The 53,340-nt window shown below is 46.5% G+C and overlaps 4 protein-coding genes across 4 annotated transcripts; 1 reads left to right on the forward strand and 3 right to left on the reverse strand.

Annotated features, from left to right (window-relative positions):
• Positions 1 to 7,644: 7,644 nt before the first annotated feature.
• On the reverse strand, positions 7,645 to 8,104 carry CLAFUR5_14652 (uncharacterized protein; the record flags this gene model as incomplete). The annotated part of the gene is made up of 2 exons (XM_047913800.1): positions 7,645 to 7,851; positions 8,027 to 8,104. The coding sequence occupies 2 exons, from the start codon at positions 8,102 to 8,104 to the stop codon at positions 7,645 to 7,647; spliced, it is 285 nt and encodes a 94-aa protein (XP_047769790.1).
• Positions 8,105 to 12,783: 4,679 nt separating this feature from the next.
• On the reverse strand, positions 12,784 to 13,944 carry CLAFUR5_14653 (uncharacterized protein; the record flags this gene model as incomplete). The annotated part of the gene is made up of 1 exon (XM_047913801.1): positions 12,784 to 13,944. One exon carries the CDS (start codon positions 13,942 to 13,944, stop codon positions 12,784 to 12,786), a length of 1,161 nt encoding a protein of 386 aa, XP_047769778.1.
• A 776-nt stretch (positions 13,945 to 14,720) lies between these two features.
• On the reverse strand, positions 14,721 to 15,837 carry CLAFUR5_14654 (uncharacterized protein; the record flags this gene model as incomplete). Its single annotated transcript, XM_047913802.1, has 3 exons — positions 14,721 to 15,374; positions 15,434 to 15,504; positions 15,669 to 15,837. 3 exons carry the CDS (start codon positions 15,835 to 15,837, stop codon positions 14,721 to 14,723), a joined length of 894 nt encoding a protein of 297 aa, XP_047769786.1.
• Positions 15,838 to 44,648: 28,811 nt separating this feature from the next.
• On the forward strand, positions 44,649 to 45,062 carry CLAFUR5_14655 (uncharacterized protein; the record flags this gene model as incomplete). Its single annotated transcript, XM_047913803.1, has 1 exon — positions 44,649 to 45,062. One exon carries the CDS (start codon positions 44,649 to 44,651, stop codon positions 45,060 to 45,062), a length of 414 nt encoding a protein of 137 aa, XP_047769787.1.
• Positions 45,063 to 53,340: the final 8,278 nt, after the last annotated feature.

The following is a 53,340-nucleotide window of genomic DNA, read 5'->3' on the forward strand; positions in this document are numbered from 1 at the left end:
TACCCCGAAGGACCTAGGCACCTAGAAGAGAGAGGGACTCTAAGGCACGATCGACCTCTCCTAGATCTTAGATAGCTACTACTATACGGTAACCTACTATAGGATCGAATATAAACTCGAGGCGTCGTTAGACTATATACTAGTTAGGACCTCTATTACGATATAGATATAACGTATACTAGCGAGAACCCCTAAGCTAAACTAGGGAAAGGCCTACTAGGCTAATATCTAGGCGTACCTCGATAACTCTAAGAGGCTAGTCTAGATCGCGTAGTAGCAATACAATAGTAAAGACGAGATAGACGAAGTAGTCTAGGGGTTAATAGACGAAATAAGAATAGCGACCTTACTTTACGTTCCGCTTACCTAACTAACGATATAGTCTAAACTATACTAGACGCCGGAGTGTACTACGGTAGTAAGAGAAGTAAGGAGAGCCCGCCGGGTATAGACGAGCAGCTATAGCGAGGAGGCCTAGAACGTATATAGGGAGGCATACTAATAGAAGAAAGCTATAATACGAAGGGAGAAAGTAGTCGGCTAGAGGGCTATAGTAGAAGAAATCGCCGGCAAGCTAGAGAGGATGTAGAAGCTAGCGAAATAGGCCCGACAGGACCCTATATAGGGCCCCTCCTTCTCTATCCTAGCGCTACAATCGCCTAGTAGCCCGGTTAGCGACCCCGAGGCTAAGGCGCGTCTACTAGCTAGTAAGTTCTTCCCGCCCCTAGTCGAGGCTAATCTAAGTAATATAAACAGCTCTACTCCCCTAGCCCCTAGTATCGCGGTCTAATAGGAGGTGTCCGAGGGAGAAGTTGCCGCTATACTAAGGAAGTTACCGGCGAAGAAAGCCCCGGGGCCGGATAGGATCCTAAACGAGCTACTAAAGAAGTATAGAGATCAACTAGCCCTAGTAGTTATAGCGATCTTTAACGCCTACCTACAGACCGGGTACTACCTAATAGCTTTGAAACAATCGACGACAGTAGTCCTACGTAAGCCGTAGAAGGAAGACTATACGTAGGTAAAGTCGTACCGCCTAATTGCGCTCCTTAATACTCTTAGGAAGGCGCTTAAGAAGCTAGTTATAACGAGACTCTCCGAGGCGGTAGAGGAACACTCCCTACTCCCGGACACCTAGATAGGTACGCGCCTATAGCGATCGACGCTATCCGCGATAGAACTTATTACCTCTTAGGTAAAGGCTATCTAGTATAAGAATAGGGACAAGGTAGTATCCTTACTTAGCCTAGACATATCGGGAGCCTTCGACTACGTGTTATACCCGCGGCTACTCTATATCCTAAGGTAGAAGGGACTCCCTAAGTAGCTTGTTAACTTCGTACGGTCCTACCTCTAAAACCGTAGTACGTCGATCCTAGTCGGCTAGTATAGAAGCCTATTTTAAGCAGTCTATACTAGAATCCCGTAAGGCTTAACGCTAGTACCTATTCTGTTCCTCTTCTTTATAGCGACGCTACTCCTAGCCCTAGAATCCTAGAACACCGCTACGAGCGGCTTCGTAGACGACATAAACATCCTAGCGTAGTCTTCCTCGACTAAGGAGAACTATAGGCTACTAGAAGAGAAGTACAAGATCTACGAGGACTAGGCTAGGAGGCACGGGGCTCGGTTTACCCTAGAAAAGTGCAATCTAATACACTTTACGCGCCGGCTACGGTTCTATAATATCTAAGCTTCTATCTAGATATAGGGGTATACGACTAACCCGGTAAATTAGCTTAGGATCCTCGGACTATAGGTAGACCCGGCGCTACGGTAGAGGAAGCACGTATAGGTAATATTACGGAAAGCTAAACAGAATATAGCATTATACTAGAGGCTTACTACGTCTATATAGGGGGCGGACTTCCGGTAGTTACGACTTCTATATACGGCTATTATACGGCTAGTCCTTACCTATAGTAGCCAAGTGTAGTCCTTAGGCGAGAGGGCCTACCTATCGAAGGGACTCGTCGCGCCGCTAGCGAAGATCTAAAACTAATGCCTAAGGAAGGTTACCGGGGCATAAAAGTCGATACTAACGAGGATACTTAAGTACGAGACCGCTATACCGCCGATCGACCTATATATCTAGGGACTATAGACCTCCTACTTAGGCAAGTCGGCATAGTACCTAGTATAGAAGGTCATCGCTAGTATAGTCGTAAGGGCCCGCGAATTAGTACTAGCGTATAGGGGCATTCGACCCGGAAACGAGCCGAACTACCGGGTAAGGGACGAATAGCTAGTAATATAATAGGAAGGTAAGAAATCGTTTATAGAGTAACTATAGAAAGAGAGGTAGAACAACTAGGTTGTAGGGTATAGTAGACGCCCTTAGCTAGCGGGACAACCTAAGGAATAGTTAGCTACAAAATCCGCGGTTAAGCACCCCCCGAAGCTTATCTACTACCGCCTTACGAGGGCATAGAGTAGTATAGTAACCTAACTACGAAGCGAACACATCGGCCTCTAGGGGTACCTATTATAGAGGAAGGTTCTAGGATATACGAATACTAGCTACCCCTACGGCTATCGCTCCTAGAACGTACGGTACGTACTCCTCGTCTATCCGAGGTGGTCGCTAGGAAGGGGGGAGTAGATAGTAAAGGCGAGGAACCGGACGATTAGGCTACTTCTTAATAACGCTAAGGACCTACGGCGTATTACGAACTAGATACTAGAGAAGGGCTAGCTAGAATAGTACCGCCTAGTAGGAGTAGTATAGGAAGAGAGGACACGACGTAGCGCGACGAGACCGGCTACGAGCGGGGGCTAACGGGGTAGTAACATAGACTACGTACGTTCAGAGGGAAAGCTAAACTAGATAAGGAGTAGTCGGGGGCGGGAAGGGTTTTCACCTATTCGGGTTTCCCTTTATATATAATAATAGATATATACCTATATAGGCCGGATAGGGTCCTAGAACAGGGGAATAACAAATCTATCTATCTATATAGTTAGTTTCTAGGCTACCTTCTATATTACTTATTAGATTGTCTTCGGGATTTAGTATAATAGCGCTTTTAGCGCTCCTAGTAGCTATACTATAGTGTTCTTATATACCCGGGCTAGGTGTTCGTTATCCCCTAGTAAGTTTTCCGCCTCCGTATATAGGGTCGTCTACGCTATATTGTTTGTCGTTAGCCTCTACTTTCTAGATAGTAGGCCTTAGCTTATGTCCTAGGTTTTTTCTTAGTTTATTCCCCGGTTTAACTCTTAGTATAGAATGTTCGTAAGGCTATAGCTCTCGTTAGTTACTATCCTTCGCTATTATTCGGGGTCGCGCTTCCTAATTAGGTAGTTATCCTCCGTAACTCCGTAATTCTAGGGTCTGCCTTTAGGGGAAAGGGACCTCGGTTTTAGGGTTTTCTATATTACGATTACGCCGCCGCTAGCGTAGGCGGGTCGCTACTACTTAAGTAGATTGCTCGTCTTAATAAGGGCTATCGATTAAGGACTAAAACGTATCCCCTAGTAGAATATTAATCGGAGTAAGTATCTTAGCTCTTCCGTAGATATATATAGGGAATCTAGAACGAGCGCTAGGAGAAAGGCGAAAGGCACCCGAATCGGGTAACTACTATAGCGACGAGTATACCGACAAGAAGACGAGGTAGCGGCGAAGATAGGACCTATTAGCCGAGATAGAGTTATACTCTTCCGAGCCCTTACCCGCCTATAGGTAATAGATAGATAGATAGATTTGTTATTCCCCTATTCTAGGACCCTATCCGGCCTATATAGGTATATATCTATTGTTATATATAAAGGGAAACCCGAATAGGTAAAAACCCTTCCCGCCCCTAACTACTCCTTATCTAGTTTAGCTTTCCCTCTAAACGTACGTAGTCTATATCACTACCCCGTTAGCCCCCGCTCCTAGCCGGTCTCGTCGCGCTACGTCGTGTCCTCTCTTCCTATACTACTCCTACTAGGCGGTACTATTCTAGCTAGCCCTTCTCTAGTATCTAGTTCGTAATACGCCGTACGTCCTTAGCGTTATTAAGAAGTGCCCTAATCGTCCGGTTCCTCGCCTTTACTATCTACTCCCCCCTTCCTAGCGACTACCTCGGACAGACGAGGAGTACGTACCGTACGTTCTAGGAGTAATAGCCGTAGGGGTAGCTAGTATTCGTGTATCCTAGAACCTTCCTCTATAATAGGTACCCCTAGAGGCCGATATGTTCGCTTCGTAGTTAGGTTACTATACTACTCTATACCCTCGTAAGGCGGTAGTAGATAAGCTTCGGGGGGTACTTAACCGCGGATTTCGTAGCTAACTATTCCTTAGGTTGTCCCGCTAGCTAAGGGCGTCTACTATGCCCTATAACCTAGTTGTTCTACCTCTCTTTCTATAGTTACTCTATAAACGTTTTCTTACCTTCCTATTATATTACTAGCTATTCGTCTCTTACCCGGTAGTTCGGCTCGTTTCCGGGTCGAATGCCCTTATACGCTAGTACTAATTCGCGGGCCCTTACGACTATACTAGCGATAACCTTCTATACTAGGTACTATACCGACTTGTCTAAGTAGGAGGTCCGTAGTCCCTAGATATATAGGTCGATCGGCGGTATAGCGGTCTCGTACTTAAGTATCCTCGTTAGTATCGACTTATATACCCCGGTAACCTTCCTTAGGCATGCCTATAGGTATTAGTCGCGATACTACTCCGCTCGGAATAAATTAGGTTTAAGGACTATCTATATCGCCGAAAGGTACTAGGAGTAGATAGTAGCCTATACGAATATAGACGTATCTAGACGCTAAAATACGTCGTATTATTCTCCCTACGCTTTATAGAAGCCCGGTAGGTAATACGCCTCGAGACTAGGGCTATAGACTTCTAATATATAATAGGTATAGCGCGTAAGATACGAGTAGCGTTACGAATAGTAATACGGACCGGCCTACTATAGTAGTTCTAGATAGCGGGTAAGATAGTAGTAAGGATAGGGGAGATAGTCTAGGAGGAAGAGCTCTAGGAAGCCTTCGAAGGCGCTCTACCTATAGATATAGTAGAACTCTAGTAGTATCGACGACTACGTAGGCGGGTAGACCGTAGCCTATAGCGACCCCGAGTATAGGAGGAGTAGCGACAGGAGTACTAATAGAGTATAGGAGCGCGGAAGGGTCGACTCGTCGTCTACTCGATAGCTAGCTCGTTTTCCGCTCGACGGTCGACCTATCTCCTACTTAATAGACGACCCGCCTCTACTAATAGTCGACCTATCGTCTACTCGATAGTCGGCTAGCTACTAATACTCGTTCCTAGGTACCGGGTAGATTAGTACTCTAGGGCGGCTAACTACCTAGTACTTAACGCTTCTAGTACGACAGATTGACTAATAAGTAATAGAGAGAACCTACTAATACCTAAAGAGGGGTTTTCCCCGTACGACGGTTTATCCCCTCTCTCTTCCTTAATAGCCCCCGGCCTCGTAGACCTTTTAGGAGCTAGATAGGCATTATAAATATATTTATTTATTTATATAGGACTCTAAGCCTAACTATACTCTAATAGATAGTAATATAAGACTCCGTAAGACGGAAGGCGGCTACGTCGCTATAGCTAAGTTTAAGCTATAGTATTAGTAAGTAGTAGGCTTACTAATATATACTATACTTAGTACTAGGCCTAATATAGTATATACTATATTAGTAGTTAGTCGCTATTCCTCTAATCCTAACGAGACCTATTAGAGGGTAGTTAAAGGGATTTTTCGCTACCTTCGCGGTACTATTAACTATAAGCTAATATACGGTAACTTTACGTACCTCGCTAGTTATACCGACTCCGATTAGGCTAGTAATATAGACTCACGCCGCTCTATAGCGGGTTACGCTTTTAATATCGGATTAGTAGTCGTAAGCTAGTCTAGTAAGCAATAAGCGACGGTAGCGCTATCTACCTATAAAGTAGAGTATATAGGTTAGACTTAGGCTATAAAAGAGGCTATATAGCTACGCGTACTAATTAAGGAACTTAGTAAAGAATAGCTTATAGCTACGGTTATATACGGTAATAACTAGGGTACTATCGTAATAGCTAAGAGTCTAGTCTACTATAGACGTAGTAAGCATATTAATATTTAATAGTACTACGTCCGCGAAAAAGTTGAAGACAGTATAGTCGAAATGCGATATATTAGTACTAAGGAGTAGGTTACTAATAGGCTTACTAAGCCACTAGCTAAGCGAGCCTTCGAACAGTTCAGAAAGACTATTGGTCTCGTACCTACGTAGAGCGTAGCGAGCAAGGGGGGGGGGTCGATAGTGTTATATACTCGCAACGCTATTAAAGGTAGATAAGTAGGGGGACTACGAGTGAATAAGTAGGGGGACTGCCTTGCGTCACACTAATAGCCGGACGAAAGCACCAGCGTCACTATACACGAGACAGCATACAATGGAATGACGCGCAAGGGGGATGTTGAAGTGAATGCCCGTGCACTAGCGTATGTAGTCACGTGTGGCTACGGACTAGGGTTGCATCTCTACTATTAGACACCTAGCGACCTACAACAATATCAACCATCAATCTACAACTGATAGTGGGCACCTAGCCTGCCGGCCACCGCTATCGTGTTGCTATATGGCCAAGATGAGGTGGCGGCCCTCTACGATGTGTATGTGGGTAGTTGAAGGAGGCATGGGGGACGACAAGAATGCGGCGACCGCTAAAATATCTGGGAAAGAAACGAAGCATTGATAGAAGCGTTCGTCGGCGGCTCAAATTGGATTGACACAGAGGAGAGCTCATTTGTCAGATACTGGGATCCGAGAACCAGGTCCACAGGCGTTTTTGTAGCACAGTCATCAAAATGTAGTGCCTTTTGGAGATCGTGTAGCATAGGCCAGCCCCGTTGGCATCTTAGATGTTGCTCCAACCGGCTGATGGCCCTGTAGTCTCAATCAAATCAGTTTGGGTAAATGAGAGGCCTAGACTTTTAAAAAATAGTACTCACCTGTTCGTAGATCACAAATGCTCAGCCCTGCTTACTTTGTCTCCCGGCACTTGCTGTTATTGAGGGATAGCACGCTCTGTCGCTCTAGGCACGCTATAGGTGTTTGAGCAGATCATTGCCTATATGTGCCTTGATCCCAGGTTGTTCGATCGTTACAAAGCAATATATTGCTAAAGCGGGCTAATATATGTTATAATCGGAAGACCAAGGTGTAGCAAGCATCTTCTTGCTCCACGAATAAGCTTTGCTTGCTCAGTTCACGACGACTTGAAGCGTAAGTGAGAGGCGAGCCTAGAGTTGTAGGCAGAGTTGGCCGCTGTGTCATTGCCCACTTGCCTTGATTGCTAAACTCTAGAAAGTAGCATTCACTAGCACACTCAAGGTCTCTTGCTAGAGTCATTTAGGCGCTAGCAGCTTTCCCTGACGATGCCAATTGGACATAAGAGAACTGGTTGACAGATTTATCCGCATTTCTGAACACGAGTGCGCAGATTAAGACAACCAGTATCATCACGACTGCTATTCGCTCTATAATATCTCTTTTGCAAGATAGACCGGCGAGTTCTTTGACATCGTTCCACGCTAAATAAGGCAGGCTGGTATATATGCCTGCGCGAGAATATACATCTGTGATCTTTGTGCCTCCCGACACTTCAGCGCGAAAGCTATAACGCTAGGGTGTGTAGTAGCCGGTGCTACGCTCGAGGAGATCGATACGCTCGAAGAACACGATGCATTCAGGACAGACGTTGTACCCGTAGGAGATGACCCTCCTAAAGTAGATAATGCGACTCGAGAGGGCAAGGCGGTCTCTTAACGCAGAAGAAGCCACCAAGCCGTCCGGAAGCGCGGTAGAGGAACTAAGTGAAGTCAAACTGGTCTAGACGTAAGTTAGATTCTTCAAGAACTTACCTACATAATAGTAGCTTGAAAGAGACAAGAACCTAGTACCTAGTGGATTGGGTAGAGCACAACCCGACTCGGGAGCTTAGAAAGAATATGGACTAGGTGAGTGTAAAGGAGTAGGAAGGACGGGACAAGTAAGAGGCACTTACAAAGTCGTAGATTGAGACACTTTTGTTTTGTACGCCGTGTACTTTAGGGCCAAAATCCGTTAGTATACCTTTCGACATAGTCCTACGTCACTTATAGCTTCGCGCCTTTATCGTTAGATATAGGGTTACGTTCTTCACCTTTTTGCCGTAGGTGTATCTAGATATACTAGAATGTTCGTTAGCGGACTTGATGTTCCCTATATCAATCTATACCTTACGGTAGAAATGCTCGTTAGTGTCGAATATAACTCGGTAAGGATTAAGCCTCGTAAGCGGCGGCGGGCACCTTCTAGTCGTATAGTCGTAGTACACCTTATCTTAAGTTCATTCCCGAATGTATTTCGTAGCTAGAAGAGGAAGATATAGGTAGATAGCGGCCTCTTATATAGCTAGCGCGTCCGTACCGGAAGCCCCTACGAAAAGGTCCTAGCTAGTATTACGATTATATCGTAGTACTCTACTCGAGACGTAGAGGGGAACATTAGCTTCGTCTAATTAAACTCCTAAGTAATGTAGGTAGTAAGTGTTAGCCGTTCGAAGTCACCTTAGTATAAGTATACTTACTAAATTGTGCTCTTTATAGTACGGCGGCCTAGTCCTTATCTACTTAGGGGAGTTTCTGTTTAGAATGATAACCCTTAGTTAGGTCCTATATATAAGGCTATATTCACTCTACTTTGACCTTAAGTCGTCCTCGTATAGTATAAACGAGTCTAGCCTATCTATAAACACCCCTTGTCAGGGCGAGAGCCTGGCCTGTGAGATGCAAGGGTGAAAGCGAGAATGCAGGTGCGAAGTGCAGATGCAAAAGGGTATGGTATGATTGCTACACAAAACAAAAGACGAAGAAAGCAAGAGAGGCCTGGGGAAGGCCAGATATTTATACGCGACCCTCGCGAGTGCGTGTCCCCGCATCAACAGGGCTAACCCGTGCGAAGCCGCGCTCAGTAGCTTTGCTCAAAACCTTATTCCAACCTGCCCTACGTTCCGAGTCTTCCACGTGCTTCTTCCAGGGTCCAGCGCAGTCGCGGGTGCTCGCGGGAGTGCCGTGAGTCACACAGTCACGAGCCGAAGTGAATCTGTCAAGGTTTGGTAGAGGGGTGAATTTGGAGGGCTGGGTCCCGTAGCGAATGTTGCGGGGCATGTGATTCTTGGCGCTCACACACCAAGCTGGACTGTCACTTCTTGACGACTTCTGAGCACTCTGAGGCTCTTCTGTCCCCACCTTCTGTACACTCTGTGGGGAGACCATGACACCCCTAATAGTATAGTTATAAAGGTAGTCTCCTAAGGTAAGCTACCTTTAGCTTAATTAAGGAACCTTAGCCAAATCTAGTAAACAAGATTCTATAAAGTTATAATACTATATAAAACCTCGCGGACGCTTACTCTAGTATTATAAACTTCTATAAAGATAATTCGTTAGGGGACTAGTAGGTATCTAGTAGTACTTTTACTATATCCCTAGCTACCTATTCTACCGCTTTTAAGCTACGGCAACTTACCGTGTTCGATAGGATCGATACGACTAAGTTAGAATATCAGTACTATTATCGACGGAATAAATCCTATATCTAAAGAGGTAAACGCTATCACATCGTATATAGCCTACGGTCCGCTAATAGTTAATAGGCGTATTACGAAGTCTAGGGGATAGGATGTACCTAGCTACATTGTTATTACTAGGTCAACTTAGATATAATATATAGCTTAACATTATATCGAAAATTAGTTAGTTACGTAGATCGCCTTCTATTAAACCCTTCGTATATAAACGCTAAGACATCTCTTAATATTACTCGTAGTTATCCGCTTAGCTACTCTAGAGGATATCCTATATTATACTTATACTACCAACGATACTAGTATAGGAATAATTCAGGTATTCGTACGTTACTATATTTGCCTATATAGGTGACTTAGTAATGATTTTAAAGGAAGTGAGACGAGAAGTAGTAAGATATATATACGTAGGACGAGGGAATCTACTACGCGCTATACCCTAGATTTCTAGCTAGACCTATCTAAACTAGATAAGTCCTAGTTCTAGTCCTATTCCCGGGCCTTACTTTACTACAACTCCTTCCTCGTAACCTTACTTATACTATATCTCGCTATAATATACCTAAGGTCTATACTATAGATAGCTTTTTACGTACTTATAAATATAATATACGTAAGCTTAAACAGGACTAGACTTATACGTCCCGATCGTAAGTAGTAGACGTTCCTATATTAGATCTAGAAGAAAACCTAGTATCTTATTAGAAGTTAAGGGGTATCAATTATGGCCTACTTATCACGTCTATTAAACTACTTCGCTTTAGCGCTATTAGCCTATTAGAATCGTTATCCTATAGATGTCGTCCGTTGTCCGATACAATACGCTAAGATATAAAGATAGATATATAGACTAGGAAGAGAAATAGTCTGTCCTTATAACGCTTACTAAGTCTACTTAAGCTACGGCTTAGTATTATATACTTTAGGGATTAGTACTACTACTATAATCTACCGCCTCTAATCGGTTAGAGTCCGGATATATATATAATATAGTACCTAGTTAGTAGTAGACATCTCGCTAGTTAGGTAGATAGTAAAAAGAATCCTTCGTCGTCGGAGATCACCCCTAGTCCTACGAATCGTAATTTTAACTAGTAGTAGTAGCTAGACGTAGGTTATCTATAGTACGATAGCGTTAATGTCCTCTACGGACCTGATTATAGGTTTATTAATATACTATAAACATTCTAGACCTATACGATTACTATCTTAGTTATAGCTTACTACTAGAGCCGGTAGATACGAAGCGGGATAGAAGCTATAGGGCTACGAATAATATTAGTAATGTTAGATACGGCTATACGGAATAGAAATAGTATTAGAATAAGGATAGCTTTAGTATAGACTACTACTATTCTCCGCGTACGTCGGGATAGCTAGTCTAATCCGCCGTAATCTTAGTATAATATATCTCCCGTACTACCGACTAAGAGACTATATATAGTTTATAAACCTCGAGTAGATATAGAGTTCTAGCGAAAGATAGTAAGTTGCTCTACTATAAGGCCTCTATATTTTATCTACCCGTTATATTTACCGCGGAGCTTAATAATATACCTACCGTACCGTATACTATACGTATACTACCTATTACCCTCGACGGAGCTACCGGCTTTATCGGCTATCTCGCTATAGGCCTACGCCTCGTTACCGGTCTCGAATTACTATATAGTATCTTCCTATAGGTATAGATAGGGGTTCTAGCTACGATCGTAGCTATAGATAAGGTCTCGAAGCGCGTTACCGAGTTTATAAAAGTTTCTACCCTAGACTATAGAGCTTATCTAATAGACGCCTAGAAGAGCTTCGTAGTAGCTTTACTAATATTAGTAATCAACTTAAGCTACTAGACGTACAAATCGATAGTCTACGTAATTATAAAATCGAGTTATAGAGTATCTATAGTCTCTATACTATAGTTCTCCGTCCTATATCGTCGATAGCGGAAATCGATAGAAGAATTCATTCTTATAATACCGTACTTAACGGTATACCGGTAGATAGTAGTAACCGCCCTACTATCTAGCCGGTCTAGGCTACTAAGGTTCTACTATAGCTAGGGAGCCTTCTTATTATGCCCTTCCTACTCGATATTATCCTAAGTAGAAAGCTTACTAACGCCCTTAATAGCTTTTATAGCTACTTCGATAAGCTTACTATCGACGGAGATCTAGTCGCCGCGATCTAGTAGATCGTCCTTATTATCGTAGCGATACTCGTTATCGTTCTTAAAAAGCCTAGGCACATCCTTAATAGGTAGCTTACCTACGCCTCGGCCGCTCTGTCCTAAATAGTCTACGCTTATAACCCTATAGCTTCCTTCAATTCTATTCTTAGGCTAAGTCTCTCCTTAACTTAACGTCGTTAGCCCTTTCGAGATCGCTATACTATCGGCTAGAGGTTTGTAGCCCTCGGACGCTAGATTAGCGGCTTAACTATAAGCCTCTTAAGCCTTCCGTAGATTAACCTACGATTATACGCTATACGAATAGCTCTATTAATATATTTAGCTACGCGAATTCGATCCTTTATTATATATATAACCTTCTCGACTAAGCTAAGTCCTCTTGCTAGAGATTTTACTAGACTCCGACGTACGGTCCTCTATCTCGAGTCTAGCTACTATTCTACTTTACTTTAAAGCTTTAGGAGTAGAATATCCGAGGGCTAATATACTAAATCCTATACGTTTGCCGCTACTTCTACATCTTAAACAAGACGACGCTTTTGCCCGTTTTCTACCTAAATGTAGTTTAACTAGCTTAGTAAGAGGAAAGTTATTAGATAATAGAGGACAGAAAATCGATACGACTAGCTCTCTAACGAATTTCGCTAAGTAGGCTCTATTGTACGAGGCCTCGACAGGGGCGTAATGAAATAAACTTGCCTAATTCTCTAGGAAACGTAAACTCTACGGATAGTAGCAGGGCAAAGTGTGCCTATCCACAGCTATCTACTATACTCGTGCTAGTCGGTCAAGTCGACGACGACAAGAGTTGGCACGGAGGTATTCAACCCCCTAGGCCAACAACTTCCTCATCGCCGAACAAGCCTTAAGCCCTTGCACCACTTCACGGTCCGAGTACGTCGCAAGGGTGGCTTTGTACAGTTTGTCCATCTGTGAAGGTTTTTGTCGTCGACGAAAAGTTGTGGCTCACCTACAACCGGCTCCTAGGAGCGTGTCTGTGTCAGTGTTAGACTTGAGCGCCGCGGACGCGGAAGTGCGCGGGCAGTGAAGCCTGGTATGTCAAAGTGGCATCGAGATTGGCTCTTGCGGCCTCTCGTTCGTTGTCGGTCGTGGCGGCGGCGAGACGAGCCTCGTCGTAGAGACGTTGGGCCTCGAACAGGTCGAAGACCACAGCCCAGCTTGGTGCTTGCGGTCCTGATGGTGGTGGAGGTGGTGGGGGAGTCGGAGGCGTAGGCGAGGGGGATGGCGAATGGTGAGGGCTCTGCCTCTTCTGCCTCTTGGTAGGCCGAGTAGACGGTGCTTGCTGACTAGAGTAGTGTCCAGATGGGGGCTGACCATCTCTCCTCTTCGCTAGAGAAGGACTGTTGCCAGGTAGGTCGGCGGAGAAGGAAGAAGGCTCACTGCCAGGATTCAGAAGACTCGAAGCATCGGCGGACATGGGAGGGTCATCCAGAGGGTCGAGATCTTGTCCTCGTCCTCGCTCGATGCTTGGACTTTGTTGTGGACTTTGTCCACTAGTATCATGGGTGGCGGTGGAGGCGGAGGCGGAGGCAGCGACGGTCGAGGAGGAGGCCGATGTGGCCACAGTAGCAGCAGCAGCAGCAGCAGATCTCTTCTTCAAGGTCTCAACGACCTTGCCAATATCACAAGGCGAGACTCGAACATCTCTCAACGCACCCCTAACCTTCAGACGAGCAGCAACCTCCAACGACACAAGATTCAGCGCTTCCTCGCGCTGGGTGGTGATGATAGCCAGCGACACCATCTTCTTTAACAAAGACTCCGTCCAAAAAGCAGGCGTACGAGACCTCGGAATCTGCCAGTCCCAATCGGTCCAGCCTTCTTTGCCCCGAACAGAGGCAACGCGAGACTCTAGGCGGCTGCGGATCTGTCCTACGCAAGCCAGCACATCATCAATCGAAGCTTTGTACTCCTCGCGAGTACTGAAAAAGTCCAAAGACTTCGAGTGGTGCTGCTGCAGCCACTTCACGCGCGCTTCGATCCCGAAGGTCGACTTCTGCCATATCGGAATGTTGTTCTTTAAATACTGCAGGGCTCCCGGAGGGCTCGGGTTGGCGGATTCGAAGACACGACGAGCTTCGTCGGTCTCGAGAGGAGGGAACATCGGCGTGGAGGAGGAGGAGGATGAGGAGCTAGAGACGCTCATTGTAGCGATTGGGTCGTGCGGGTCGGCAGCTTGGTGGATGATGCGGTCGGCGGCAATTAGCAGAAAGTCGGTAGACAGCAAAAAGACTTGAGCGTGTACAAGAGGAGCGGAGGGGACAGAGAGAGAGAGAGAACAAATCGCACTCGTAGTTTCTGCTCGGAAGTTGCATAGCAACAGCACAGCCTCCATAGTCTCCAAGTCGCACCCGCCTCCTAATGGACGTTTTCGACACTGCGAGAGCAACACAAGAGCAACGATACGATCTAGGAAGTACGAGACGGAGAAAGGTGTCAGAGAGATCTGCGATGTGATTCCAAGCCTATACTATAACATGCCCTGCCTATCAGGTCGTGAATACCTTTATTCAAAACTCATGTAGCCAGTTCATACCACTCGACCGGGATTGCTGCTTCCTAGCAGAAGCATCGTTGTGTTTGGACCGCAGTATAAAAAGGTCAAGGAGTCGTTATCGATGTGGGTAGAGTCGATCGGATCGAAGACCTGCACTGCTGAACAGGTCCGATATCGTCGTAGCCGTGATATTGTGTCTCGGCCGCCGAAATGAAAGGAGAGGTCCAAGTCAGGTGGGCACTGACAGCCGTACATGTGCCCTTCATTCCCGGTATCTCCTTCTAGCAAGGCCGTGTTTCTGTTCCTGACAGACATCGTGACTGCAGGCCCGGCATTGGGTGTCCAGATTCAGCGCACGCTCGCTCCATACCCTTGAATGTGTGTCCGATGTCCTAACAGCTGTACCTCACTCATCCCCCCACTGCTCATGAAGATGTCCTTGCCGCACTGCCCAACATCGTTGCCTCTCTAGCCAACCGGACGGCAGCAAAAACGTCTGCAAGCGCCCATTCCCTTACGTCGCCTTGACCCTGGACACGCCATCGAGCGCTTCGCGCCTGTTGAAGAAGATCAAGAGCATCCTCGGCTGTGTTGCAGATCTGCGGCATACATTGCTGCAAACAATCTAGAAAGGTGACATCGTTGCAGCCTTCCGGACCGAAGAGGCCGTAGGCATCTAGTAGCTGCAAAGACCAGAACGGATCTTGCTCGAATCGTGAGATGTGTGACAACGTGGATCGTGGTAGAAGGCTCCAGACTGCTGCGATTAGGCGGATCCATTCATCGGTGTCGATATTGAGGAGAGCGACAGCGCGGATACCGGAGCCTGTATGCCGCGCATGTTGCCAGCGTCGCCGAAAGTGTCTTAGCCCTGCAATGTCTATCTCGGTTGAAGCCATGTCTCCGTCAAGGTTGTGTGCTTCTAGTTCAGCTGCGGGACTGAGGTCAACCGTGATGGTGAATGTAATTTGCCTTGGTGTGCGTTTCAATTCGGTCTCCGTCGGCACCGGCGGTGAGTGTGCAGCTGGACGAGTGTTGGAATGGTTTGCGTGCGTTGGACTTGGGCTCGTGGATCCGTACTGGTTGTAGAGTCGGTCTGGATGAGGCAGTCAATATCGTCTGCAATCATGACACCTACCCTGAAGGAGGCGACTCTCCTGGGAGAGTCGGTCTGGAGAAGGCAGTCACCACCGTCTGTACGTATGACACCTGCGCTGAAGGAGGCGACTCTCCTGGGAGAGTCGGGCTGGAGAAGGTAGTCAACACCGTCTGTACGTATGACACCTGCCTTGGAGGAGGCGACTCTCCTGGGAGAGTCGGTCTGGAGAAGGCAGTCACCATCGTCTGTACGTATGACACCTGCGCTGAAGGATGCGACTCTCCTGGGAGAGTCGGTGTAATGTAGGAAGTTGCGATGACCTGCTCCATCCTCTTCCACAGACGGGTGTCGCCTTTGACGCGTCCGAAGCGGTAGCTGTCTTGCAACACTCCAAACTCGTGGCGTGCCATGTGCCACACGCCCAGAGTGAGGTAGTGGGTCATGTTCTGTCGACGGATGCGGTGCAGGTGGTAGGAACATTGAAGGGTGACAAGATGCATGTGTTTAGATGGTGTTGACGATGTTGAAGTTGCCCTGGCTGCTGGTCGGATGATTGATTACCCGCGAGGCAGTCGCCGAGTCAACGTGTGATGGTGTGACGTTCTTATCCGAACATACCGCCGGCTTGGCGCTCAGCTTTGTATTTAGAGTTTTCTCAGGTAGCTTTTCTGTATCTCAGATTCACACTCGCTAAGGTTCTCACAATGGATCATTGATGTTTTGGAGGCCAAGTGTCGCACTCCGTGTACATCTTGCTCGCCATCGGAAACATGTCACGCGTCCAAGAGGGGCTCTTAGATCACTCGGACAACGGCGCCCAGTGAAATCTCCCACGAGACTGCGTACGCCTAGTGAAATCTCCTACGAGACTACGGACGGCTATAACAGCTCGACCTACATTACCGACGAGATCAGCAACATAGACGTGCTCGGCCTTATGTCCACGGGCCCGGTCAGGGACGACATTATGTACTGGCTCACGCCCAGGCTGACGTGATCCCGAACGGGGACATGGCCAAGTATACGAGCGTGTTCAAGGACATCATCCTAAACAAGAACATCTTAACCAACACAACATGCACCAGAAAACTCAGAAAACAGCATTACAGCGAAATTGACGATAGGAACTACCACCTCGCTTAGGAAGGATCTGCGCATCCAATGAGGGAAACATAAAGAAGAAGAAGATCGAAGCACTTGAGCGAAGAAGATTGACGAATTACTAATGTAGTGACGGCCAGCTCTGTACCTTTGTACACGTGCGTGTACCCTCACCTCATCCTATCTCCTACTTACTATTCCCTGCAGAATCTTCTACTCCATGGTCCTCCTGCTGTCGAACGGAACGCCCTGGCGTGCACTGGACGAACCCGGGCTTGCCCTTTCTGCTCTTGCCCGTCGCTTTGCTCAATTCACGTCCCTCATCGCACGAGCGAGCTTCTGCGGACGGGGGCAAAGCAAGTTTGATAAGAAGCCCAGCTAGAACTACCTGAAGCTGCACTAAATATTACTTCAAGCCGCAGCTGATCTGACAATGTCAACGCCTTCGCTAGGGCCGGAGGACGGGTGTTCTTCGTTCTACACTGTCACTGACTTTTTCATCTCACTGTTCTTCGTGGGCCCGCCATAATCACAATGAGACTGCTATACAGCACCTTCCGTCGCTCACCAAACACCTTAGGCATGACCGCGAATTACCGAACCCCCGCCGATCCCTCCAGTCCGAACGGCCTTCCACCTCCACGAGACGGGACATGAAGAATCGAGTACTCGCACACGAGTCAGCAGCACATGCGTAGCTATGAGGCACACGCGAGCCAACCACTGCGCATCTTGCACACGAAGACCGAGCAGCTCGAGCTCAACATACTCGAGACACTGCACCTCTATAGCACTAGGATTGAGAGACTAAAGATGGAGCTTCACTTATACACGGACTGCTCGAAACCTGCATTCACTAGTCGTAATTATAGCTCCCGCGGCACGCCTTAGACGAAGCACCATCGCACTGCTATGAACAACTTGGAATCTCGCAAGATCCAAGCGCGGTGACCGAGTCATCTGTACAGTGACCTCCGCCTAGGCGGCAGGTGCAAGCATTGGAAAGCGATGTTGTTCGTAGCGCAGTCAGGTGGTGGAGGTGTACAAATAGAGGTGAAGATCGAGCGTGTAATACTAGAGAAGGAGCGTTAGGGCAGATAGGGCAACGGTTCACCTGCTTTAGGGACTTACCTACGGCATAGTCGGAGGACATTGGGCGAGGGATGTATCAATCGAAGAAGGCATCGCGGGAGGATAGCACATTTTCGCGGCTTCGATCAGGTCAAGATGTCTTTGAGGAAAAGTAAGAGGGTCGTTAGCAATAACTCACTAAGGCAATGTAAAGTCTCTAAACTCCTCCTTCCACCACTACCACCACTACCACCCTATCTCCTTCTCAAGCCCTCCGGATTTTAAAGCACCTACTACACACTTCGCGACGCGCGCATTAGCGTAGGCTTCTCGGCGGAGCCGGATGCTAGTAGCTCCACCTCGACGTCAACAACACCACTACGAATAGTATACTAGACAGCCCTAACCAAGCCTCAATTTACCATCACATCATTTCGTAAGGAGTGGCTAGGACAGAAACTCATGTACCTAATCCTCGCTATAAGTAAGCAGCCTAGGTCATATAGCACTTTAAGTATAGTATATACTTCTTTATACGATTAAGTCTCGGATTTACTAGTAGCCCCGTGTCCCGAGAGAAATATTAGAGGGCCTATAGTCCCTCCCGTTATACTAAGACTTATATACACGGCTAGCTTTTGTTTCCTAGAAAGACATATTTAAGCAGATTATACGTCCCCGCCGTATTATAATATATAGATAGATAGATAGATTTGTTATTCCCCTGCTCTAGGACCCTATTCGGCCTATATAGGTATATATCTATTATTATATACAAAGGGAAACCCGAATAGGTAAAAACCCTTCCCGCCCCCGACTTCTCCTTATCTAGATTAGCTTTCCCTCTAAACGTACGTAGTCTATATTACTACCCCGTTAGCCCCCGCTCCTAGCCGGTCTCGTCGCGCTACGCCGTATCCTCTCTTCCTATACTACTTATACTAGGCGGTACTATTCTAGCTAGCCCTTCTCTAGTATCTAGTTCGTAATACGCCGTAGGTCCTTAACGTTATTAAGAAGTACCCTAATCGTCCGGTTCCTCGCCTTTACTATCTACTCCCCCCTTCCTAGCGACTACCTCGGATAGACGAGGAGTACGTACCGTATATTCTAGGAGTAATAGCCGTAGGGGTAGCTAGTATTCGTATATTCTAGGACCTTCTACTATAATAGGTACCCCTAGAGGCCGATGTGTTCGCTTCGTAGTTAGGTTACTATACTACTCTATACCCTCGTAAGGCGGTAGTAGATAAGCTTCGGGGGGTACTTAACCGCGGATTTCGTAGCTAACTATTCCTTAGGTTATCTTACTAGCTAAGGGCGTCTACTATACCCTATAACCTAGTTATTCTACGTCTCTTTCTAGAGTTACTCTATAAACGATTTCTTACCTTCCTATTATATTACTAGCTATTCGTCTCTTACCTAGTAGTTCGGCTCGTTTCCGGGTCGAATACCCTTATACGCTAGTACTAATTCGCGGGCCCTTACGACTATACTAGCGATAACCTTCTATACTAGGTACTATACTAACTTACCTAAGTAGGAGGTCCGTAGTCCCTAGATATATAGGTCGATCGGCGGTATAGCGGTATCGTACTTAAGTATCCTTATTAGATAGAGATTTTATTAAGCTATTATAGTACCCTTTAGCCTATATAGCTATACTAGGTTATATAATAAGACGTTGATTATGTTCGTAAGACCGCGACATTGCTTATCGATCTCTACGCCAAAACAAGACATATTCGAAAGCTCTTATTAAGGCTATTCTAACGATATATAAAGCAGGCCACTGCCCCTAGGACTAAGGGAGTTCTACCTTATTTAATCTAGATAGCTTAAAGCTCTCTTTACCCTATTTCTTTAGCTCTAAACGCCGCGGAGGTGCCTAGCTACATTAGGCAACTCCTAGGTAATAGTAGCCTAGGCTACGGCACTAACGGCGCCTACGGCCCTATAGGCGAAGCCCCCCTAAGACAACTAGTAGCAACTTATAGAGGACGTAAAAAGTATAGAAACTAACGATCAGCTCCCTTACCGGTCTCTATAGGTAATGATCACTTAGCTACGTACGGCGCTTATACTATCGTATTACCGAGGGCAATAAGAAATAAGGACGACGTCCTAGGCGATTAGTAAGGCCACCCGGAATCAACACCCCTATAGCTAGGCATCGGTCGCGGCATCGATACTAGGCCCCCGTCTAACGTACGATATAGTTACGATCCGCATTATAGTAAAGGAAGACTAGGCCGAAGTTACGAAGCTATCGAACAAGGAGCTCGCCTAACGAATTAACTAACTAGGGGTAGTCGTAGTGAACTAACAGTCTAACGGTACTCTATAGATCTATACTAGCTCTACTACTACTAGGAGGTACCTAGAGGTATAGCTATAGTAGGCATCTAAGGTTACGGTATTAGCGAAGGTCTTAACGAAACAATTCACGATCCTAGTCTACGATATGCCTAAGGAGTTTAACCTAACTAACTAGGGTCACCTATACGCTCTCTAAGAGGACAACCCGGTCACTCTTAACTCTCTAATCTAGAAGGCGACTTAGCTCTATAGGAAATGGCCAGAAGGCAAGAAGGCCTCGGCGCTAATAGTATAGCTATAAGACGCGAAAGCGGCGGATCTAGCGATAGAATAAGGCCTAGTCTAGCAATATAGCCTTAAGATAGTAGAAAAGCACTCCTTATCCTTTCGTGTCCTCTAATGCTTTAAATAGATAGATAGATAGATTTGTCATTCCCCTGTTCTAGGACCCTATCCGGCCTATGCAGGTATATATCTATTGTTATGTACAAAGGGAAACCCGAATAGGTGAAAACCCTTCCCGCCCCCGACTACTCCTTGTCTAGATTAGCTTTCCCTCTGAACGTACGTAGTCCATGTCACTACCCCGTTAGCCCCCGCTCCTAGCCGGTCTCGTCGCGCTGCGTCGTGTCCTCTCTTCCTGCACTGCTCCTACTAGGCGGTACTGTTCTAGCCAGCCCTTCTCTAGTATCCAGTTCGTAATGCGCCGTAGGTCTTCAGCGTTGTTAAGAAGTGCCCCAATCGTCCGGTTCCTCGCCTTTGCCATCCACTCCCCCCTTCCTAGCGACCACCTCGGACAGACGAGGAGTGCGTGCCGTACGTTCTGGGAGCGATAGCCGCAGGGGCAGCTAGTATTCGTGTATCCTGGAACCTTCCTCCATGATAGGTACCCCTGGAGGCCGATGTGTTCGCTTCGCAGTTGGGTTGCTATGCTACTCTGTGCCCTCGTAAGGCGGTAGTGGATGAGCTTCGGGGGGTGCTTGACCGCGGATTTTGTAGCTGACCATTCCTTAGGTTGTCCCGCTGGCTGAGGGCGTCCACTATGCCCTACAACCTGGTTGTTCCACCTCTCTTTCCATAGTTGCTCTACAAACGATTTCTCACCTTCCCATTGTGTTGCTAGCTGTTCGTCCCTTGCCCGGTAGTTCGGCTCGTTTCCGGGTCGAATGCCCTTGTGCGCTGGTACTGATTCGCGGGCCCTTGCGACTGCACTGGCGATGACCTTCTGTACTGGGTACTGTGCCGACTTGCCTAAGTAGGAGGTCCGTAGTCCCTGGATGTATAGGTCGATCGGCGGTATAGCGGTCTCGTGCTCAAGCATCCTCGTTGGTGTCGACTTATATGCCCCGGTGACCTTCCTTAGGCATTGGTTTTGGATCTTCGCTAGCGGCGCGACGAGTCCCTTCGATGGGCAGGCCCTCTCGCCTAAGGACCACACTTGGCTGCCATAGGTAAGGACTGGCCGTACAATAGCCGTATATAGAAGTCGTGACTGCCGGAAGTCCGCCCCCCATGTGGACGCAGTGAGCCTCTGGCATGATGCCATATTCTGTTCAGCTTTCCGTAATATTGCCTGTACGTGCTTCCTCCACCGTAGCGCCGGGTCCACCCATAGTCCGAGGATCCTGAGCTGATTTGCCGGGTTAGTCGTGTGCCCCTGTATCTGGATAGAAGCTTGCATATTGTGGAACCGTGGCCGGCGCGTAAAGTGTATCAGATTGTACTTTTCTGGGGCAAACCGAGCCCCGTGCCTCCTAGCCCAGTCCTCGCAGATCTTGTGCTTCTCTTCTAGTAGCCTACAGTTCTCCTCAGTCGAGGAAGACCACGCTAGGATGTTTGTGTCGTCTACGAAGCCGCTCGCAGCGGTGTTCTGGGATTCTAGGGCTGGGAGCAGCGTCGCCATAAAGAAGAGGAACAGAATAGGTGCTAGCGTTGAGCCTTGCGGGATTCCAGTGTGGACTGCTTGAAATGGGCTTCTGTACTGGCCGACCAGGATCGACGTACTGCGGTTTTGGAGGTAGGACCGTACGAAGTTGACAAGCCACTCAGGGAGTCCTTTCGACCTTAGGATGTAGAGAAGCCGCGGGTGTGACACGTAGTCGAAGGCTCCCGATATGTCTAGGCTAAGTAAGGAAGCCACCTTGTCCCTATTCTTATACCAGATGGCCTTTACCTGAGAGGTGATAAGTTCCATCGCGGATAGCGTCGATCGCTGTGGGCGCGCACCCATCTGGGTGTCCGGGAGTAGGGAGTGTTCCTCTGCCGCCTCGGAGAGTCTCGTTGCAACCAGCTTCTCAAGCGCCTTCCCAAGAGTGTTAAGGAGCGCAATTGGGCGGTACGACTTCACCTGCGTATAGTCTTCCTTCTGCGGCTTGCGTAGGACCACTGTCGTCGATTGTTTAAAAGCTATCGGGTGGTATCCGGTCTGTAGGCAGGCGTTGAAGATCGCTGCAACTGCTGGGGCTAGTTGATCTCTACACTTCTTTAGTAGCTCGTTTGGGATCCCATCCGGCCCCGGGGCTTTCTTCGCCGGCAACTTCCTCAGCACAGCGGTAACTTCTCCCTCGGACACCTCCTGTTGGACCGCGATGCTAGGGGCTAGGGGAGTAGAGCTGTTTATGTCGCTTAGATCAGCCTCGACTGGGGGTGGGAAGAACTTGCTAGCCAGTAGACGAGCCTTGGCCTCGGGGTCGCTAACCGGGCCACTAGGCGATTGTAGCGCTGGGATAGAGAAGGAGGGGCCCTGTGTAGGGTCCTGTCGGGCCCATTTCGCTAGCTTCCACATCCTCTCTGGCTTGCCGGCGATTTCTTCCACTGTGGCCCTCCAGCCGACTGCTTTCTCCCTCCGTATTATGGCTTTCTTCTGTTGGCATGCCTCCCTGTATACGTTCCAGGCCTCCTCGCTATGGCTGCTCGTCCACACCCGGCGGGCTCTCCTTGCTTCTCTTACTACCGCAGTGCACTCCGGCGTCCAGTATGGTTTGGACCATGTCGTTGGTTGGGCAAGCGGAACGTGAAGTGAGGTCGCTTTTCTTATTTCGTCTGTCAACCCCTGGACTGCTTCGTCTATCTCGTCTTTACTGTTGTATTGCTGCTGCGCGATCTGGACTAGCCTCTTGGAGTCATCGAGGTACGCCTGGATGTTGGCCCAGTGGGCCTTTCCCCAGTTTGGCTTAGGGGTTCTCGCTGGTGTGCGTTGTATCTGTGTCGCAATAGAGGTCCTGACTGGCATGTGGTCTGACGACGCCTCGAGTTCATGTTCGATCCCACAGTAGGTTACCGTGTGGTAGTGGCTATCTGAGATCCAGGAGAGGTCGATCGTGCCTTGGAGTCCCCCTCTCTTCCAGGTGCCCAGGTCCTTCGGGGTATTGAGGGCAATTGCGTTGCTCGCCATCAAGTCGAGTACTTCGTCGGCTATAGGGTGCGGCTGCATAAGGCTTTCCCAGGAAGGGTGGTGTATGTTGAAGTCTCCTACTACGATGTGGCACCCTTGTCTCTTGAGCGCACTGTCTAGGTGTCTGCAGACCCCTAGGTCGCGGCTAGACCTCGAGGCTGGCGGTTGCATGTATAGGTTGTGTATCCAGGTGCTACCCACGTGGAGGGAGGTAATATCGCCCCCGCCTTCTTCGTCCGCGTAGTACACTACCTCCCAGTCGGATTCTAGTATGTCCTTGCTGACATAGAAGCACGTGCGGGGTCTGCCGTCGCCTCGTAGGCATGTCGTGTAGCCTGGTGACTTGCAGGTCGTTGGTCTCTTATGGTGCGGGTTAATCCATGGCTCCTGGATTGCAAGGACGTGGTGGACGCGCGGGTCCGCCTCGTGTAGGAAATGGTTCTGGACTATATCCTTGCTATGGTTGACGTTATACTGGATGATGCTAAGCGTGTCGAGGCTAGTCATCGGCATCGACAATCATTTCCTCTGTATCGTCCTGTGTCCTACTGCCCTGTGCGTCCTGGTCTACGCCTATCGGCTGTGTACTAAAGGGGAGCCGGGCCTGGTTAGATTCCCTCGCCGCAGCTAGCAGAGCACGTGGCCTCCCGTACGCCCTAGGCTGCGCATCCTTTACATCGTTCTCGGCCCTAGGGCGCTTGTGCCCGACCGCCGCTAGTTGGTTCCGGTGTGGGCTAGCCTCACGGTCGCCGTAGAATCTTGGGGCGACGGTTCTGTTTGTGATTGCCTTGTTTTTCGCTAGTTTCCGCTGTGGGCATTCCGCACTATACGATGGGTGGTGCCCCGGACAGTTCGCGCACCGTCTCGTAGTCGATGTACAGTCCCTAGACATATGGTCTCCTGCACAGTTCGAGCAGGCCTGCTTGTTTGTGCACGTGTAGGTTTGGTGTCCATACTGTTGGCATTTGAAGCATTGGAGGACACGAAAGGATGAGGAGTGCTTTTCTACTGTCTTGAGGCTGTATTGCCAGACCAGGCCTTGTTCTATCGCTAGATCCGCCGCTTTCGCGTCTTGTAGCCATACTATTAGCGCCGAGGCCTTCTTGCCTTCTGGCCATTTCCTATGGAGCCAAGTCGCCTTCTGGATTGGAGAGTTAAGAGTGACCGGGTTGTCCTCTTGGAGAGCGCGTAGGTGACCCTGGTTGGTTGGGTCAAACTCCTTAGGCATGTCGTGGACTAGGATCGTGAATTGTTTCGTTGAGACCTTCGCTGATGCCGCAACCTTAGATGCCCACTGTGGCTGTGCCTCTAGGTGCCTCCTAGCAGTAGCAGAGCTAGTATAGATCTGTAGAGTGCCGTTGGACTGTTGGTTCACTGCGACCACCCCTGGTTGGTTGATTCGTTGGGCGAGCTCCTTGTTCGATAGCTTCGCAACTTCGGCCTGGTCTTCCTTTGCTGCAATGCGGATCGTAACTGCATCGTGCGTTGGGCGGGGGCCTGGTATTGATGCCGCGACCGATGCCCAGCTATGGGGGTGTTGATTCCGGGTGGCCTTGCTAATCGCCTGGGACGTCGTCCTCATTTCTTGTTGCCCTCGGTGATACGACAGTACAAGCGCCGTGCGTAGCTGAGTGATCATTACCTGTAGAGACCGGTAAGGGAGCTGATCGTTAGTTTCCATGCTTTTTGCGTCCTCTATAAGTTGCTGCCAGTTGTCTTGGGGGGGCTTCGCCTGTAGGGCCGTAGGCGCCGTTAGTGCCGTAGCCTGGGCTGCCATTGCCTAGGAGTTGCCTAATGTAGCTAGGCACCTCCGCGGCGTTTGGAGCTGAAGAAACAGGGTGAAGAGAGCTTCAAGCTGTCCAGATTGAATGAGGTAGAACTCCCTCAGTCCTAGGGGCAGTGGCCTGCTTTTTATATCGTTGGAATGGCCTTGATAAGAGCTTTCGAATGTGTCGTGTTTTGGCGCAGAGATCGATGATTCCCTACGGGGTAGTAATATCAATCTTATAATAGACTTCTGCTTCCTACTTATCTTAATGCTTTAAATACTAACAGTATAGACACCAAACCTACACGTATATAAACAAGTAGGCCTACTCGAACTATATAGGAGACTATATGTCTAGGGACTATATATCGACTACGAGACGGTACGCGAACTGTCCGGGGTACTACCTATCGTATAGTACGGAATGCCTATAGCGGAAACTAGCGAAAAACAAGGCAATTATAAACAGAACCGTCGCCCTAAGATTCTACGGCGACCGTAAGGCTAGCCTATACCGGAACTAACTAGCGGCGGTCGGGCATAAGCGCCCTAGGGCCGAGAACGATATATAGGATACGTAACCTAGGGCGTACGGGAGGCTACGTGCTCTACTAGCTACGGCGAGGGAATCTAACTAGGCCCGGCTCCCCTTTAGTATATAGCCGATAGGCGTAGACTAGGACGTATAGGGCAGTAGGATATAGGACGATATAGAGGAAATAATTATCGATACCGATAACTAGCCTCGACACGCTTAGTATCATCTAGTATAACGTTAACTATAGTAAGGATATAGTCTAGAACTATTTCCTATACGAGGCGGACCTACGCGTCTACTACGTCCTTATGATCTAGGAGCTATAGATTAACCCGTACTATAAGAGACTAACGACCTATAAGTTACTAGGCTATACGACATACCTACGAGGCGACGGTAGACCCCGTACGTACTTCTATATTAGTAAGGACATACTAGAATCCGACTAGGAGGTAGTATACTACGTAGACGAAGAAGGCGGGGGCGATATTACCTCCCTCTACGTAGGTAGTACCTAGATACACAACCTATATATATAACCGCTAGCCTCGAGGTCTAGCCGCGACCTAGGGGTCTATAGACACCTAGACAGTACGCTTAAGAGACAAGGGTGCCACATCGTAGTAGGAGACTTTAATATACACTACCCTTCCTAGGAAAGCCTTATATAGCCGTACCCTATAGCCGACAAAGTACTCGACTTAATAGCGAGTAACGTAATTGCCCTTAATACCCCGAAGGACCTAGGCACCTAGAAGAGAGAGGGACTCTAAGGCACGATCGACCTCTCCTAGATCTTAGATAGCTACTACTATACGGTAACCTACTATAGGATCGAATATAAACTCGAGGCGTCGTTAGACTATATACTAGTTAGGACCTCTATTACGATATAGATATAACGTATACTAGCGAGAACCCCTAAGCTAAACTAGGGAAAGGCCTACTAGGCCAATATCTAGGCGTACCTCGATAACTCTAAGAGGCTAGTCTAGATCGCGTAGTAGTAATACAATAGTAAAGACGAGATAGACGAAGTAGTCTAGGGGTTAATAGACGAAATAAGAATAGCGACCTTACTTTACGTTCCGCTTACCTAACTAACGATATAGTCTAAACTATACTAGACGCCGGAGTGTACTACGGTAGTAAGAGAAGTAAGGAGAGCCCGCCGGGTATAGACGAGTAGCTATAGCGAGGAGGCCTAGAACGTATATAGGGAGGCATACTAATAGAAGAAAGCTATAATACGAAGGGAGAAAGCAGTCGGCTAGAGGGCTATAGTAGAAGAAATCGCCGGCAAGCTAGAGAGGATGTAGAAGCTAGCGAAATAGGCCCGACAGGACCCTATATAGGGCCCCTCCTTCTCTATCCTAGCGCTATAATCGCCTAGTAGCCCGGTTAGCGACCCCGAGGCTAAGGCGCGTCTACTAGCTAGTAAGTTCTTCCCGCCCCTAGTCGAGGCTGATCTAAGCGACATAAACAGCTCTACTCCCCTAGCCCCTAGTATCGCGGTCTAATAGGAGGTGTCCGAGGGAGAAGTTGCCGCTATACTAAGGAAGTTACCGGCGAAGAAAGCCCCGGGGCCGGATAGGATCCTAAACGAGCTACTAAAGAAGTATAGAGATCAACTAGCCCTAGTAGTTATAGCGATCTTTAACGCCTACCTATAGACCGGGTACTACCCGATAGCTTTTAAACAATCGACGATAGTAGTCCTACGTAAGCCGTAGAAGGAAGACTATACGTAGGTGAAGTCGTACCGCCTAATTACGCTCCTTAACACTCTTAGGAAGGCGCTTAAGAAGCTAGTTATAACGAGACTCTCCGAGGCGGTAGAGGAACACTCCCTACTCCCGGATACCTAGATAGGTACGCGCCTATAGCGATCGACGCTATCCGCGATAGAACTTATTACCTCTTAGGTAAAGGCTATCTAGTATAAGAATAGGGACAAGGTAGCTTCCTTACTTAGCCTAGATATATCGGGAGCCTTCGACTACGTATTATACCCGCGGCTACTCTATATCCTAAGGTCGAAGGGACTCCCTAAGTAGCTTGTTAACTTCGTACGGTCCTGCCTCTAAAACCGTAGTACGTCGATCCTAGTCGGCTAGTACAGAAGCCTATTTCAAGTAGTCTATACTAGAATCCCGTAAGGCTTAACGCTAGTACCTATTCTATTCCTCTTCTTTATAGCGACGCTACTCCTAGCCCTAGAATCCTAGAACACCGCTACGAGCGGCTTCGTAGACGACACAAACATCCTAGCGTAGTCTTCCTCGACTAAGGAGAACTATAGGCTACTAGAAGAGAAGCATAAGATCTACGAGGACAAGGCTAGGAGGCACGGGGCTCGGTTTGCCCTAGAAAAGTACAATCTAATATACTTTACGCGCCGGCTACGGTTCTACAATATATAAGCTTCTATCTAGATATAGGGGTATACGACTAACCCGGCAAATTAGCTTAGGATCCTCGGACTATAGGTAGACCCGGCGCTACGGTAGAGGAAGTACGTATAGGCAATATTACGGAAAGCTAAACAGAATATAGCATTATACTAGAGGCTTACTACGTCTATATAGGGGGCGGACTTCCGGTAGTTACGACTTCTATATACGGCTATTATACGGCCAGTCCTTACCTATAGTAGCTAAGTGTAGTCCTTAGGCGAGAGGGCCTACCTATCGAAGGGACTCGTCGCGCCGCTAGCGAAGATCTAAAACCAATGCCTAAGGAAGGTCACCGGGGTATATAAGTCGATACTAACGAGGATACTTAAGTACGAGACCGCTATACCGCCGATCGACCTATATATCTAGGGACTACGGACCTCCTACTTAGGCAAGTCGGTATAGTACCTAGTATAGAAGGTCATCGCTAGTATAGTCGTAAGGGCCCGCGAATTAGTACTAGCGTATAGGGGCATTCGACCCGGAAACGAGCCGAACTACCGGGTAAGGGACGAATAGCTAGTAATATAATAGGAAGGTAAGAAATCGTTTGTAGAGTAACTATAGAAAGAGAGGTAGAACAACTAGGTTATAGGGTATAGTAGACGCCCTTAGCTAGCGGGACAACCTAAGGAATAGTTAGCTACAAAATCCGCGGTTAAGTACACCCCGAAGCTTATCTACTACCGCCTTATAAGGGTATAGAGTAGTATAGTAACCTAACTACGAAGCGAACACATCGGCCTCTAGGGGTACCTATTATAGAGGAAGGTTCTAGGATATACGAATACTAGCTACCCCTACGGCTATCGCTCCTAGAACGTACGGCACGTACTCCTCGTCTATCCGAGGTGGTCGCTAGGAAGGGGGGAGTAGATAGTAAAGGCAAGGAACCGGACGATTAGGGCACTTCTTAATAACGCTAAGGACCTACGGCGTATTACGAACTAGATACTAGAGAAGGGCTAGCTAGAACAGTACCGCCTAGTAGGAGTAGTATAGGAAGAGAGGACACGACGTAGCGCGACGAGACCGGCTAGGAGCGGGGGCTAACGGGGTAGTAACATCGACTACGTACGTTTAGAGGGAAAGCTAAACTAGATAAGGAGTAGTCGGGGGCGGGAAGGGTTTTCACCTATTCGGGTTTCCCTTTATATATAACAATAGATATATACCTATATAGGCCGGATAGGGTCCTAGAATAGGGGAATGACAAATCTATCTATCTATCTATATAGCTATACTATCTTGTTTTTGTATATATAGAGGGGAAACCGTATTAGTAAAAACCCCTCCTCCTTCCCGCCTATCTTTTCCCCCTCGTTATTGTCTTAGATTTCCCTTATTAAGGGTACGCTAGTATTATAGGCCTACCCTAATAACTACCCTATCTATAACCCCCCTAGCTTCCGCCTCTTATCTATCTACTCCTCCGTCTCGCTAGCGAGGCTAAACTACTAGAGGTATCCCTACTATAGTATCTACCGAGAGATTCGGTAAATGTTACCTTTGTCCCTAATAATTGACTTATAGTCTCTCCTTCCCGCTTAGTACCTCTAATTTCCCCTACCTCTCGCCTACTACGGGTATTAGAGTAGTATATGTTCTAGGTTTTACGATAGGTAGCTATACTAGTAGGCTAGGCTTTAGATATCTAGTACGCGTCTCCTAAATAGGTAGGCCCTTAATCTAATATGTTCGGACCTAATTTAGATCGCTATGCTTACTTCGGCCCTTATTAGGTCCCTATATAGCTAGTAATTGTGTCTCTAGAAGGCTCGGAGTACTATCGGGCCTATTGTCTTAGGGGGCTTCCTTTTCTAGTCCTACTCCTATAGGTAGCTCGCTCTCTATTCCGCTAGACTTTAGGTCTTAGCCTTACTCCCGCTGGCCTAGCGAGTCCTACGCTCCTCCTCTTTTTGTACTAGCTATTCGGTACTTATCTATATAGCCGTAAAGGTAGTAAGGTCATCCTCTTTTTAGCTTGTCCTATATCCGGCCCCTCTCCGGTAGCGGCTTTCTATCTTATTCTTTACCTCCTAGATCGTAGTTTATACTAGGTAATCTATCGTCTTTACCGCGTATTGAATTCTTATTCCCCGGATATATTAGCCGATTAGTAGTGTTCCCGTCTCTATTTCTACCGTACTTATTAACGTTATCTATAGGATCCCTTAACTTCGCCGCTATATATACGCGGCGGTGGCCTCCCTATAAGGCCTATATACCTTCGTTAGACACGATAATAGCGATCGTAGGAAACTACTAGGAGTAGGAGAGTAACGAGTAGAAGGAGGTCTATAGAAAGGCAGAAATAATAGCAATAGTAGGAGATAGCGAGTACCTAGAAAGAGTACTTAAGGGGATGATTTTAGAGCTCCTTAGAGGGCTAAAGGCACTAAGGAGCTAAACAGGACAGATCATTAACAGGACAGTAGTAGTAGTAGTAAAGAAGAGGATATAGGAAGGCTAGAAACTAAGCTAACTAACCTAGGTAGTAGTTATATCCTAAAACCCTCCACCCTAGAAAACAGCTATTAAGGTCTACATTTCCGACTAGTAAGAGTAGAAAGAGATTAAGGGCCGGTTAGGTAAGGAGATTATATAGAAGATTGGGATATAAGGCATTATTAGAGCTAGGAAAGAGAAGGGAGGTGTCCTTAAGCTGTTTATAGTATAGGAGTAAGACAGGAAGAGGCTAGAGACATAGAAGGAGTAGATAGTCAAACTAGGCAAGACGGCTAAGGTCTTATACTAACAAAATATAGTTATTGCCTATAGGATGACCACAAAGTTTGATATTAAAGGAGACCTTAAGAGGCTATAGGACTAGAACTAGGCTGTATACCTAGGGCTATAGATCACAAAAGTAGTATAGGTCAACAGAAAGACAAAGGATATAAAGAGAGAGTCTTCTCTAGTACTCTAGATAGGCACTATAGAGTAGGTAAACACCGTGCTTAATAAGGGCATCTTCTAGGAATATAAAAGAATAGACATAGAAATCTATAGAAGCACCTATAGACTACTATAATGCTTTAAGTGCTAATAGTATAGTTATATCTCTACTAGATGCCTAAGCCGAAAGGACACTTATTCCTACTATACTAGTAGCTATAAAGTACAGAATTGTATAGCCCTAAAGAGTGAAGCTAGATATATATACTGTGGAAAGAAACACCCTTCCTAGTCCTAAGACTATATAGCTAGGATTAAGGCAAAGAGGAGGGCAAGAGAAGCCAGGATCAACACCCCTATTAGATTCTAGATAGGGACAATCACCTAAGAACCCCTAAGGACTGTCTATAACCCTCTGAAAAGAGGTAGAACAGAAGAGACTATATAGGCCTAAGGCCACCCTACTATAGGTAGACCAAAATCAATTGTGGTTATAGGAAGAGACCCGTTACAAAGCAGGCTCAACCTTACTACAATCCTAAATAGTAGCTAGTAGTAGGAAGCACGAGAAGACTAGTAGGAGACTAGTATAGATAAGTTATGATTAAGACACCCAATCTTACTACTATCTAGTACAATGTTAACAAAAGCTAGTACAAGGTCTAGAGAAGCTTTCTCTAAGCACTAGACCTAAAGAAACACCTAGTCATTACAGTCGAGGAACCTTAGATTAATAGCAAATCTAACAGACTATCTACTACTAACGACCTAAGGTATTATATACTCCTAGCCAAACAAGGCACCCCTAGAACATATATATACATTAGCAAAGAGATAGCAACAAACAGCTAGGAACAAATCCAATAGGAAGGGGGAGACATCACCTCAGTCAGACTTAATACTAACTAAGGTAGTATCTATATCTATAGTATATATAACCTACCCTCTAGCTCTAGAAGTAGCATCTAGCTAGGTATACTATAATAGCTACTAGACATCTTGTAGAGTGACTCCTAACACATCGTACTAGGAGACTTCAACTTGTACCATCCTATATAGGGATTAGACTTTGCACCTGCCTATCACTTCCTAGCTAATAGACTCCTCTCTACTACCTAAAGCAATAACATACACCTAGTTACCCTAAAGGGCCTAACTACCTAGTTATAGAGAGCAAGCTTAAGCACTATTGACCTGTGCTTTGCATTATATAACCTGTAGCAGAAGGTTACTAGATACTAGGTTAACTAGGACTTAGAGTCCTTATTAGATCACCTCCTAATTTAGGTGGAGTTTGAAACATAGACATAGCAGGAAGGAGACCTAGAACCTTAGCTAGCCTAGAAGGCAGCTAACTAGGAACAGATTAGACAAGACCTAGAACAGAAGCTAGCTAGACTAGAGACCGGGAGACTAGAAATAGCCTTAGACATAGACTAAGTAGTGGCAGAACTGGTTAGAACAATGTAGGAAACTATAGTAGCCTATACTAGAGAAAAGAAACAGTCACTATACTAGAAGCTATTCTAGACAAAGGAATACTTAGAGAAGGTCAAGGCAGCTAGGCAGGCTAGGAGAGCCCTTACCTAGAGTCACTCCTAGGAAGTATAGGACAGATACAACTAGGTAACTAGAGACAAGAAGGCCTAGATCAAGAGGGACAAGATGCTAGAGTAGAGGTCAACAGTTAGATCTATTACCTAGAATCCTAAGAAGATATAGAAACTAGCAAAGTAGGTAAGACAACCTATATAGGACAGAAACATACTGCTCTAGTTTCTAAACATTGAAGACTAGGAAGGAGTAATCCAACACACTCTCCTAGGAAAGGCACAGGCATTAGGGAAACATTTCTTTAGCATATAGGTAGAAGCTGACCTATAGGATCTAGAGGGCAGTATGTATCTAACACTACTAGAGCAATCCTGTATAGTAGGAGAGGGAGAGATCAAGAGCATTATTAAGAGACTCTTAGGAAACAAGGCCCTAGGACTAGATAGGATTCCAAACTTGTTCATTAAGACATATAAGGACCAGATCTCCCCTATACTATTAAACATCTTTTCACAGTATATAGCCTAAGGACACTACCCTAAACACTTTAAGGAGTCACTGACTATAGTCTTGAGAAAACTACAGAAAGAGGACTATATAAAGCTAAAGGCATATAGACCTATTGCCTTGCTCAACACACTAGGCAAACTCCTAGAAAAGATTATAGCAGAAAGGCTAACAAACCTAGCTAAAGAACATAGAATCCTTCCTAAAGAACAGATAGGAGGTAGGAAACAAAGATCAACACTAACAGCTATAGAACTTATTATAGAGCAGATCAAGACCCTATAGCACTTTAGGAACAATAAAGCAGCCACACTCCTCTTACTAGACATATTAGGAGCCTTTGACAATGTCTTATACTAGAGGCTGATCCACACCCTAAAATAGAAGGCTATCCCTAACTAGACAGTCCAGTTCATCTAGTCCTTCCTTAGAGGCAGAACTATAAGACTAAGACTAGGCAGATACAAATCTAATAGTATGCCTATAGAGACAGGAATCCTATAGGGATTAACAATGTCTCTAATCCTGTTTCTCCTCTTTATAGCAGACCTGCTAGTAAAGCTAAACTCTAGAAACATATTAGCCTTAGGGTTTGTAGATGATACAAACATCCTAGCCTAGTTAGATAGTATAGAAGAGAACTACAGAATCTTATAGAAGAAACACAAGGAATATAAGGAATGGGCTAGGAAATATAGAGCTAGATTTGCCCTAGAGAAGTATCAACTCATCCACTTTAGTAGAGCTAGAAACAGACACAATATGCAAGCCCTAATCACTATTTAGGGACATACAACAGAACCCTTAAGTGAATTAAGGGTGCTAGGAATATGGCTAGATCTAAAGCTTAGCTAGGGACTATAGGTCAAGAAAGTATAGGTAAGAGCAGACAATAACAGGCAATCAATTAACAGGCTTATAGCCTCTATATAGGGAGCCACATTTACGAAAGCAAAGGTTATATACAAGGCCATTATGAAGCTAGCTATACTATATAGAGCCTAGATCTAGTCAGCCTAAGACAAGATCCTAAAGAGAATTGTAGATCCTATTAGTAGAGCCTAAGCCTCCTGTCTAAAGAAGGTGCTTAGAGTATACAAGTCAACTCTAATAAGGGTGGTCGAAATAGAGTCTAGCTCCCTACTAGCTAAGCTCTACCTTTAAGGGTTGAGATACTAGTATATAGGAAAGACGTCTATATACCTAGCCTAGCTAGTAATCTAGAAGGCAGTTAACAAAATCAGGAGCTAGTACATAAGAAGGCATAGACAAGCAAGACCTCATCTAGCCCTATAGAAGTAGTAGGACCTATAGAAGTTCAAAGAACTAACAGAATAGCTACACCTAGCCTAGTAGGAACAGGACAGAGGGGCTTAGGGGAGAGGATTAGTAGCTAGCTAAGGGAAGAAGTAATAGTCTCTAGCTAAAAGGATAGTAGGACTCCTCTAGAAGACTAAATAGATAAGAACCTATTAAGGCTAGGAACCCTAAAGGCACTCTAATAGTTTAGTAGCTATAACTACCTACTGTACTCAGACCTGACTAGGTTAGAAGTATGCATAATAATACAAATCCGCTCTAAACATATCGGGGTTAAGGTATACCTATATTCGAGAAAAGTCCTAGGTATCGAAGACAAGAGTTGCCTATACGGCTACCTGTCCTAGAATGTCGAATATAGACTTCTAGTTTATAAAGAATAGAGTATAGGGAGAGGTGAATAGAGGGTAAGGGCAAGGAACAGAAACTTCTAAGCTATAATTAGTAATAAGGGAGACCTCTAGAGAATTATAAGGTAGATTATCTACTAAGGATTTTTGGAGCAGTTCTCTCTTACTAGGGAAACAGAGAGATAGATTGAGGAGAGAAAGAAGGAGGAGGAGAGTAGGAAGAGGGGGACAACTCTAGGGTTATAGACAAGGTAGTTAGAGGCTAACTACTATAACACTAGTACACCCTAATAGAAGGAAAACTGAGAACTTATAGCAAGGAAGCTATTAGAGAAGGAGAGGAGGTTTTTACCTAGGAATAGGTTTCCTACCTTATATAGTAATATATATAGACATAAACCCGTATAGGCCGGAGGGCACTATAACGGGTAAATAAATCATCTATCTATCTATATTATCCGCTACTTTCGTACCTTATATATAGATAGATAGATTATTCATTCGCCTGTTTTAGTGCCCTATAGCCTATATAGGTCTCTCGCTATTTAGGTCTATTTATATAGGTAGGAAACCCGATTAACGGATAAAAACCTCCTCGTCTTTGCCCTCCTCGTTCTTTCCTGTCTTGTCCTTTCGTTCTCCTTCCTTTAGGGTACGCTAGTGTTATAGTTATTACCCTATAACTACCTTGCCCGTAACCCTAGTAATGTCCTCCTCTCGATTCCCTTTCTCCCTTCTATTTCCCCGGCTCTTCTCTCTCTCTCCCTCCTCTCTATCTACCTTTCCGTTTCTACTGCTAGGGAGAATTGCTCTAGGTAGTCTTCGTTAAGGATCTATCTTATTACTCTCCTTATATCTTGTCTGTTCTAGATAATAGCCTAGTATTGCCTATCTCTTGCCTTCGCCCTCTACTAGCTTCTCCCTTTTACCTACTTAGTACAGTTTAGTACTATATACTCCGGGTTTTAGGATAGGTAGCTATAGGGGCAACGTTTAGAATCGTATCCTAGGACTCTTCTTTAGTATAAGTATACTCTTAGCCTAATATACTTAGAGCGAATCTAGATAGCTATACTTGCTTCCGCCCTCTTTAGGTCTTTATAGATAAGGTACTTAATAGAGGGCAAGGGCAAGGAATAGAAACTTCTAAGCTATTATTAGTAATAAGGGAGACCTCTAGAGAATTATAAGGTAGATTATCTACTAAGGATTTTTGGAGCAGTTCTCTCTTACTAGGGAAACAGAGAGATAGATTAAGGAGAGAAAGAAGGAGGAGGAGAGCAGGAAGAGGGGGACAACTCTAGGGTTATAGAGAAGGTAGTTAGAGGCTAACCACTATGACACTAGTATACCCTAATAGAAGGAAAACTGAGAACTTATAGCAAGGAAGCTATTAGAGAAGAAGAAGAGGTTTTTACCTAGGAACAGGTTTCCTACCTTATATAGTAATATATATAGACATAAACCCGTATAGGCCGGAGGGCACTATAACGGGTAAATGAATTATCTATCTATCTATTAACGTTGTCTTATATACGCCTAGTATCCTACGTAGGTTACCTACCTATATCCTATTTAGGGGTTACTCTATCCGTTTCGGGATTAGCTTACCTACGCCTCCTATTCCCTGAATCTATACCCCGTATAATATAGCTAGTCTAACGATCGCCTTATATATTACTCTTACTTTATCGAATGTTGCTCCCTATATAGACGCCGTAAGCCTCTTTATCGAGGCTTCGTAAACTTACGCTCGACTCTAGGCTTTCCTAATCTATACGTTCTAGCTTAGCTTCGGGTCGAGCTAGATCTCTAGTACTCGTAGCTCCGCTAATAGCTTAGTCTCGTAGCCTTAGATTCTTACCGCTACCTTTATATTATAGTATATTCTCGCTTTACTAAAGTATATAAGTTAGTACTTTTTAGGGGCGAACTAGGCACTATAATTCTTTACCTACTCCTTATATTTCTTATGCTTATCTTTAAGGAGGCGATAGTTCTCCTCTATCGAGTCTAACTAGGCTAGAATATTTATATCGTCTACGAATCCCGATACTAAGGTTTACGAAGAGGTGAGTAGGGGGATTAGATCAGATATAAATATTAGAAATAGGATAGGGGAGAGAGAAGATCTCTAAGGTATCCTAGCCTCTACCTTTACCGGGTCGGACGTATACCTCCCTAGGACTAGGTATATCGTCCGTTCCTAGAGAAAGGAGTAGACGAACTTCGTTACCTACTAGGGGATACCTTTCTATTAGAGGATATATATTAGCCTTTAGTATAAGACGTTATCGAAGGCTCCTACGATATCGAGGGTAAGTATCCTTATTAGTATCGACTTATATACCCCGGTAACCTTCCTTAGGTATTAGTTTTAGATCTTCGCTAACGGCGCGACGAGTCCCTTTAAAAGGTAGACCCTCTTACCTAAGGACTATACTTAGCTACTATAGGTAAGGACTAGCTATATAATAGCCGTATATAGAAGTCGTAACTACCGAAAGTCCGCCCCCTATATAGACGTAGTAAGCCTCTAGTATAATACTATATTCTATTTAGCTTTCCGTAATATTGCCTATACGTACTTCCTCTACCGTAGCGCCGGGTCTACCTATAGTCCGAGGATCCTAAGCTAATTTGCCGGGTTAGTCGTATACCCCTATATCTAGATAGAAGCTTATATATTGTAGAACCGTAGCCGGCGCGTAAAGTATATTAGATTGTACTTTTCTAGGGCAAACCGAGCCCCGTGCCTCCTAGCCTTGTCCTCGTAGATCTTATACTTCTCTTCTAGTAGCCTATAGTTCTCCTTAGTCGAGGAAGACTACGCTAGGATATTCGTATCGTCTACGAAGCCGCTCGTAGCGGTGTTCTAGGATTCTAGGGCTAGGAGTAGCGTCGCTATAAAGAAGAGGAATAGGATAGGTACTAGCGGTAAGCCTTACGGGATTCTAGTATACACTACTTATAATAGGCTTTTATACTAACCGACTAGGATCGACGTACTACGGTTTTAGAGGTAGGACCGTATAAAGTTAATAAGCTATTTAGGGAGTCCTTTCGACCTTAGGATATAGAGTAGCCGCGGGTATAATACGTAGTCAAAGGCTCCTAATATATCTAGACTAAGTAAGGATACTACCTTATCCCTATTCCTATACTAGATAGCCTTTACCTAAGAGGTAATAAGTTCTATCGCGGATAGCGTCGATCGCTATAGGCGCGTACCTATCGAGGTATCCGGGAGTAGAGATTACTCCTCTACCGCCTCGGAGAGTCTCGTTATAACTAGCTTCTTAAGCGCCTTCCTAAGAGTATTAAGGAGCGTAATTAGGCGGTACGACTTTACCTACGTATAGTCTTCCTTTTACGGCTTACGTAGGACTACTATCGTCGATTATTTAAATGCTATTGGGTAGTATCCGGTCTATAGGTAGGCGTTAAAGATCGCTATAACTACTAGGGCTAGTTAATCTCTATACTTCTTTAGTAGCTCGTTTAGGATCCTCTCTAGCCCCGGGGCTTTCTTCGCCGGTAACTTCCTAAGTATAGCGGTAACTTCTCCCTCGGACACCTCCTATTAGACCGCGATACTAGGGGCTCGGGGAGTAGAGCTGTTTATGTCACTTAGATTAGCCTCGACTAGGGGCGGGAAGAACTTACTAGCTAGTATCTACCTAAAAATACTATAGATCCTCTTAAGTACGCTATAAATTATCTTTAGTGCGCTAAAGATACTCGCGAAGAACTTTCTAGATACGTTTAGATTAAGCCGCCTCGGCTTAAAAGCGTTAAGTATTATACTACGTACGCTACGTACGCTAGACTTTATCCTAGTAACGCTCGGATTACTATCGTTTATACTACGACGCCTCCCGAGCCTATTAAACCTTATCTTAAGTATACTATAGCTCTATATAAGAGCTATTAAGCTCGGCTTCAACCCGCTATATTTTATCTTAGGAGAGTAAGAGGGCTTCGCGAGCGTCGTTCCGCTCTCTAATATACTACTCTAATAAAGAGTATACCTCCTAACCTTACTACTATATACGTCGAGTGGTCGACGACGAGAATCACCTGTACGTGGTGTCGGCTACGAACCTCTCGTCTAGCTACGAGAGAGCCAAGTATTCTCACGCTGGAGCGTCGTGGGCGCGACGGGCGCGTAGCGTAGGCGAAGCCGCGGCGAACAGAGGACTACCAGCAAAACGGGTATGAAAACCATCCGACGAGCGTGTACTCGTGTCGGGAGCGAGTCCCTCTTCTTTCTACGTGTAAGAAGGGCGCGGAACCGTGGCCTATACGCTCGACAGGACACCTCTGGTATGAGTGCAGAATTTTCACCTCCGGAGACCGCAAACCGAGCGGGCTAAGCGACGAACATTGGACGAGCGGACTACAGAACAACAACTGAGCGGACTATGCAACGGCGTCGAGCGGACTACGAAACAATCTGGTGTTTGCCAGCGGGCAATGCGGTGGGTAGGTGGACACGCGACGAAGCCTATAAGGGCCTGTTGAACACCCGGTATGGGAACGAGGGTTTTGCCTAAGGCACTGCCTGTCCCGCTACACAACGCACCTAGTCTGACATGGTAGATTGCGACGAGGAAAAGACGATAGCCTGAGCAGGGAAAAGACGGCTGTTAGGACGGGGAAAAGACGTACAATGCAAGTGGACTAGTTCTGTGATCGGGGAGGATCGAGGGCAGGGTGATAAGGAACTTCATATTGGTTAGTAGGTGGAAACGCAAGGAGTACGCTGCCCGGCGTGGTGTGTGCCCCGAGCAAACCTGCGAGGCATGGACGGCCGCTTTCTAGAGATAGGCTGCGGTAACGCGAAGGGCGTCAAAACCTGGGGCGTGGTGTACACTGGCAGCGACGGCTGACACTGTCTGTACAGCCCGAGAGGACGGATGCGCATGTCGGTCAATAGAGAGCACTAAAGGGCTTAGGCCTATGGAGGTGGATATTGGCTTAAGGAGCAAACAGGGAGGGAGGGCGTAGAGGGAAGCTTTTGCCCCGGGCTAACCTCTCGAAACGAGGCTACACGGTGGTGCTAGATGAGTGGGAAAGCGCGGTTAAGACTTGTCACCTTATCTCGTAGCTAGCTTGCTAAATACGATTCCTTCCTTGCCAGGCTACGCCCCGGGGCAAGGCAAAAGCGTTAGCCGACCATTTCTTTTCGACGCAAGTAGAGGCAGACCTTACGGACATCGACCCGAGCACATACCCGGAACCCCTGGACATGGATTGGGCGGTTAGCCCTAACACAGTAACAGGAGTCATAAGTAAGCTAAAGGGACGAAAAGCCCCAGGCCCAGACAGGATACCAAACGTACTGCTAAAAGAGTGTAGAGAAGAGATCGCGCCGAGCCTTGCAAACCTATTTACCGCGTGCCTACGGCTAGGGTATCACCCGAAGCCGTACAGAGAGTCTATGACAGTAGTGCTACGCAAGCCACAGAAGGAAGACTATACTCAGCCCAAGTCGTACAGACCAATAGCACTTCTAAATACGATAGGGAAGGTCCTAGAAAAGATAGTAGCCCAGAGACTTACGCAGCTTGCCGAGGACAACCACGTACTCCCAGCAACACAGATGGGGGGAAGAAGCCAGCGATCGACACTAACAGCAATGGAGCTAATTACGGAGCAAATCCAGACCCTCTGGCACTACGGCAGGAACCGAGCGGCGTCCTTACTATCCCTCGACATCGCAGGGGCCTTCGACAACGTCTCACACCAAAGGCTAATACATATCCTACAGCAGAAAGGCATCCCCCAGTGGGCAACGTCGTTCGTCTTCTCCTTTCTCCAGGAACGGACGACATACCTAGTCCTAGGAAGGTACACGTCCGACCCGGTGAAGGCAGAGACTGGAATACCTCAGGGATCTACTCTCTCCCCTATCCTGTTTCTAATATTTATGTCGGATCTAATCCCCCTACTCACCTCTCCGCAAACCTCAGCATCGGGGTTCGTAGACGATACAAACATCCTAGCCTGGTCAGACTCGACAGAAGAGAACTGTCGCCTCCTTGAAGATAGGCACAAGAAATGCGAGGAGTGGGCAAAGAAGCATGGTGCCCGGTTCGCCCCTGAAAAGTACCAACTTATACACTTCAGTAAAGCGAGAACACACCATAATATGAAGGCGGCGGTAAGAATCCAAGGCTACGAGACCAAGCCATCAGCGGAGCTACGAGTACTAGGGATCTGGCTCGACCCGAAGCTAAGCTGGAATGTACAGATTAAGAAAGCCCAGAGTCGAGCGCAAGTCAATGAAGCCTCGATAAAGAGGCTTACGGCATCTACATGGGGAGCAACATTCGACAAGGCAAGAGTAATGTATAAGGCGATCGTCAGACCAGCTATGTTGTACGGGGCACAGATTTGGGGAACAGGAGGCGCAGGCAAGCCGATCCCGAAACGGATAGAGCAACCCCTAAACAGGACACAGGCAGGCAACCTACGTAGGGTACTAGGCGCATACAAGACAACGTCAACAAGCACGGTAGAAATGGAGACAGGAATACCACCAATCGGCCAGTACATCCGGGGAATGAGAATTCAATACGCGGCAAAGACGACAGGTTACCTAGCACAAACCACGATCCAGGAGGCAAAGAATAAGATAGAAAGCCGCTACCGGAGAGGGGCAGGATATAGGACAAGCCAAAAAGAGGATGACCTTACGACCTTTACGGCCGTACAGACAAGCACCGAATGGCTAGCACGAAAGGAGGAGGAGCGTAGGACTCGCCAGGCCGGCGGGAGCAAGGCTAAGACCCAAAACCTAGCGGAACAGATAGCGAGCTGCCTATGGGAGCAGGACTGGAAAAGGAAGCCCCCTAAGACAACAGGCCCGATAGCGCTCCGAGCCTTCCAGAGACACAATTACCAGCTATATAGGGACCTGACAAGGGCCGAAGCAAGCATAGCGATCCAAATCAGGTCCGAACACATTGGATTAAGGGCCTACCTGTTCAGAAGACGCGCACTAGACATCTATAGCCCAGCCTGCCAGTGTGGCTACCCATCGCAAAACCCAGAACATATGCTACTACGATGCCCGCAGTGGGCGAGAGGCAGGGGAAATTGGAGGCACCAAGCGGGAAGGAGAGACTACAAGTCAATTATTAGGGACAAAGGCAACATTCGCCGAATCTCTCGGTGGATACTACAGCAGGGATACCTCCAGCAGTTTAGCCTCGCGAGCGAGACGGAGGAGTGGATAGACAAGAGGCGGAAGCGAGGGGGGTTGCAGATAGGGTAGTCATCAGGGCAGGCCCATGACACTAGCGTACCCCTAACAAGGGAAATTTAAGACGACAACGAGGAGGAAAAGACAGGCGGGAAGGAGGAGGGGTTTTCACCAACACGGTTTCCCCTCTATATATACAAAAACAAGATAGCATAGCTGCATAGGCCAAAGGGCACTACAACAGCTTAATGAAATATCTATCTATCTATATACGTCGAGTATTACCGCGAGTATTAGGCTATATTAGAGCGCCCGGTAGTAAATATAAAGTAGTAGTAATATAGCTACCGAATTTATATACGGCGCCGTTAACGAGTACCTTAACGGTTAGCTTCGGAAAAGAGACGTATCGACGGTAGAAGACGCCGTCGGTATAAAGATCCGTAGGTATACCGTCTATATAAAACTCCTAATTATAGCCTAGCCCGAGTATATAAATATAGCGGCGGGCGGTATAGACTACCTTACTAGAGCTAGTACCCGGGCTAATAACGGTTATCTTATAAGTCTATAGAAGCGGACGAAGTCGAGTAGAGGTGAGTTCGTTCTTAATCTTAGATATAAGAGATTTAAAGACTTTATCGAGGAAGTCTTTGTCGCTACGAGTAAGACCGAAGAGACGACTAAGCTATACTAAGAGTAATACGCTTAGTAGGTTATTAGGAGTATCGCTATTAGTAGCGCTTAGGATCGTAAGGATATTGTCCGAGAACTTAATACGCTTATCGAAGTCCGCTACTATAGGGTTTACGGATATCTAGGAAGAGTATTAGTTTAACTAGTAATTAGCTAAGGTAAGGATGTCCTTACTACTCCCTCGCTATTATCTCCCTAATTACTGTCGATACTATAGGTAGTACTATAATCGGAAGCTATTAGCCTTTATAGTTATAGAGGATAATAGGTAGGATTACTTCCGGTATAGGAGGGACTATAGCGATCGGAGGTCTAAAGAGGAGTTAGATCGGGGTAGATAAAATAGGATTGTAATAGATAGGATAAGAGAAAGGGATAGAGTAAAAGAGGTCTAGAGACGCCTTTATACGTTACTCGTTAGCGCTATCTACGGCCGGATATAACCGTATATAAGAAGTATTTAGGTCCTCGGAGCGGATATAGAGGGTCGCTCTATCGCTAAGGATACTCTTAGCTACCGCTAGATCTGTCCCTTTTCCTCTCCTCTTATTTAGTTTATATACTCGTAAGTAGGTTATACTAATATTATTAGTCTAGTTAGTCTAGTTAATCTAGGTAGGTCGGTCTAGTAGATATAGCGTTAGTCGGTCTAGTTAATATAGCTTTCGTCGGTCTAGTAGATATAGCTTTTATTAGTCTAGTAGATATTACTTTCGTTAGTATTATAGATATAGCTTCCGTTAGTCTAGTAGATATCGCTTTCGTTAGTCTCGTAGATATAGCTTTTATCGGTCTTATAAATATCGCTTTCGTTAGTCTCGTAGATATAGCTTTCGTTAGTCTAGTAGATATCGCTTTCGTTAGTCTCGTAGATATAGCTTTCGTCGGTCTTCTAGATATTACTTTAGTTAGTCTCGTAGATATAGCTATATCTACGTATATTATATAGGCTACTAACTAGCTAAAGCGCTCTCCCTAGAGTACGATATAGAAAAAGAGTAGGATATAAATCGGGTCCGGTACTAACTTAAGCTTAACAAATTACCCGATTCTCGTATAATAGACAATCTACCTACTCTAATCAATATCAAGTCCCCGAGGTCTAGGCTCTTTAATCCGAGAACTATAGACTTTTTTCTTGACCGTACAGTAGAATAGGGCGTATCCCGTATTAGAAGAGATAGTATAAAGACTTCCGGTATCGAGTCTAGTATCTATTACTACGGGTAAGATCTCGTATATTATATTATAATTAGGTTTAGCGTAATACGTTACGACGGAGACGGGGTATATCTACCCGGAAGTAGATACCGTACGTATACGCTAAGATACCTAGTAATACTAAATCTCTTACTAATCTTACGATTATCTTACCTATCCCGGAATAGTAGAGTCTTAGTAATTATTATAAAGTCCTATTCTATTCCAAAATATCGGTGTGACTAGCTACTAGGCTCTAAGGATAATCTTTATTAGAGGCCTGCCTACTTCTTAAAAGGGTTTAGCGCTGCTAAAGGATCAAGCTCGTAGCCTATGACCGCTTTATACATTCGAGGTAGGCACGAGACTGCCCGATCGGGATCGTAGGCATGATTATACTGTTGTGCTAGGAGTACTGCCCGATTCGGCTCGCAGAAATGATCATGTCGCTGTGCTAGGAGTGACGTGGCCGAGTCTCGCAGGCTCTGCTATAGGGTGATCACGTTGCAGGGAGCGGATGTCAAACGCGAGTCATAAGTGCCCTGACGGACCATAGGAATGATCATATTGTTGTGATAGGAGTGACGTGGCCGAAGCTCGGAGGCACTGCCACCGGGTAGACACGTCGCAGGGAGGGATGACATACGGGAGTCATCAGTGCCCTAACAAATCACAGGGATACCTCTACCGCCAGAAGTCTCTCCCTCTCCCCTTCAGCATCTGACAAGCATCGCGATCTTCCCAGCCCCAAAGAGGAACCTCAAACTGTCAACCGATTCAAATCTCTCCCTCCCGATCCACGAACATCCTGCAGTAAGTAAGTCCCCTCCCAAGTCCCTAGAGTCTGCACCATCTAACCACAAACAGCGATGTCATCCCCAAAACCAACCACCATCTTCATCAAGACTCCCGGGTCGAAAGCCAAGGGCACCAAGTCCCCCAAGACTGAAAATCAGCGCATGCCCGAGACTCCCTCCCGCAGCGAGAGGCCCACCTGGAGCCCCAAGTCCCTCCCCACAACTCCGTCACGCACAGAGTCGTCATCCCATGCTCGCTCAGCCAGCGACTCCAGTAGCGGTCTTCGCTCGATCTTGAAGAATCGTGAGGCGGAAATGAACCCTTCGATGTTCTCTCCTGATGCTGGACGTGAGAACACCCATGGAAAAGCCATCATAGATGCTCTGTGGCAGGAGAAGAAGAAGAGTGAGGAGAAGGCACCGGCGAAGGGCATGAGGTCCCCACCGAGAAGAAAGTCCAAGAGCTCGGGAGAGGGGGAGAAGTAGATGGCTGATCATAAGAGTTTGGCGGAGGAGGCATGTTTTCTAGGGTTTTATGTCTAGGAACATAATGTCTTACTAGGGTACTTCAACATGCCCAGGACTTTCTTTGAGAGCGAATCTATATAATAGTAGAGACATATACTACATCGGTAGTAGGTTCTAGTATAGCGGGAGGAAAGGACTGCTTAGACGTGATTACTTCAACATGCCTAGGACTTTCTTTAAGAGCGATTAGGATAATAGCGACGAGAGCTTTAGGAAACAAAAGGGCTAGCACTATACTAGATAGTAGAGATACTATACCGGTAATAAGTTCGGGCATAGCGGGGGAGAATATGTTTCCTAAAATGTTATACGTAGGAAAAGAATGTTTAGCTAGGGTTACTTTAATATACTTAGGCCATTCTTTAAGAGGGATTTAGAAGGATAGGACTAAGAGCTTAGGAGAACTAAATACTAGTACCGTACTTAAGGGTAGAGATACTACATCTTGAAAGGGTTCTAGTATAGCGGTAGGAAGTCTATACTACTTAAATATATCTTTCTAGGAAATGAAAGCTAGCCGTATATATAAGTCTTAGTATAACTAGAGGGACTATAGGCCCTCTAACATCTTCTTAGGATATATATTATAATAGGTCGACGACGAGAATCACCTATACGTAGTATCGGCTACGAACCTCTCGTCTTACTACGAGAGAGCTAAGTATTCTTACGCTAGAGCGTCGTAGGCGCGACGGGCGCGTAACGTAGGCGAAGCCGCGGCGAATAGGGGACTACTAGTAAAACGGATATAAGAACTATCCGACGAGCGTATACTTGTGTCGGGAGCGAGTCCCTCTTCTTTCTACGTATAAGAAGGGCGCGGAACCGTAGCCTATACGCTCGATAGGACACCTCTAGTATAAGTATAGAATTTTCACCTCTAGAGACTATAAACCGAGCGGGCCGAGCGACGAACATTAGACGAGCGGACTATAGAACAATAACTAAGCGGACTATACGACGGCGTCGAGCGGACTACGAAACAATCTAGTATTTACTAGCGGGCAATATAGTAGGTAGGTAGATACGCGACGAAGCCTATAAGGGCCTATTAAGTACCCGGTATAGGAACGAGGGTTTTACCTAAGGTACTACCTATTCCGCTATATAACGTATCTAGTCTAATATAGTAGATTACGGCGAGGAAAAGACGATAGCCTAAGTAAGGAAAAGACGGCTATTAGGACGGGGAAAAGACGTATAATACGAGTAGATTAGTTCTATAATCGGGGAGAATCGAGGGTAGGGTAATAAGGAACTTTATATTAGTTAGTAGGTAGAAACGTAAGGAGTACGCTACCCGGCGTAGTATATACCCCGAGCAAACCTATAAGGTATAGACGGCCGCTTTCTAGAGATAGGCTACGGTAACGCGAAGGGCGTTAAAACCTAGGGCGTAGTATATACTAGTAGCGACGGCTATTACTATCTATATAGCCCGAGAGAACGGATACGTATATCGGTTAATAGAGAGTACTAAAGGGCTTAGGCCTATAGAGGTAGATATTAGCTTAAGGAGTGAATAGGGAGGGAGGGCGTAGAGGGAAGCTTTTACTCCGAGCTAACCTCTCGAAACGAGGCTATACGGTAGTACTAGATAAGTAGGAAAGCGCGGTTAAGACTTATTACCTTATCTTATAGCTAGCTTACTAAATACGATTCCTTCCTTACCGTAATAGGTAAGAGGTCCTCTAAGAAGCCTAGTAAGGTAGAGCCGACGCGCTAGTAGAGGCGTTCTTCCCTCCCCCGGTAACTACCCGACTCGACGATATCGAAGGCTTCGTATACCTTACGGAGCTCGAGACTAGCTAAGAAGTAACGGAGGCGGAGGTACTAATAGTACTAAAAGCGGCGCTACTAGATAAGGCCCTAGGACTAGATAAGATTTCTAACCGTTTCCTTAAGTACTACCGCTAGACGCTCGCCCTATACCTCGCGGGGCTATTTACGGTATACCTCTAGTAGTTATACGTACCGACCCCCTTCCGGTACTCGGGTATAGTCGTCCTCCGTAAGGAGGGTAAGGCTAGATACGACGTTAGGAAGGCCTACCGCCCGATAGCCCTACTTAGTACGATCGGTAAGGCGCTAGAGCGTATCGTAGCCGATCGTATCTCTAAGCTAGCCGAGGAGTACTAGCTCCTCCTAGCCGAGTAGATAGGAGCCCGACTAGAGCGGTCTACGACGACCGCCCTAGAACTCGTTACGGAATAGGTTTATATAATCTAGGTAATACGCCGATAATAGGTCGCTACCCTACTATCCCTCGATATCTCGGGAGCGTTCGACAAAGTTTTCTACGCCCGACTACTCTATAACCTCCGGGCGAAAGGTCTGCCTAGCTAGCTCGTCGCGTTCGTTAAGTCCTTCCTTAGTAACTAGTCTACGTAGCTCGTCCTAGAGGAGTAGCGTAAACCTTAGATACGGCCTATAGAAACGGGGATCCCGTAGGGCTTATTACTCTCTCCGATCCTCTTCCTTTTCTTCGCCTCTACGCTCCTCCCGCTACTTAGGGGAAGCGCCGGCGGTACTAACTCCTATATAGGCTTTATCGACGATATAAATATCCTAATATATAGCGACTTAACCGAGACTAATTACCGCTAACTCGAAGCGGCGCTCGACGTATATAACGACTAGGTAGCGCGATACGGGGTAGTCTTCGTACCTAAGAAGTACTAGATAATTGTTACGGATCGGTTTGGGGAAGCTCCAGCCAACCAATCGATGCCTAGACACTAGTGGGAGAATCCGAAACTGATCAGCTCAGAGACCTTGGCAACTGAGCGCTCAGTCTGATCAGTATGACTCAGTGATCAGTCTGATCAGTATGCTCAGTGATCAGTCTGATCAGTTTGATCAGTTACGCCAAGACACGGCACTATATAGACGACGCTCTTTTGCAAGTAGATAGGAGCCTCGTGCTCAACTCATTTCAAGTATACACCATATACTGTTTGGGACCACTACCTTCTCAACGAGTCAGAGACATCATTGCAAAGATCCAAGCCCGGTTGGGATAACGTACAGCGGTTCCTAACAACTTTGAGCACCACCACCAGGGCCCTTTGTATATGTCTGGGAGAGACGCTACCCGGAGTCCGTCACGACAACAGCCACAGTCAACTGGCATCACGGAACGAATGAGCGAAATGTCGATTACTGGAAGCGGAAAACGATCAACACCCTCTGCAAGCTCGAACAGCATGCACGAGTTCACCAAGGCACCTAAGGTGTCACCACCGGAGACGTTCGATGGGACACAAGGGAAGCTGGAGGCTTTTCAGCTGCAGGTTCAGCTGTACCTCTACTTCAACGCCCAACAGTTTAATGGCGAGGCCTCTAAGGTCTTGTACGCCGCATCCTTCCTAAGGGGCAGGGCAGCCCGGGGATTCAGACCATACCTCAAAGACTGGCTCAACAACCAGGACGAAGGAGACAACCCGAAGACAGAAACCCGGAAGATATTTGCCGACTACGATGAGTTCGAGATCAAACTGAATGATCTCTACGGGATACCTAACGAGGAGGTTCATGCCGACCGACATATCCGACAACTCCGACAAAACACCTCAGTCGCCGTATACGCCTCTGAGTTCCAAGGATATGCCGCCGACCTCGAGTGGAACGACGCAGCGTTTCGTTCCCAGTTCTACCTAGGCTTGAAGGACAACGTCAAAGCCGAATTATCTCGAAACTCCAGTCTCACCAGCTTGGCCGCGATGGTCAAGGCTGCAAAGGAAATCGACGAGAGACTCCAGGAATTGAAGTACGACCGATTCGTACAGCCTGGATTCCAGCGACCCGCGAGAGGCGGAAGAGGGGGCTTCAAGGCCAGAAGTCACGACCCTGATTATGGAGATCCAATGGAACTCGACGCCACGGAAAGGCGCGGACGAAGCAAGCAGTTAACAAGAGATCTAACTTGCTATGCATGTGGAAAGAAAGGCCACTATGCTAGAGACTGTCCAAAGAAGAATGTTGTCAGCCGCGAGTTCAATGCGATGGATCGGGCGACAGCGACAAAGACGTACCAGGAATGCGAGGATTTCTTCTCGAAATCTGCCTAGCAGAAACGACCTGACGACAAAGGCATCAAACAGCGGCTTCTTGATTTGATGACCTAGGACACAGAAGTCAACAACAGCAACGGATAAAAGACTACTGGAACAATAACTTACGACGATGAGGCCAGAGGAGGCACGACCCAAGGAAAAGAAGGATCGCACAGCTGGTTCCAATCCTGGACCGACATCTGCCAAGGATCGAATTCCTTGTACGACGACGCGGTCTCCACCCCAGCAGACTCCTCCACTTCTTCCTCCTCCGCCGCCTCGAGATCTTCGAGCTCCTTCGCTACGGCGTCGTCGGCCTTGCCGGACGCGAGGCGAAGCTGTTTGCGAAGACGGATCTTCTTCGCCTTTTGGCGAATAATGCGCTGAGCGAGCTCGGCCTGCTGATGGAGAAGCTCCACCTCCTTCTCCTCCGCACGCTCGAGGTCTCGCTGGAGGCCATCACGAACGTCGCGAAACTTCGTCCACTCGGGTGCGGATAAGGTCACGTCGCAATCAGAGTAACCCTTCCTCACACACTCCGAGCATTTTCCCGACCGGGGCGAAACGACACATTTTGGGCGCTGCTCGGTGGCAGCGACTCGAGCGGACCGACAGTGATGGCAGGGGGCCATCTCGATACCGGATCGTTGTATGTCGACAGCAAGGGCTTGTCGACGGAGGGAACTTTTGGAAGAAATGGAAGGAGGAGACATTGCGGTGCCCAGGCAAACGATGAAGAACAGCGGGCTTATGTGAGAAGTTCCGGGACGGAACTAAGCTAGAAGGGGGATGGTGTTACGGATCGGTTTGGGGAAGCTCCAGCCAACCAATCGATGCCTAGACACTAGTGGGAGAATCCGAAACTGATCAGCTCAGAGACCTTGGCAACTGAGCGCTCAGTCTGATCAGTATGACTCAGTGATCAGTCTGATCAGTATGCTCAGTGATCAGTCTGATCAGTTTGATCAGTTACGCCAAGACACGGCACTATATAGACGACGCTCTTTTGCAAGTAGATAGGAGCCTCGTGCTTAACTCATTTCAAGTATACACCATATACTGTTTGGGACCACTACCTTCTCAACGAGTCAGAGACATTATTGTAAAGATCTAAGCCCGGTTAGGATAACGTATAGCGGTTCCTAACAATAATCTACCTTACGAGGACCCCGAAGAAGTATAACCTCTAAGCTACGATCGGGGCCGGGACCGGCGTAAGCTAGATTACTCTATAGCTATCTATCCGGGTCCTAGGATTCTAAATAGATACGTAACTCCGGTAGTACGCCTACCTAAAGTAGCTCCGGTAGCGGGGAGACTAGAACAAAGCCTTAGTTATACGCCTCGCGGTCTCTATATAGGGCGTAGCCTTCGTAAAGGTACGCTAGCTATATAGCTCTATCGTCCGACCGGCGATTACCTTTAGGGTACTAGTCTAGTATCTATCCTACGCGACTAGCTAGATAAAGTAGATTTAAAACGTATAGAACGAATATTTACGTAGGGCGACCGGGGTATACCGTACTATACCGACGTAAGTCCTAGAAGCGGATACGTAGATCGCGCCGCTAGACCTTTACCTCTAATAGCTCGCTATAGGCTTTACGCTCTAGACGGCGAATAGTAAGGTAGGGGGCGATATCCGCGTAGCGTACCGGCCGATTACGACACGCCTTCGATCTATAGCGCCTAAAAAGAAGATAGGATTATAGGCCTAGCGGTAGCTAGATACGTAATAAACCCCGATAGTAAAGTTCCGAGTATAGGCCCTAGCTAGTAGTATACTAGTAATAGGAGCGGGATAGGGACGCGAAGGGCGGAAGGCTATAGCGAACGCGGTCCGTAGATATATAGATAGATAGATAGATATTTTATTAAGCTATTATAGTGCCCTTTGGCCTATATAGCTATACTATCTTGTTTTTGTATATATAGAGGGGAAACCGTGTTAGTGAAAACCCCTCCTCCTTCCCGCCTAACTTTTCCTCCTCGTTATCGTCTTAAATTTCCCTTATTAGGGGTACGCTAGTGTTATAGGCCTACCCTAATAACTACCCTATCTATAACCCCCCTAGCTTCCGCCTCTTATCTATCTACTCCTCCGTCTCGCTAGCGAGGCTAAACTACTAGAGGTATCCCTACTATAGTATCTACCGAGAGATTCGGCGAATATTGCCTTTGTCCCTAATAATTGACTTATAGTCTCTCCTTCCCGCTTAGTACCTCTAATTTCCCCTACCTCTCGCCTACTACGGGCATCTTAGTAGTATATGTTCTAGGTTTTGCGATAGGTAGCTATACTAGTAGGCTAGGCTATAGATGTCTAGTACGCGTCTCCTAAATAGGTAGGCCCTTAATCTAATATGTTCGGACCTAATTTGGATCGCTATGCTTGCTTCGGCCCTTATTAGGTCCCTATATAGCTAGTAATTATGTCTCTAGAAGGCTCGGAGCGCTATCGGGCCTATTGTCTTAGGGGGCTTCCTTTTCTAGTCCTACTCCTATAGGTAGCTCGCTATCTATTCCGCTAGGCTTTAGGTCTTAGCCTTGCTCCCGCCGGCCTAGCGAGTCCTACGCTCCTCCTCCTTTCGTACTAGCCATTCGGTACTTATCTATACGGCCGTAAAGGTAGTAAGGTCATCCTCTTTTTAGCTTGTCCTATGTCCTGCCCCTCTCCGGTAGCGGCTTTCTATCTTATTCTTTGCCTCCTAGATCGTAGTTTGTACTAGGTAACCTATCGTCTTTACCGCGTATTAAATTCTTATTCCCCGGATATACTAGCCGATTAGTAGTATTCCTGTCTCTATTTCTACCGTACTTATTAACGTTATCTTATATACGCCTAGTACCCTACGTAGGTTACCTACCTATATCCTATTTAGGGGTTGCTCTATCCGTTTCGGGATCGGCTTACCTACGCCTCCTGTTCCCTAAATCTATACCCCGTATAATATAGCTAGTCTAACGATCGCCTTATATATTACTCTTGCCTTATCGAATGTTACTCCCTATATAGATGCCGTAAGCCTCTTTATCGAGGCTTTATTGACTTGCGCTCGACTCTAGGCTTTCTTAATCTATACATTCTAGCTTAGCTTCGGGTCGAGCTAGATCCCTAGTACTCGTAGCTCCGCTAATAGCTTAGTCTCGTAGCCTTAGATTCTTACCGCCGCCTTTATATTATAGTATGTTCTCGCTTTACTAAAGTGTATAAGTTAGTACTTTTTAGGGGCGAACCGGGCACTATACTTCTTTACCTACTCCTCGTATTTCTTATACCTATCTTTAAGGAGGCGACAGTTCTCTTCTATCGAGTCTAACTAGGCTAGGATGTTTATATCGTCTACGAACCCTAATACTAAGGTTTACGGAGAGGTAAGTACGGGGATTAGATCCGACATAAATATTAGAAATAGGATAGAGGAGAGAGTAGATCCCTAAGGTATTCTAGTCTCTACCTTTACCGGGTCGGACGTATACCTTCCTAGGACTAGGTATGTCGTCCGTTCCTAGAGAAAGGAGTAGACGAACGATATTACCTACTAGGGGATGCGTTTCTACTATAGGATATATATTAGCCTTTAGTATAAGACGTTATCGAAGGCCCCTACGATGTCGAGGGATAGTAAGGACGCCGCTCGGTTCCTACCGTAGTACTAGAGGGTCTAAATTTGCTCCGTAATTAGCTCTATTACTATTAGTATCGATCGCTAGCTTCTTCCCCCTATCTATATTACTAGGAGTACGTAGTTGTCCTCGGTAAGCTACGTAAGTCTCTAGGCTACTATCTTTTCTAGGACCTTCCCTATCGTATTTAGAAGTGCTATTAGTCTATACGACTTAGGCTAAGTATAGTCTTCCTTCTATAGCTTACGTAGCACTACTGTTATAGACTCTCTATACGGCTTCGGGTGATACCCTAGCCGTAGGTACGCGGTAAATAGGTTTATAAGGCTCGGCGCGATCTCTTCTCTATACTCTTTTAGCAGTACGTTTAGTATCCTATCTAGGCCTAGGGCTTTTTGTCCTTTTAGCTTACTTATAACTCCTATTACTATGTTAGAGCTAACCGCCTAATCTATATCTAGGGGTTCCGGGTATATACTCGTATCGATATCCGTAAGGTCTACCTCTACTTACGTCGAAAAGGGGTTAGGGTTAGGGTTAGGGTTAGGGTTAGG

Source organism: Fulvia fulva, chromosome 14, assembly GCF_020509005.1.
Source record: "Fulvia fulva chromosome 14, complete sequence".
NCBI classification, from domain to species: Eukaryota; Fungi; Ascomycota; class Dothideomycetes; order Mycosphaerellales; family Mycosphaerellaceae; genus Fulvia; species Fulvia fulva.